The following is a 72,089-nucleotide window of genomic DNA, read 5'->3' on the forward strand; positions in this document are numbered from 1 at the left end:
AGATATTGAGATCTCTCTGTTGTTATGTTGACAATGAAAGTATACCACTCAAAATATTATTCATCTCTATTTCAAAATCGAGCTCTGGCACCTCTACAAATCCCCGTTTCCCTCTACGAAGGGCCTATCTATTTACTTTTATGTTGAGTCATCATCATCTTATTAAAAAGCACCAGTTGGAGAGCACTGCTGTCATTTGCATGCATTACTATTAGTTTACATTGAGTATGACTGTGACTGGATCTCTTTTTACTATGAACTACAATGTTTAGTCAGTCCTTGATCTTCAAAGGTGCTCTGCATTTATGTTTTGCGGTCTCAGAAAGGGCTAGCGAGATACCATCTGGATATATCATATTATGATTGTTTTGAGAAATTGTTGTCATCCGAGATTTATTATTATTGCTCGCTAGTTGATTATGGCATTGATATGAGTAAACATGAGACCTAAGTGTTGTTGTGAATATGGTTAGTTCATAATCTTTGCTGAAAACTTGAATGTTGGCTTTACATATTTACAACAACAAGGGCAAACAGAGTTTGTAAAAATTTTCTTTATCACTTTCAGTTTGTCAACTGAATTGCTTGAGGACAAGCAAAGGTTTAAGCTTGGGGGAGTTGATACGTCTCCAACGTATCTACTTTTCCAAACACTTTTCCCCTTGTTTTGGACTCTAACTTGCATGATTTGAATGGAACTAACCCGGACTGGCGCTGTTTTCAGCAGAATTGCCATGGTGTTATTTTTGTGCAGAAATAGAAGTTATCAGAATGACCTGAAAATTAACGGAGATTATTTTTGGAATATATAAAAAATACTAGCGAAAGAATCAAGGCCAGGGGCCCACACCCTGTCCACGAGGGTGGGGGTGCTCCTACCCCACTGGGCGCGCCCCTTGCCTCGTGGGCCCCCTGGTGCTCCACCGACCTCAACTCCAACTCTATATATTCACATTCGGCGAGAAAAAAATCATAAAGAAGGATTCATCGTGTTTTACGATATGGAGCCACCACCAAGCCCCAATCTCTCTCGGGAGGGCTGATTTGGAGTCCGTTCGGGGGTCTGGAGAGGGGAATCCGTCGCCATCGTCATCATCAACCTTCCTCCACCACCAATTTCATGATGCTCACCGCCATGCGTGAGTAAGTCCATCGTAGGTTTGCTGGACGGTGATGGGTTGGATGAGATTTATCATGTAATCGAGTTAGTTTTGTTAGGGTTTGATCCCTAGTATCCATTATGTTCTGAGATTGATGTTGCTATGACTTTGCTATGCTTAATGCTTGTCACTAGGGCCCGAGTGCCATGATTTCAGATCTGAACCTATTATGTTTTCATGAATATATGTGAGTTCTTGATCCTATCTTGCAAGTCAATAGTCACCTATTATGTGTTATGATCCGTTAACCACGAAGTGACAATAATTGGGATACTTACCGATGATGACCGTAGTTTGAGGAGTTCATGTATTCACTAAGTGTTAATGCTTTGGTCCGGTACTATATTAAAAGGAGGCCTTAATATCCCTTAGTTTCCAATAGGACCCCGCTGCCACGGGAGGGTAGGACAAAAGATGCCATGCAAGTTCTTTTCCATAAGCACGTATGACTATATTCGGAATACATGCCCACATTACATTGATGAACCGGAGCTAGTAATGTGTCATCCTATGTTATAACTGTTGCATGAGGAATCGCATCTGACATAATTATCCATCACTGATCCATTGCCTCCGAGCTTTTCACATATTGATCTTTGCTTAGTTACTTTTCCGTTGCTACTGTTACAATCACTACAAAAACTATTACTATTACCTTTGCCACTGATGAGGACATCAATACCATTGTTACACCCACAGCCCCTGCTGCTATACATACTAGACCAATTACTAGAGCTCGCGCACGCCAATTGAATTATCAGGTACTTTCGTTTCTTGGTAACGATTCTAATGTTCATGAGAATATGATGCTGCCTAAATTGGATACATTTGTTTTGCTTACAAATGAAGGGCCTAGCTTGGACAAGAAAGATGAACCTTGGAGCAAGTTCAAGCATGGAGATGATGGCATGCGCAAGGGGATCAAGAACAGAGTTACAAGTGATGATTTCAGGACCTTGAAGCCACCATAAGGAGTGCATGAAGCCTTGGAAGAAATATACAAGACGCCACTTCATAAATTTTGTCCAGAGGCTATTCTAGGTGCTGCGGCACCTTATTATTGGGCCAGGCCCATGTATTTTCGAAATACTTAAGTACATGTTGTTTTTAGAGTCCGTATGTGTGGGGAAACAAGAGTTAGGGTTGGTTTTGGACCCTCCTCCAAGGGCCACAAAATTCCCACCTCTTCCTCCATATATACAGCCCTTAGGGCGTCGTTTAGACTTTGGGTTTTGTTTAGATTAAAAGTTCGCCATACCTGCAACTTCGCGTACTTCGTTTGTGTCCAACGACCAGACCAAGACGTCACAGAACCCCACCTTCTTTAATAAACTTTCCTCTTTAATTCGCAATATCCAGATTGCAATCTCAGTTTCTTGCTTGTTCTTCGTTTCCTCGCAGGAACTAGACCCTCGTGGTCAGGTTGATCGTGCTCCGGCGTGGTCAATATCCCTTGGAAGTTGGTTTAGCGATTGCTAAGGCGCGGCGTCTTCGCACGTTCGTAGTCGGATCGTCAAAGTCGACTCCCATAGAAAACGATATCTATCTCATCGAAACATCGGGATACCTTCGCCTCTATCAAGTGGTATCAGATTTTCAGGTTGCTCGGTGAGACTTTACAGGTTTTCGTAGTTTAGATCGAGTCTGTTCTTCATACCTACAGTCCACGAAAAAAGCCAAAAAAATTAGGGCTAGTTCATCATATTCGAACCAATCTGAGCCTTTGCATAATATTTTTAGGGTTTTGCATTATTGAATTTTCGGTTGCATCATCGTGTCTAGTTGCTGGTCTTAGTGTCTAGTTCTTTAGAGTTTCGAGTTCCGTTCACAAGTTGTCACGCCGCCGCCGCACCATTGTCATCACCGCTACCATATACCACCATCGTCATCACTGCTGCCATATACCACCATCGTCATCACCGCTGCCATATACCACCATCGTCATCACCACTGTCATATACCACCATCGTCATCACCGCTGCGATATACCACCATCGTCTTCACCGCTACCTTTACCTCATATCCCCCGCCATCACGATAATCCGAGTCCACCTCCATCACCGATTCGCCACCAGTCCGAGTTCCACCGCCCTACATATATCCGCCACCAGTCTGAGTTTCCACCAGATTCATCTCCGCCACCAGTCCTAGTCCGAGTCCAGTATTTGTTGCTTTGTTTTGGACATCTAGATCACGCCATACTCCAAGTCGTGACAGAGTCGGACTCCCCAACTTCCGTGCTACCCGTAGTAGAAAAATAGTTCCAGTTTAAAAAAACGAAGTCTGGAAAATTCTGGCTAGGTAGTTTTTAGACTATTTGTAGACTTTTTTGAAAAAAATTGTTGCGGAGCAAAAAAAAGAGGAAAAAAGTGCAAAAAAGTGAAAAAAAGAAGAAAAAAAATCAGAGCGTGCTCCTCCTTTGTTTATGCGCAGTGCCGTGATTTTGTTAGTGTTCTAGGCTCGCGTCTCTAGCACGGTCTAGCCTAGGGCCAGCACAGTACCGTCGTTGAGCGTTTATTCAACTTTGCATCTCTGAATTGATTATTGCTGACCCTTTTTGCTACCATATTATAAGCCTTCCCAGCTCCACATACATCTACGTCGTGCATTTGACTCTCCCTGGTAATTGCTCTATCCAAGCTTTGAGAGTTTTGACTATGACGGTTGCCGATCACCGCCTGCTGCTGGGTAAGAACTGGTAAGAATTTGAGATTTGCTTGACGGATTTGTGAGACCCACCACCGCCTCTTGTTAGTAGTATGTAGGATCATATTCTTGTGTGTTTCTATTGCTGCTAACCATGGCAGGATCACAAGCCGACGAGACTGACTGGTAGAACATGACGAATAAGGAGTTGCATGATAAATTTCAGCAAATGATGAGTGCACAGGTGCAAGATGTGTTAAACAGATTTGAAGAGGCCATGGAGAAGATAGATGGCATGGAGAAGACGTTCGAAACAAAGCTCGATAACAAGTTTAATGAATTACTTGCGCGTCTTCCACCACCACCACCACCAGCTGCACCTAACGCACCTCTACAACAACAACAACAACAACAACAACAACAACAACAACAACAACAACAACAACAACAACAACAACAACAACAACAACAACTACTACTACTACTACTACTACTACTACTACTACTACTACTACTACTACTACTACTACTACCTCCACATCGCGAAATAGCCCTCCGCCGAGCGAGCCGTGTCCCTCTTGCGCCTGGCCAAACTGTTGGTGCTGCTGTTGATTCTTCTGTGGCTCCTGCTGTTGATGCGGACGAGAATGATTATGTGGGAGATTACGAGGATGAGGTTGATCAAAATCAGAACTACGTGCAACCACCAGTACCACAACCACCAGGTCGTCCACAGGCAAATAATGGCAATGGTAGGGCTCCCCCTCAGGTACGAGATCATGACCATCTCCCTAAACTGAAATTTGAATATTCCACCATTTGAGGGTAGATATGTTCCTGATATATATCTTACTTGGGAGTTAGAAACTGAACAACGATTTACATGTTTAAAATATCCTAAGGAGAGACGTGTTCCTGCTGCTGTTTGTGCTTTCACTAGCTTTGCATGTGTTTGGTGGTCTGAACATTGTAGATTATATCCTATTCCAGCTACTTGGGCTGCTTTGAAAACTGCTATGCGTACTCGTTGGGTTCCACCATATTATCAACGTGAATTACTTCAAAAATTACAGCGTTTAAGATAAGGAAAAAATTCTGTAGAAGAATATTATCAGGAATTACAAACTAGCATGATTAGATGTGGTATTGTTGAGGAGAATGAAGCTATGCTTGCATGTTTTATGGCTGATTAAATAGAGAGATTCAGACCATTCTAGAGTATAAGGAGTATACTAATATCACTCGTTTATTCCATCTTGCTTGTAAAGCTGACCGTGAAGTGTAGGATCGACATGCATTGGCCCGAACTAACTTTTCTGTAGGTCGACCTTCATCACGAACACCACGTGCATTCTCTACTTCCACTGCACCAGCACCTCCATCAGGTGCCACCTCCAGCCGTGATACAAGAAAGCAGGCACAACCACCACTATCTGCCAAGAGCACAACTGCCGGGCCTGCGCAGAGCTCTTCTTCTTCCATGGCATCAACAGGGCACATAAGTGATATTGTTTGTCATCGTTGAAAGGGAAGAGGACATTTTGCGAGAGAATGCAAATCTCAGCGTGTGATGATTTCTACTAAGGATGGTGGGTATGAGTCGCTAGTGACTATGATGAGGAGACTTTGGCTCTTATTACACGTGAATAACACAGTGGAGATGATTCTGATCATGAGACGCAATACATGGCTCCTGAAGATGCTGACAGGTATGAATGTTTAGTTGCTCAACATGTTTTGAGTGTGCAGGTCACACAAGCTGAGCAAAATCAGAGGAATAATTTGTTCCATACAAAGGGAGTTGTGAAGGAACGTTCTGTTTGCGTCATCATAGATGGAGGGAGCTGCAACAACTTGGCTAGCATGGAGATGGTGGAGAAGCTATCTCTCACCACAAGACCACATCCACATCCTTACTACATCAAATGGTTCAACAACAGCGGCAAGGTTAAGGTAACACGTACTGTTCGTGTGCATTTTAGTATCTCTACATATGCTGATTATGTTGATTGTGATGTGGTACCCATGCAAGCATGTTCCTTATTACTTGGTAGACCATGGCAATTTGATAAAAATTCTGTACACCATGGTAGAAATAATCAGTATACTCTTGCTCATAAGGATAGCCATATTACTTTGCTTCCTATGACTCCTGAATCCATTTTGAAAGATGATATTTATAGAGCTAATAAAGCAAAACAGGAGAAAAATAAGAGTGAAAATCAGATTGCGGCAAAAGAATTTGAGCAACAAATGAAACCTAATAATCAACCATCTAGTGTTGCTTCTGAAATTAAATTGAAAAGTGCATGTTTACTTGCCAAAAAATCTGATATTGATGAGCTAGATTTCAGCAAATCTGTTTGCTATGCTTTTGTGTGCAAAGAGGTATTTTTTTCATTCGAGGACGTGCCTTCCTCTTTGCCCCCTGCTGTCACTAACTTTTTGCAGGAGTTCACTGACGTCTTCCCACAAGACGTGCCACCGGGATTACCACCTATTCGAGGGATTGAGCATCAAATTGACTTAATTCCTGGTGCATCGCTACCCAACTGTGCACCATACCGTACCAATCCAGAGAAGACGAAGGAGATTATGCATCAAGTACAGGAGCTGCTTGACAAAGGTTACGTACGCGAATCTCTTAGTCCTTGTGCCATTCCTATTATACTAGTGCCTAAAAAGGATGGCACGTCACGTATGTGTGTTGATTGTAGAGGCATTAATAATATTACTATTCATTATCGTCATTCTATTCCTAGGATAGATGATATGCTTGATGAATTGAGTGGCTCTACAATTTTCTCCAAAGTTGATTTGCATAGTGGATACCATCAAATTCATATGAAATTGGGAGATGAATGGAAAACAGCATTTAAAACTAAGTTTGGTTTATATGAGTGGTTAGTCATGCCTTTTGGGTTAACTAATGCACCTAGTACTTTCATGAGACTAATGAACCAAGTTTTACGTGCTTTCATTCGATGATTTTTGGTAGTTTATTTTGATGATATACTGATTTATAGTAAATCTTTGGAGAACATTTGGAACATTTACGTGTTGTTTTTATTGATCTACGTGATGCATGTTTGTTTGGTAACCTAGGAAATTGCACCTTTTGCACCGACCGAGTATCTTTTCTTGGTTGTGTTGTTACTCCACAGGGAATTGAAGTTGATAAAGCCAAGATTGAAGCTATTGAGAGTTGGCCGCAACCCAAAACGGTCACACAAGTGAGGAATTTGCTTGGCCTCGCTGGTTTCTATAAGCATTTTGTGAGAGATTTCAGCAGCATTACTGCACCTCTCTACGAGCTTACAAAGAAGGATGGGCCTTTTGTTTGGGGTACCCCACAGGAAGAAGCCTTCACAGTATTGAAAGATAAGTTGACACATGCTCCTTTACACCAACTTCCTGATTTTAATAAGACTTTTGAGCTTGAATGTGATGCTAGTGGAATTGGATTAGGAGGTGTTTTATTACAAGATGGCAAACATGTTGCATACTTTTCTGAAAAATTGAGTGGGCCTAGTCTAAACTATTCTACTGATGATAAAGAATTATATGCTCTTGTTCGGACCTTAGAAACATGGCAACACTATTTATGGCCCAAGGAATTTGTTATACATTCTGATCATGAATCTTTGAAACACATTAAAAGTCAAGCAAAACTGAACCGTAGACATGCTAAATGGGTTGAATTCATTGAGACTTTCCCATATGTCATTAAACACAAGAAGGGTAAAGAAAATGTTATTGCTGATGCATTGTCTCGTCGTGATACTATGCTTTCACAACTTGAATTTAAAATATTTGGTTTGGAGACCATCAAAGATCAGTATGTGCATGATGTTGAATTTAAAGATGTATTGCAGAATTGTAAGGAAGGGAGAACTTGGAACAAGTTCGTTCTTAACGATGGATTTGTGTTTCATGCTAACAAGCTATGCATTCCAGCTAGCTCTGTTCGTCTTTTGTTGTTGCAAGAGGCGCATGGAGGAGGATTAATGGGACACTTTGGCATCAAGAAGACGGAGGATATACTTGCTACACATTTCTTTTTGCCAAAGATGAGATGGGATGTTGAGGGTTTTGTAGCTCGCTGCACTACATGTCAAAAAGCTAAGTCACGACTCAATCCTCATGGTTTATATATGCATTTGCCTGTACTTAGTGTTCCTTGGGAGGATATATATATGGACTTTGTTTTATGTTTACCTCGAACAAAGAAGGGGAGGGATAGCATATTTGTTGTTGTGGATAGGTTCTTGAAAATGGCACACTTTATACCATGTCATAAAAGTGATGGTGTTGTTAATGTTGCTTGTTTGTTCTTTCGTGAAATTATTCGCTTGCATGGTGTGCCAAATACTATTGTTTTAGGTCGTGATACTAAATTTCTTAGCCACTTTTGGAGATGTTTATGGGCTAAGTTGGGGATTAAACTACTTTTTAGTACTACCTGTCACCCCAAACTGATGGACAAACTGAAGTAGTCAATAGAACATTGTCTACTATACTTAGGGCTGTTTTCAAGAATAATAAGAAAATGTGGGAAGAATGCTTGCCTCGAATTGAATTTGCTTATAATCGTTCATTGTATTCTACTACTAAGATGTGCCCTTTTGAAATTGTGTATGGTTTCCTACCTCGTGCACCTATTGATTTGTTGCCTCTTCCATCTTCGGAGAAGGTTAATTTTGATGCTAAAGAACATGCTGAATTGATTTTAAAAATGCACGAGTTAACTAAGGAAAACATTGAGCGTATGAATGCTAAATATAAACTTGCTGGAGATAAGTGTAGAAAACATGTTGTGTTTGCACCTGGAGATCTTGTTTGGTTACATTTGCGTAAGGATAGATTTCCTAATTTGCGCAAATCAAAGCTAATGCCACGTGCTGATGGTCCTTTTAAGGTGTTAGAGAAAATAAATGATAATGCATATAAACTTGAGCTGCCTGTAGATTTGGGGGTTAGTCCAACTTTTAACATTGCAGATTTGAAGCCTTATTTGGGTGAGGAAGATGAACTTTCATCGAGGACGACTTCATTTCAAGAAGGGGAGGATGATGAGGACATCAAACCATTGTTACACCTACAGCCCCTGTTGCTATACATGCTGGACCAATTACTAGAGCTCGCGCATGCCAATTGAATTATCAGGTACTTTCGTTTCTTGGTAACGATTCTAATGTTCATGAGAATATGATGCTGCCTAAATTCGATACATTTGTTTTGCTTACAAATAAAGGGCCTAGCTTGGACAAGAAAGATGAACCTTGGAGCAAGTTCAAGCATGGAGATGATGGCATGCGCAAGGGGATCAAGAACGGAGTTACAAGTGATGATTTCAGGACCTTGAAGCCACCATAAGGAGTGCATGAAGCCTTAGACGAAATATACAAGACGCCACTTCATAAATTTCGTCCAGAGGCTATTCTAGGTGCTGCGTCACCTTATTATTGGGCCAAGCCCATGTATTTTCGAAATACTTAAGTATAGGTTGTTTTTAGAGTCAGTATGTGTGGGGAAACAAGAGTTAGGGTTGGTTTTGGACCCCTCCTCCGAGGGCCACAAAATTCCCTCCTCTTCCTCCATATATACAGCCCTTAGGGCGTCATTTAGACTTTGAGTTTTGTTTAGATTAAAAGTTCGCCATAGATGCAACTTCGCGTACTTCGTTTGTGTCCAAGACCAGACCAAGACATCATAGAACCGCACCTTCATTAATAAAACTTTCCTCTTTAATTCGCAATATCCAGATTGCAATCTTAGTTTCTTGCTTGTTCTTTGTTTGCTCGCAGGAACTAGACCCTCGTGGTCAGGTTGATCGTGCTCCGGCATGGTCAATATCCCTCGGAAGTTGGTTTAGCGATTACTAAGGCGCGACGTCTTCGCACGTTCGTAGTCGGATCGTCAAAGTCGAATCCCACAGAAAACAATATCTATCTAATCGAAACATCGGGACACCTTCGCCTCTTTCAGCCATCGTTACCTTTACTTCCATATTACTTTGCTACTAAATACTTTCCTGCAGATTTTAAGTTTTCCAAGTGTGGTTGAATTGACAACTCAACTTCTAATACTTGAGAATATTATTTTGCTCCGGTTGTATCGAATCAATAAATTTGGGTTGAATACTCTACCCTCGAAAACTGTTGTGATTCCCTATACTTGTGGGTTATCACCGCACGCCGAGACCGTCAAGCAAACCGCAATCCTCTACACGACTACGACTCTCAAGATCAAGTTCGCGCGCAAGAACATCAACACCGTCAAAACCAAGCTACTTTTGCGCAAGGACAAGAACAACAACGCCTACGCCAACAAGTAGAGGAAGAGCGAGCACGACAACACCAAGATGCACAAGATGTCGAGGCACAACGTCAACAACAACAACGACGAGAAGATCAAGAACTTGAGGCGCAACGTGCCCTCCGAGATTCAAGCCAAGTCGTAGCCACGCACAACCGGCAAGCTCGTGAGCAACAAGAAGCACTTCGCAATGAAGTTCAAGAGTTTTGAGACACTCGCCATTATAGTGATTTTTCACAAAAAAAGAGCGCAAAAAAAAAGAGGAGCGCCAAAAAAACAGAACAATTTTTTTCCAGAGTGTGCTTTTCCCTTGTTTAACGTGCAAGGCCCTGATTTTGTTAGTGTTCTAGGCTCGCGTCTCTAGCACGGTCTAGCCTAGGACCAGCACAATACCATCATTGAGCGTTTATTCAACTTTGCATCTCTGAATTGATTATCGCTAATCTTTTTGCTACCATATTATAAGCCTTCCTAGCTCCACATAAATGTATGTCGTGCGTTTGACTCTCCCTGGTAATCGCTCTACCCAAGCTTTTAGAGTTTTGACTACATCATTTGCCGATCACCACCTGCTGCTGGTAAGAACTGGTAAGAATTTGAGATTTGCTTGACGGATTTGTGACACCCACCACCACCACTTGTTAGTCGTCTATAGGATCATATTATTGTGTGTTTCTATTGCAGCTAACCATGGCAGGATCACAAGCCGACGAGATTAACTGGGAGAACTTGATGAACAAGGAGCTTCATGATAAGTTTCAGCAAATGATGAGTGGACAGGTGCAAGATGTGCTAAACATATTTGAAGAGGCCATGAAGAAGATAGATTGCATGGAGAAGATGTTCGAAACAAAGCTCGATAACAAGTTTACTGAATTGCTTCCTCGTTTTCCACCAGCACCGCCAGCTGTACCTGTCGCACCTCTACAACAACAACAAAAAAGTCGCCTTCCATATCAAGTGGGATGAGCATAGCGCGTTCCCATTGATCCTGGGCAAAATTCTGGTGCCGCTGTTGATGCTTCTGTAGCTCCTACTGCTACTGCAGAGGTGGAGGACCATTACGAGGATGAGGTTGATCAAAATCAGAACTACGTGCAACCACCACCACCACCACCAGGTCGTCCTTAGGTATATCATCGCAATGGTAGGGCTGCACCACCACCTAAGGTACGAGATCATGACCTTTTTCCTAAACTGAAATTGAATATTCCACCATCTGAGGGTAGATATATTCCTGATATATATCTTACTTGGGAGTTAGAAACTGAACAACGTTTTACATGTTTACAATATCCCGAGGAGACACGTGTTCCTGCTGTTGTTTGTGCTTTCACTAGTTTTGCATATGTTTGGTGGTTTGAACATTGTAGATCATATCCCATTCCAGCTACTTGGGCTGCTTTGAAAACTTCTATGCGTACTCATTGGGTTCCACCATATTATCAACGTGAATTACTTCAAAAATTGCAGCGCTTAAGACAAGGAAAAAATTCTGTAGAAGAATATTATCAGGAATTACAAACTAGCATGATTGGATGTGGTATTGTTGAGGAGAATGAAGCTATGCTTGCATGTTTTATGGGTGGATTAAATAGAGAGATTCAGACCATTCTAGAGTATAAGGAATATAATAATATCACTCGTTTGTTCCATCTTGCTTGTAAAGCTGAACGTGAAGTGCAGGACCGACTGCCATTAGCGCGGACTAACTTTTCTGTAGGTTGACCTTCATCATGGACACCGCGCGCATGCTCTACTTCCACACATTCTACTGCACCGACACCTCCACCAGCTGTTACCTCCAGCCGTGATACAAGGAAGCAGGCATAACCACCATTATATGCCAAGAGCACACCTATCGGGCCTGCACAGAGTCCTTCTTCTTCCATGGCATCAACAGGGCACACAAGTGATATTATTTGTCATCGTTGAAAGGGAAGAGGACATTTGGCGAGAGAATGCAAATCTCAGCGTGTGATGATTGCTACTAAGGATGGTCGGTATGAGTCCGCTAGTGACTATGATGAGGAGACTTTGGCTCTTATTACACGTGAAGAACACGGTGGAGATGATTCTGATCATGCGACACAATACATGGCTCCTGAAGATGCTGATAGGTATGAATGTTTAGTTGCTCAACGTGTTTTGAGTGTGCAGGTCACACAAGCTGAGCAAAATCAGGGGCATAATTTGTTCCATACAAAGGGAGTTGTGAAGGAACGTTCTGTTCACGTCATCATAGATGGAGGGAGCTGCAATAACTTGGCTAGCATGGAGATGGTGGAGAAGCTATCTCTCACCACAAGACCACATCCACATCCTTACTACATCCAATGGTTCAACAACAGTGGCAAGATTAAGGTAACACGTACTGTTCATGTGCATTTTAGTATCTCTACATATGAAGAGAACCATCATTTTAGTATCTCTTGCAAGTCGAATCTCTTCAGTTGAATTTTCAGATTGGATCTTCTTATTTGGGTTTTATCCTTGCATCATTTCTTGAGTGCTTATGTATGCTATCGTTTGTTTGCGATATAATTCCCGGAGTGCGCAGCGTGCTACTACGAGTGTCTAGGTTTTGCGGATCATCGGCAAGGCAAGTAACACTTTGATCTTATCCCTTTGTTACCCAGTTTTTATGCATTAGTCTCAACCCTCAAACATTGCAGGATTGGGATTGATAACATGTGGGTATTGCTAAGTAGATGATGAGGTAGAAGCTATTGCCCTTTTATTGTCAAACCTTGGGAGTTACTTCTATGCTATGCTTATATTGCCATGCTATGCTTGTAGACGTGGATTGGGTTGAGTGTTTCCATGACAGATGTGATATTGTTAATTAACAATTAACTTAAGGTGGCTACTTAAATACACATCTGGGTGGATTGGTTGCGGGCACCTGGAGAATCCAGTGTTGTCCTAGGATATCCCGGAGTACCCGTGTGATCATCCTATGGTTTGCCACCCAGGCTCAAAGGGATCATAAGATTATTCATGCTAGAAACTTCCGTGTGCAGCCACAAGCTATTATGGGATCTAGCATAGTTGAGTATGTTGCATGACCTCTTTCAGTGATAGACTAGTAGATGTAGGGGATGTAGGTTGGTACTGTCTACCCAGAGTAAAGAGTTAATGTTTCTGAAAGACTGTGTCTCGGTCATCTGTTTCTCAAACACCATGTAGTACGAGAAATCCAACTGAGGAGATCATCTGAACAACGTTAACCTACCATGCAATATTCGTCCGGTTAGTTCATATAGTTATCGAAAGGTATGTGGGCAGCATTGGATGTCATCCTCCGCCATCAGTGTCTGTAGACAGATGCTGGTGTAAATTTGTGGATCAGCATTGCAGATGCCCAAATCATCATGCTATAATCCCTAGTAGTGCTCCATTATTTTGCAGGGAACAGTTATCCCTTGTTCAAAATTAGATCGTCAATCGTGGATGTGCATGGGGCATTCGGTCTCATGTGGACTACTATCTTAGTAGTCATTACGCATGCTACCATTGAAGAGCAACATTGTGCCAGGATCTATCATGATCAGACCTAGATCATGTATCCAGGTTTGAGATGCCACATATACCATATGGACGGCGGCATGTTCGACCCCCGTGATGCTACCTAGGTGCGCATGAATACATTTGGAGAGTAATCGGTTATCATTGGGGATAGCTACCTGTCACGCCCAATAGGCGACTCTATCCTAAATGAACTCGAAGGTCCCACCAAGGATATAACCGCATATTGCCACACTTTTGCAAGGTGGATATCATTACATCGTACCATTACATAATAGTCGGGATACATACAAAAGGCATACATGCCACAAGAATACAACAATACATCATACATGAGAACAACATCCGACAATGGATGAAACACAAATGAAAACTCAAACAACATCCACCCTGCTAGCCCAGGCTGCTGACTAGGAACCTAACCCAAGATCGATGAAGAAGAAGAACTCCAAAACAAGCAGACATCACACTCACGTCGGATCATCGCATTACCAGTACCTGCAACTATTGTTGTAGTAATCTGTGAGCCATGAGGACTCAGCAATCCCATTACCATGGGTATCAAGACTAGCAAAGCTTAGTGGGTAAGGAAGGGGTAAGGTGGTGAGGTTGCAGCAGCGACTAAGCAAAGTATGGTGGCTAACTTACGGGTACAAGAGTAAGATGAGAAACTACGCAAATGGTCGCAAACTAGTAACGATCAATAAGTGATCCTGAACTACTTACATTCAAACATAAGCCAGCCATGTTCTCCTCTCGAACTTCCCCAAAAAGAGATAGTCACGGTTACGCAATGCAGTTGGTGTATTTAATTGAGTTTAATTCAATTCTTCTACAACCGGATATTAACAAATTCCCATCTTCCACATAACCATGGGCACGGCTCTCGAAAGTTTAAATCCTGCAGGGGTGTCCCAACTGAGCCCATGACAAGCACATGATCCGCGGAGACAATCCTCCATCACGGGACCCTCCGATTAGACTCGGAATCCCGGTGCACAAGACATTTCGACAATGGTAAAACAAGTCCAGCAAGACCCCCCGACGTGCCGACACCCTGATGGTAGCCACACATATCTAGTCTCAGGGCACGATGGATGAGCGAAGCGTACATGATCCAAATACCCCAAGTTTCCTAGGGGCGGTCACGCACGGTGCTCTAGTGTGGGACCAACAAAATCAGCACTGGCCCCCCTGCTATGTAGAAAATCCTCGGGTTCATGACCCCCTATGCCAATTAATTATTAGGTTCAAGTATTATTATGGCAAATGTTAAAACCAATATTGGGCCTTGTTGGAAGAGTTTTATTCAAAGCGAACTGTCAAGAGGGGCCCAAAAACCCTCATCGTGTTAGGGACGCAAAATCAAGGAACATAACACACTGGTATGACGGAAACTAGGGCGGCAAGAGTGGAACAAAACACCATGCAGAAGGCCGAGCCTTCCACCCTTTACCAAGTATATATGTGCATTAATTAAATAAGAGATATTGTGATATCCCATGATATCCATGGTATCCATGTCCCGACATGGAACAACCTGCAACTGCATCTGCAACTAGCAACGCTATAAGAGGGGTTGAGAAAGCGGTAACATAGCCAAACAATGGTTTGCTAGGAAGGGTGAAAAGGTTAGAGGCTAACATGGTAATTTGGGAAGCTTGATAAACAAGTGGTAGGTAGCGCGACATAGCGATAGCATCGAGACAATCTAGCATAGCAAACATAGTAGTGAGATCCAAGGTGACGGTCATCTTACCTGAAATCCCGCTAGGAAGAAGAACGAGTTCATGAAGAAGATGAAGCCACATAGTCGAACGAATCCTCACATCGCAATGAAATAGGAACTATCGAGAAGGAGCATAACCGGAAAGAAGCAAACGACATGGTAAGCACACAAGCATGAAAAAGACATGATGCTCAACCAAGTATGATACATGAAAAGGCTACATGATGCTATTCATGGCAAGAGATGATGCATACAAGAGCAACACATCAAAGCAAGTTTAAATGAGGCCGGAAACAACATACAACACTTCCGGTAAGTCATGATATGCAAATTTCGAAATTGGTCTAGATCTGAAAAAACATTATGTTAAAGTTGTTAAACATCAAGTTAAAGTGTACCAAGATGATCTACAGGGTTTTCTAGTCAAGTTACATATAAAATTCGTTTAATTAGGAGCTACGGCCTAGAAGATATGAGCAAAATAAGTTAAACATGGCATTGATGCAAAATGCATACAAACATCAAGCAAGCACACTCAAAACATGGATGCAACAAGTTAACATGAAACTATATGCAAAACCAATCATGTTTCATATAGAGCATGCTCAAAACGGAGCAACGGTTCAACACATACACTCACTACAAGTTTCGAACACAATCTGCCCAAAACAGCAACTAAGCACTTTGCAATCAAGGAAACAACATGCTATAGGAAACATATGGACACAAACTTGACATGCACTTAAAGTATAGATTACATGCTTCACATATCATTAAGGTTCAGGTTCATAGGAATCAAGATTAATCCAAGATGATCAATGCAAAAAGCAACTTGATAACACAAATTATGACTTGGTGAAAAATAGAGCATACATGTGAGGAGAAATAACATGTTGACATGTTGGAGGCATGAAACAATGATGATATAGTGCAAGATCATGGCAAACAAAATCATGGCATCAAATTATAGGTTAAACATGGCAAAACATGATTACTGAGCATCTCCATATAACCCCTAGATCAATGGAAATCAACAAGACAAGATGCAACATGATAAAGGCTGATTCTCAGACTTCGAGGAAATCTAGGAATGCAAAACAATAACATTATGGTGCTGACTTTGGAGGCACATAACAGTAAGCATAGCAACTTTAATAATTATGCAAACGACATGGGCATGTTGTAGAGATGATATACTTCAACTTAGTCCATGGGCACAAGTTCATATGATGCATGGACTATTAACTATGATACTTGCAAAAAGGAACATGTTGTGAATAGGATGATAGATTTAGCATGATGGCAACTTGAGAGCAAGAAAGATACAAACTACAGCAAGTTATATGGCAACCAAGGGCATGGAATCAAAATACACATACCAAGGAGAAAATAACATCGAGGCATCATAACCATATGGCTTAAGGACTAGTGGGAACCAACAAGACGAGTTTGAATGTAGTAACAGTTTCAGCAAGTGTAAAACAGCAACATCAACATAGCATGTTAGCAAGCTTGGAACCAAGGCATATGAAGTCCAAAATTAACAAACTTGTCATGTGGACAAAGTACTCATAGCATACTTCAAATCATGTAACTGGAGCATCTCCAAAAGAGGCATAGATTAATCAATACCAAGCTCACAACATGGCATCATGAAGTTAATAGAAAACTGGAACGTAATTTAGGCATGTTCATGGGAATGAAAACATATGCTACTGATAGAGGCGAGGGTGTCCCGATCTTTCGATCAGATGATAACTATCGATTTGGTGGAGACGACTTTGACGATCCGATTACAAACGTGCACGACGTTGCGCCTTAGCAATCGCTAAACCAATCTCCCGAGGTTACTGACGATGCTGGAAGCACGATCAGCCTGACCACGAAGGTCTATTACTGCACGCAATCGAAGAACAAGCAAGAATATGATAATGTAATCTGAATATTGCGAATATAGATGAAGTATTAATAAAGGTGGGGATTCGAAAGCGGTCTTGGTCTGGTCGTTGGACACAAACGAAGTACACGAAGTTGCAATGGCTAACTTTTAACTAAACAAATCCCAAGTCTACATGATGCCTTAAGGGCTATTTTTATAGGGAAAAGAGAGGGGATTTCTGTCCACCCTTGGCAAGGTGGGACTAAAACACCTCCTAAGTCGTTTCCCCTACAATATGGACTCTAAAATAGATTACATGGGCCTGGCCCAAAATAAGGTGGCGCAACACCAACAACAAGCTATGGACGAAATTTATGAAAGGCCATATTGTATATTTCGTCCATCTTCTTGTATGTCATCATGGTGGCTTCAAAGTCCGAAAATCTCCACTTGAACCTCTGTTCTTGTTCTCTTCGCACGCACCTTCATCTCTGTGCTTGACTATGCTCCAATGTTCAACCTTCTTGTCCTTGCTAGGCCCTTCAAGTGCAAGCAACACAAATGTATCTAAGTTAGGTAGCATCATATTCTCATGAACACTAGAAACATTACCAAGAAACGTAAGTGCCTGATAATTTAATTGGCATATCTAAGCTCTAGCAACTGTTCCAAGAGGTAAAACAGCAGGGGATATGGGTGTAACTGTGGTAGCCATGTCCTCATCAGCTACAGGACATATATGAGGCATCAAAAGGCATGGCATGGTAGATCATAACATGCACATCAAAACATGTCAACTAGGCATCTTCAGATTATCCATGGAATAGATGGTAGCATCAAGTTAACATGGCAACACCAAGTAGCACTTACAGACTTAGCAAAATCACTAAGTCTCAGAAATCAGCAACATCAAGTAGCACACTTCACAAGCTTTTGCTAGTCACCACAAGGCACAAACAAATACATGGATTGCACCACTATAAGTATGGCATGAAGATCCTCCTAAAACATGTAGACATGATGCTCAAACGACAAACATACAAAATGCTATGAAAAAGACAAATCAGCAAGTTATGACAAACTTCAGCAGGTTATATCATTTAGCACTTTTGCAACAATTATTAAGGCATCAGGATGAACAGTAAAATGCATGCAAATGACACTAGCATTAAGAGCACTTTGAGATGAACAATTCAACATATCACACACGCAAAACGGAGCAGCAAGCACAAAGTTGCAAGCATCACAGCATGCACACATGCTGACATGGAATCTGGGGACTTGGCAGTTTCTGAAAAAAACAGACGGGCGCGATATAGTAAACTTCACTCGGGGCAGGGGATAGTAGGCCGGCGCTCACCTAGGGGCCAAAGCCCAGGGTGATGGTGGATCAGGCCGACGTGGCTGATGCAGCCCACATGGCCGAAGAGGGGGCCCACATGGAGGGTGTTGTCCTCCTCCCATGCTCCTCACGGGCAGGAGGTCATGGCGGTGGCGCGGCGGCCAGGGCAGGGACCGACCGGAATGGGAGCGGGGGCGGCAGATCCAGTCGGCTTCGGGCTAGATCTGGCCGGAGGAGGCACGGCGGCGACGGCGAGCATCCATGGCGGTGGCTCTGCTGTAGAGAGAGAGAAGCGGGTGAGGGAGTGAGAGAAAGGAGAGGCGTCGGAAGGAGGGAGGAGCAGGAGGCGGGATCCGGCCTGGGGCCGGTCGCCTGCGGCGCGGCCACAGGAGCAGGGAGGCATCCGGGCGCAGGAGCTCCTCGGCTGCCTGGTAGAAGCGGCGGCGGGGATGTGGGCCTGGTTCGGCCCACAGTGAGCCGGTCGCGGGCTTCGGCGGGCCGCGTCCATGGGGCGCGGTGGGAGATGGCGGCGGGGCCACGTGGCATGCTCCGGTTGGACGCGAGGCGACAGCAGACATGTCCAGCGGCGGGGCGGACGTGTCCGGCGGCGCGGAGGAAGAGGAGGCTAGGGTTTCGTTCGCGAAAATGGAGGGGAAGGACCTATTTATAGGTACAGTGAGCTCGGAGAGTCCAAATGAGGTGCGTTTTTCGCCCACGCGATCGTGATCCAACGATGGAGAGCATGGAGGGGGTTTAGATGGGTTAGTAGGCTGCTATGAAGGGGTACTGGGCTACAAAGAGAAAGGTGTCAGTGTCAAAACCGGCGGATCTCGGGTAGGGGGTCCCGAACTGTGCGTCTAGGCGGATGGTAACAGGAGACAAGGGACACGATGTTTTTACCCAGGTTTGGGCCCTCTCGATGGAGGTAAAACCCTACTCCTGCTTGATTAATATTGATCATATGGGTAGTACAAGAGTAGATCTACCACGAGATCAAGGAGGCTAAACCCTAGAAGCTAGCCTATGGTATGATTGTTGTATAATGAAGTCGTCCTACGGACTAGAACCCTCCGGTTTATATAGACACCGGATAGGGTTAGGGTTACACAGAGTCGGTTACAATGGTAGGAGATCTTGAATATCCGCATCGCCAAGCTTTCCTTCCACGCCAAGGAAAGTCCCATCCGGACACGGGACGAAGTCTTCAATCTTGTATCTTCATAGTCCTGGAGTCCGGCTGAAGGTATAGTCCGGCTACCCGAAAACCCCTAATCCAGGACTCCCTCAGTAGCCCCTGAACCAGGCTTCTATGACGACGAGTCCGGCGCGCAGATTGTCTTCGGCATTGCAAGGCGGGTTCCTCCTCCAAGTCCTTCAAGAAGATTTTAAACACCAATGATAGTGTCCGGCTCTGCAAAATAAGTTTCCCCATATTGCCATAAAGAGAATAATATCAACACAAATCTAATCTGCTGACGCATTTCGCAGCGCGACATCATCCTACGGCCAAGTCCTTTACTCGAATCGTTTTTACTTTTGCACCTCAGCATGTTTAGCGAGGCGGTTTCCTTGGCACGTCTTGTCAAAGTAGAGATCGTGTGCCCCCTTTTACGGGATTCTCATCAATACGGACGTGGGTAACCCAACTGCACCATTTATCACGGCGCTTGGGAGGCAAGCGAGTTTTGCTAGGCTGGTGAGGACGCACAACCGCATCCGCCCATATAAGGGGATAAGGATCCACCTTTTTACCTACGCCTTCTTCCTCCTTTGCCTATCCATCTCCTGCGCACTCGAGCTCCAGCGCCCAAGCCCGCGCTTCCTACCTCAACCTCCTCCAGCAATGTCCGGAGCGGGAGGCAAGTGGATGGTCTCCTCCGTCATGGAGGGCCATGTCAAAAAGCTAAGGAAGGCCGGATACTTGTCCAAGGACATCGCGCACCGGCTTCCCGAGGAAGGGCAGCTTCTCCCCACCCCAAGGCCCCATGAGAGGGTAGTATTCCTTCCCCACTTCCTCCGCGGACTGGGTTTCTCACTCCACCCATTTGTCCGGGGGCTCATGTTCTACTATGGCCTGGATTTCCACGATCTGGCCCCGAACTTCGTCCTCAACATCTCGGCGTTTATCGTCGTGTGCGAGGCTTTCCTCCGCATCCGCCCCCATTTCGGCTTCTGGCTCAAGACATTCAACGTCAAGCCCAAGGTGGTGCGCGGCAGCCAGGCGGAGTGTGGAGGCGCCATGGCGGGCAAGATGGCCAACGTCCTATGGCTCGAGGGCTCCTTCATGGAGACCCTGAAGGGGTGGCAATCATGGTGGTTTTACATCACCGAGCCGCTCGATCCGAAATGGATCGCAGCCCCCGAGTTCCGATCCGGACCCCCCACGTGGCTTATGTCCTGGAAAGAGACGGGCCTGTCATGGGGCGACGAAAAAGAGGTGACCGGATTGCAGACATGCATCCAGTCCCTGGTGAGCAAGCCAATCAAGCTTGTCAATGTAGTCCAGGTTATGCTCGTCCGCCGGGTCCTCCCGTGTCAACAACGGGGCTTTAATCTGTGGGAGTTCGACCCGGCGCAGCACCAAACCCTTAACCGGCTCTTCGACACGACGTATGAAGACGTCTGGAAGGTGCTAACCAAAGTCGCCGAGGCTCCCACATCCGCTTCCGAGGACCGCGGATATAGCTCACAGCGTCACGCTAGCGAGGTAAGCTATTTTCACCTTTTACATGATGTTAAGTTTCTTCATAGTTTGACTCTATGTGGGATCTAAACTCCCTCACCTTTGATAGGCTTGGCAGGCGCAGTCCGGATCGATTAACTGTCCGGCTCCCTTGCCCGAAGACCCAGCCCCTGCTCTCCTAGTGAAGCTGCTGGTTCCGGCGCCTTATGTGGTGCCGGAGAAGAAGGCCAAGAAGAAGAAGGCCACGGGGACTCGAAAGAGTACCCGTAATGTGGTGGTGTCGGACTCGTCATCCGACGAGTCCGAGACGCTCTCCTCCCGTGAGAACAAGGAGGAGGAAGAAGAACACTCTCCCCCTCTAGCGGGGGGAGGAAAGAAAAGGAAGGCCGCCCCAACGGGGGAGGCCGAAGGGTCCGGGAAGAGGAAGACCCCTCCGGCGAACTACTCCCCCGATGCCGAAGAGGACGAAGAGGAGTGGCTAGATAGGGCCAAGCATCCGGCGAAATCGTAAGTATTCGGATATCAGAGTAACTCATGACGTTCCTTTGTTGCACAGCCTTCCCTAATGTCGAACATAATTATGCAGCCCGCCCCGGGCCGAACTCAACGAGTCGTCGAGCGGCTCCCTGGATTCATCAGACGTGAACTCAGTTCTGCCCGCTGTCTCCCCCCACACTGTGGATGACGCTGAAGTGGCATCGCAATGAGCTCCGGGGCAGGAGGAGGTGGTCCTGGAGGAGCCGCAAGGCGACCTCCCGGACTCTAGGAGTAAAGGGGACAAGACCCCCCAGGGCTCCAAGTCCGGCTTTGTGCCGGACACCGCGCCGGAATCTTCAACAGTTCCGGACCATGGTAGGCGAACTCCTTCCAAGAGGAGCAAGCCTTCTGAGCCGGCGGCCTCCGTCCAACCGGAGGTGCTGGACAATCTGCTGGAGGTGCTTGACGGCGCCTCCATTGACGAGGAGCACCGTACTATTATGAGTACGGTGATCCAGAAGGTTCAGTCCGCCAAGAGCGGACTGAGTGAAGCTTGCGCTAGCCTTCTAACAGGCTTCGAGGTAAGTAAAAAATATGTAAGAATATAACCGCATAGACAGTAGCCCCTGATGCTCTGTTTGGCGTTCGGAAAGAAAAGCCGAATAGAGGATCTATTAAATTTCGCAGGAGTCTAACAACAAAGAGTCAATATGCGTATGCAGGCTTCGCTGCTAGCCCCCGCCGCACTGACTGCGGAGGTGGGTGCCCTGAAACAGGGACTCGAGCGGACCGAGCAAGAGCTCGGCCTTGCCAAGCAGCAGCTCGAGGAGAAAGAAGGTAAGAAATACCTTACAGCAAAAAGTGCCTATAAAAAGACGTGATTGCAAAAAATAATAGGATTGTACTGCTTATTGTAGGGGCCACGACTGAGGTGGCAACCCTCAAGCAGGCGCTGTCCGAGGCCGAAAAGGAAGCGGCCGCGGAGCGCACCAAGCGAGAGAAACTTGAGGCCCGGGTCGGCGAGGTGCAGCAAGAGCTTCAGGCTCTCATGAAAAAACATGAGAGTCTGGAGCTTGAGTCAAAGACGCAAGCGTCCGAGCTCGTGGCGGCCCTAGAGACTGCCAAGTCTGCCAAGGCCGAAGTCCAAAAGGCCCTCCAAGAGTTGGAGGAGATGAAAAAGATAGCAGCGGGTAAGGCATTCTTTATGCAAAGCAGAAATATAAAAGTAAACTACTTGTTACTTACCCGAATCCGGAGCTCTCCAGGGGCATTCACAGATCTTCCCCGCAGCGTATCCGATGCCGCCGCATTCTACCGAGCTGAAGAGGGCAGCTCGACAGAGAAGGTGTTTTGGTCTCAGTATGCTGAGGCCGGACACCCTGTGCCCTTGAGCGACCAGCTGAAACAGCTGGTCGAGCTCCACAAGGTGGCCGAACAGGCCATGAAGGGCTTCATAGTTCGGCTGTGGCCCGGAGAGGCCCTGCCGGGAGCTACTTCGGGCTGGTGCGGCGGCTGGTGGAGGCCTGTCCAAGGCTCGAGGTCATCAAGCGCTCCATCTGCATCGAAGGTGCCCGTAGGGCCCTTGCCCGTGCAAAGGTGCACTGGGGTAAGCTGGACGGTGAGAAGCTTGTTAGGGACGGGCCGCCGCCGGGGAAGGAGCATCGCAAGCCCGAGAACTACTATAAGGAGGTTCTTGCGGGTGCCCGCCTTGTGGCAGATGAGTGTACCAAGGATGTAATTTTTGAATGAACTCGCTCGTGTTTATCCTGTGCACTGAAAACTTGTTCATATGCGCTAAGCAATGCTTGTTGAATTTAAAATATTACTTTCTATGCGGCCGTTTATCAAAGAATTGTGAGATGGCCAGTCATCGGCTTCTACCCCCATGCCACTAGTGCTGGGGTGTTCGGGATAAACCTGAGCGCTCTTTTTCCCATAGTTGGGTCCTTCGAGGGAGGCGCTCAGCACAACGAACCAGGCAATCGGACTATAATGCTTGAACACTCTCACATAGCCATAGAACTCTATAATTTTAAATTTCGGCGAAGCCCCTAGTTCGGAATACCGAGTTCAGGGCGCTATCCACGCCTTGGCCGGACAAAGCCGGCTCCTCGCTCGAAGCGGCATAAGTCTTTAGGGACTCGAAAAACCTCTCGAATAGCGACTGGTCTCTCGCCTCATCATGACAGTCAGTTTTACCTTTCTCCACTGAGGTGCTTAACCTAGCTCAACTGGGGCACAATCACAGTGGTTCTCCTAGTGCTACCTTAGCTGATATAGCGGAATGTAAGGCACCAAAACATAGGAGCCGGGCAAACCCAACTATTGACCCAAATCATGATTCGGAGCCGATGCATATAGTGCTATAAGTTCGGGGTGCCGCACTTGTGAAAGTGTACGGGCTTCTCACACCATATTGAGGGGTACTGAAGCCCCTGGCGTGTTTGCCGTACCATGGTGTACGGGTGCAACATGTCATTTAATAAACATATATATGAAAGGAGGATAATGCAAAAAATAGACAAAAAGCTATGCATTGTTAATAGAAAGGCTGCTATCAAAGCAGAACGATACAAGTAGTGCGATAAGCAAAAGATATTGGGCTATTTAACATGTCCTGGCCAGGAGCAGGCCGCGGAATTGTATGCCAAAACAGGTATACTGCTCGTAACAGAGACCACCTGGGAGTTCCATAATGCGGCATGGCTTGTCTACTTCCCTGGATCTTGCATCGTTTGTGCGGCAGTTGAATTGCCGAACAGGTCGTCCGTAGTATGGAGTCTTGAAAGTAAGAGAAAATTAAAAAAAGAATTCGGCAGCCCCTAGTACGTTTTAAGCCGTATTTTGGGTTTGCCGTTATTGTGCCCCTTCCCCTGCGCCCATGGTATTTCAAGAGCGTAGTTATGTACACGAGGCACTGGTTTTGCTATGTCGCGAGGGCTGGGGTTGGGGCCGGATTACTACGCCTGCTCAGAACGTGCCAGGCGGTCTTGTTGAAGGTTACTCCGGGCACGCTTGGCAGTGTCTGGCTTTTTAACGGCCGGACTGGAGAATTGCCTAAGAAGGCTGCTTTGTACTTCCGCTGCGAGGGCCGCCGTGTGCTTCTCCGTACGGAGGGAGCGTTCGGTGTTTCCGTTGACCGTGATTACTCCTCGAGGGCCTGGCATCTTGAGCTCGAGATATGCGTAGTGAGGTACCACATTGAACTTTGCAAATGCGGTTCGCCCGAGCAGGGCGTGATAGCCACTGCGAAACGGGACTATATCGAGGATTAACTCTTCGCTTCGGAAATTGTCCGGGGACCCGAAGACCACTTCAAGTGTTACTGAGCCCGTATAGTTGGCCTCTACACCTGGTATAACGCCTTTAAACTCGTTTTTGTGGGCTTAATCCTCGAGGGATCTATGCCCATTTTCCGCACTATATCCTGGTAAAGCAGGTTCAGGCCACTTCCGCCGTCCATGAGGACTCTTGTGAGATGAAATCCGTCGATAATTGGGTCGAGAACCAATGCGGCGAAGCCGCCATGACGGATGCTAGTGGGGTGGTCCCTTCGATCAAAATTGATCGGGAAGGAGGACCATGGGTTGAACTTTGGGGCGACTGGCTCCCTCGCGTATACCTCCCGTAGCGCACGCTGCCGCTCCCTCTTGGGAATGTGGGTTGCGTATATCATGTTCACCGTCCGCACTTATGGGGGAAAACCCTTCTATCCACTGTTGTTCGGCGGCCTGGGCTCCTCCTCGTCATCGCTATGCAGCCCCTTGTCTTTATTTTCAGCTCTTAGCTTGCCTGCCTGCTTGAACACCCAACAATCCCTGTTTGTGTGATTGGCTGGCTTTTCGGGGGTGCCATGTATCTGGCACAAGCGGTCGAGTATTCGGTCCAAAATGGACGGGCCCTGAGTATTCTTTTTGAATGGCTTTTTCCGCTGACCGGATTTATAGCCTCTGAATCCGGCATTAACTGTCGTTTCTTCATTGTTGTCGCTGCTAACGCGGCGCTTTTGCTTATTCCGACGTGTACTGCCACTTTTGTCCTTGGTATCCGAATTACCAGGGTTCTTTGCTAAGTTGTTACTGCGAGCTAGCCAGCTGTCTTCTCCCACGCAAAAGCGGGTCATGAGTGTCGTGAGGGCTGCCATGGACTTCGGCTTTTCCTGTCCCAGGTGCCGGGCGAGCCACTCGTTGCGGATATTATGCTTGAAGGCTGCTAGGGCCTCTGCGTCCGGACAGTCGACTATCTAGTTTTTCTTTGTTAGGAACCGTGTCCAGAATTGCCTGGCCGATTCCTCTGGCTGCTGAATTATGTGGCTTAAGTCATCGGCATCCGGTGGTCGCACGTAAGTGCCCTGGAAGTTGTCGAGGAATGCGGCTTCCAGGTCCTCCCAAGAACCGATTGAGTCTGCTGGCAAGCTGTTAAGCCAATGCCGGGCCGGTCCCTTAAGTTTGAGCGGGAGGTATTTGATGGCGTGTAGATCATCGCCGCGGGCCATGTGGATATGGAGGAGATAATCCTCAATCCATACCGCAGGATCTGTTGTTCCATCATATGATTCGATGTTTACGGGTTTGAAACCCTCTGGGATTTTATGATCCATTACTTCGTCTGTGAAGCATAATGGATGTGCGGCACCTCTATACTGGGCTATATCACGACGCAGCTCGAAGGGGCTATGTCTGTTGTGTTCGGCCCGGCCGAATTTGTTGTATCCGGAATGAAGATCACTGTCACGTGCCGTGGGGCGCCTGCTCGATCTGTAGATCGATCTTGTTTGTCTTGCCTTGTCCTCCAGTACGTCTCGTAGGTTTGGCGCATTTTCCCGTGCCTTGGTTGAACGGCGCCGGGGCATGGCTTGGGTGGAGGGCCGAGAGGCCTCTCTGTTGCGGCCGCGAGGTGGCCAGTCGGCCATGTCGTGCGCTGGTGATGTAGGTGCTTCCTCCGGGGTAGCGGCTTGTGCTTTGGGTAACTCTTGGAGGGGCGTTCGAGTTCATACTCTTTGGCTGCAAGGACTTCGGTCCATCTGTCAGCTAGCAAATCTTGATCAGCTCTAAGTTGTTGCTGCTTTTTCTTGAGGCTACTTGCCATGGCTAAAAGCCTGCGATTGAAACGCTCTTGTTCAGCGGGGTCCGATGGTACGACGAATTCGTCGTCGTCGAGGCTTGCCTCGTCTTCGGAGGGAGGCATATAGTTATCATCCTCAACCTCTCGGTCTGCCGCTCTCTCATGAGGGCTGGCTTCTCCATCTTCCTGTGCCGAATCTTGTTGTAGCGGGTGTTCTTCGGTGCTATTCGGGGTAGTATTATCTCCCATGCCGGAATCACCGTTTTTGCTTTGGCGGGATTTAGAGCGGCGCCGCTGACGCCGGCACTTTGGCTGTTTCTTGGAGGTGTCATCCTCCGCTGTTCCATCGCCATCTCCATCTTTTGGAGTATCCACCATGTATATATCATATGACGAGGTGGCCTTCCAGCGCCCTACAGGTGCTGGTTCCTGTTCATCTCCTGCATCGTCGTCCATACCGTCGATGTCTTCGGAGTCGAAGTCAAGCATGTCGGTTAAATCGTCGACAGTGGCTACAAAGTGGGTGGTGGGTGGGCTTCGAATTTCTTTGTCGTCCGCATCCCATCCTTGCTGACCGTAGTCCGGCCATGCCTCTCCTGATAAAGAGAGAGACTTTAGTGAGTTCAGGATGTCGCCGAAGGGCGAGTGCTGAAAGATGTCCGCTGCGGTGAACTCCATTATCGGTGCCCAATCGGATTCGATCGGTAGGGGCGCGGGGGGTTCGGAGTCCAGAGAGGAATCCGGATCCTCGGAGTCACGAGTCACGCAGAACGCGAGGCTGACGTTCGGCTCGATCGCCTTTGAGATCGTAGCCCCTGAGGTGACGTCCAGCCGCTCATCCTCAATTGGCGCAATAGGCTCCGGATTAAGGGTAGGAACCAGTCCGCGTGCGGCCTCCAGGGCACTGTTCGGCGGCAGAGCAAGATCATGCCTCTCAAAACAGTGCGGCGCGCTCGGCTGTGGCTCGAATCCGTCGAAGATTAAATCCCCGCGGATGTCTGCCATGTAGTTTAAGCTTCCAAACCTGACCTGATGGCCAGGGGCGTAGCTTTCGATCTGCTCCAGGTGGCCAAGCGAATTGGCCCGCAATGCGAAGCCGCCGAAGACGAAGATCTGTCTGGGGAGAAAAGTCTCACCCTGGACCGCATTGTCGTTGATGATCGAAGGAGCCATCAGGCCTAAAAGTGACGACACAGAGGAACTCTCAATGAAAGCACCAATGTCGGTGTCAAAACCGGCGGATCTCGGGTAGGGGGTCCCGAACTGTGCGTCTAGGCGGATGGTAACAGGAGACAAGGGACACGATGTTTTTACCCAGGTTTGGGCCCTCTCGATGGAGGTAAAACCCTACTCCTGCTTGATTAATATTGATGATATGGGTAGTACAAGAGTAGATCTACCACGAGATCAAGGAGGCTAAACCCTAGAAGCTAGCCTATGGTATGATTGTTGTATAATGAAGTCGTCCTACGGACTAGAACCCTCCGGTTTATATAGACACCAGATAGGGTTAGGGTTACACAGAGTCGGTTACAATGGTAGGAGATCTTGAATATCCGCATCACCAAGCTTGCCTTCCACGCCAAGGAAAGTCCCATCCGGACACGGGACGAAGTCTTCAATCTTGTATCTTCATAGTCCTGGAGTCCGGCTGAAGGTATAGTCCGGCTACCCGAACACCCCCTAATCCAGGACTCCCTCAAAAGGGTTCGGCAGTTAATGCGGTTAACCATTAGGGCATCAAACAACCTCCAAATGGAATGAAATTGGACAGGCGGTCTACCGGTGATATTCCAAGGCCAGTCGACAAATCTCAGCACGTTCCGAGAATGTTTTTCTCCCGCTCACCAAACAAGATCTGGAAGGTGCAACGGGTGCATGTGAGAGTGTCAGATGTCGAAACGGACAACAGAGAAAGTCACCGAATGCAAGTTTTAAAAACATGAGGATGCAATGCGCACATGATGACAAGGCAAAGTGCAACACACAAGCAAATGACATGGCAATGATGGCGAATAACTGAAAGACACCTGGCGCATCGGACTCGGGGTGTTACAACTCTCCTCCACTAACAAGAGATCTCGTCCCGATATCTTAGGAACAAGACGGTAGAGAAAGAGGATAAGGAGGAATAAGAGCGCAAAAGCAAAGGTGAACAAGACCGAGAGCACTCGGGTAGAAAAGAGAATGACGAATATGACGAAAAGCAAAGGCTCAAGGAACAAGATAGACTCTGTAACTACTCCAGTTAGGACAAGACAGAAAAGGAATAAGAACGACAGAATAGGGATAGCATCCTCGTTGAGCATGGAAAAAATAAAACATGAACTTGACAAGATGGAACGATACTTGACGAGAGGGACAACACAATGCCTTCAGAAGAATTAAAAGAGTGGAATGAAAAGAACGAAGGAGAAAAATGACATCTTCTACCACAACTGAGTTTGAAAAGCATCCTTATGAAGACGGGTTGAACGGAGTTGTTCGAAAACCAACAAGAAAAGAATTTATTTGCGTGGGCTTATGTAAGCATCTCAAAACTTGAGGTGAATTTCTGCCACTACCAAATGATAGAATAGTTGAGAAGAACGAAGAAATGCAAAACTCCACTTCCAAAGAATACGGAGAATTAATTGCACTCCGAGATGCAAGAAAAAAAGATACTTGCGCTCCTCCAACAAGAATCTTAAACCACCATGAAGAACTCCCGTAATAAAAGGATGATAAGATAGAATTGAAGGATGAAAAGAATAAAATTAAAGCCTTGTGATGATTTACATGGATCTTCGTGACGAGACAAGCTAGAAAAACTTGGAACTCCGGAAAAGGAAAGATGAAGAACTTAGAACCGAGAAATTATTCATCATGAACAATCTCCGAAGAAAAAGAATTACTGAACTTGATGAAAGAAGAATATGAATTATGTTATGCTTATCCTTCACCAATTAAATTGATGAGAAGCAATGGATTGCATACAACTTATTTGCGATGGAAAAGATTAGGGGAGATATAACGCAAGAGTAGAGAAAATCTTCAAGAACCACCTGTAGGATTGGAAAGAACGAATGAATTGATACGATATCAAAGGAGGAGGAATCTTGAAGGAACCACCGTAAGAATTGAAACGAATGACTCTCCAGAAAGCACTACAGACGCACGAATGTACTTGAAGGAATTTAGAGACAAGAGAATGAAGAGATCGCGAACTGATTAAAGAATGATCGAATGAAGCACCGGTACAAATATGGGAAAGAACGAAGCTAAAAACTTGGAACGAAGAAATATTCTGAAATGAAGACCTCCGGATAATTGAAACGGAAGACTACTCCTGAGATACTCTGGATGGGTAAGAAAAGAATCACACGATTGAAAACAATTTGAGAGGATAACAATGAGCTAGCATCACGAATCTTCGGGGGAACGGACAAGATTTAGAGGAAAACTCTTGTTCGGTCTTCAAAGCTAAGAATGACGACAAGGAACACCACCAAAATTGTTGAGATATTACGGGAGAATGAAAAGCAAAGAGGTTGAACCAACAATGAAAGAATTTGAAAGCGATCTTGGAGAAGGCGTATGACTGATGGAATCCATACTAACGTCATACTTCGAAAATAATTTGAGAATAACTCCAGGAAAATTATAAGAGTCAGGTAAGATCCTGGGAAAAGGCCTGTGGGTTAGGGCCCAGTAAAAAGAAACACCGCTGGAAAGGATTGTTAGAGATAGAGATGATGCACTGAAATGATTGAAGGACTTGAATGAGGTGACAACCTTGAATTAATTGAATGCATACATGAATCTTCTGAGATGTCTTGAGTACTCTGGAAGCATAAACTGGCGAGAGGAACGAGCAAAAGAGAAACATTTGAGCGAAGGCAAGGAATATGAACAACACCAAAAATCTTGAATTGGATCCACCGGAAAGAAAACGAGATGAACAATGATTAACTAGACGAGAATTCACCAGTTGAGACAACTGAGGAAAGACTAAAGAGGCTCCGCATGAATGTAATTGATGCTCGAATAGAGGCTCAGACTCCGGGAATAAAAGGGTGGGAGGGCGGGAAAACAAAGGCAACTTGGAACGGGGAACCGAGGAATAAGAGAAAACACCAGTTGAAATAAGTGAGGAAAGAATGCAAAGGCTTCACACGAGTAGGATGGATACTCGATTATGGACTCCGACTCCGAGAAGAAAAAAGGGTGGGCGAGTGGGAAAAAGAAATACCACTTCATACAGGGGAACAACATCGTTGAGAACCAAGGACCGATCTTGCAAAAGACAAAGAGGATCGAATCATCCCAAGAGAAGTGCGCCGGATGAAAAGAGCTGACATTGCAACCAACGAAAACTCACTACGTGATCCTAAAAAAATGTGAAGGGGAAGAGGAGTAATTCAAAACACCTACGTCAAGATTTCTCACCAGAGTGACGAAGGGACTGAGGAGTAAAAATAATTCCTACTCTCCGATATAACTAGACTCCGAAAAAGTTTTCTTCTAGACTCGACAAGGCCAAACTATACGATCAAACAAGGGGGCTCCTATGGTCGTTCGAGGCTCCGATACCAACTTGTCACCCCTAATATGCGACTCTATCCTAAAGGAACTCAAAGGTCACACCAAGGATAGAACCACATATTGACACACTTTTGCAAGGTGGATATTATTACATCATACCATTACATAATAGTCGGGATGCAAACAAAAGGCATACAATGCCACAAGAATACAACAATACATCATACACGAGAAAAACATCTGACTACGGATGAAACACAAACGGAAACTAAAACGACATCCACCCTGCTAGCCTAGGCTGCCGACCAGGACCCTAACCCAAGATCGACGAAGAAGAAGAACTCCAAAACAAGCAGACATCGTGCTCACGTCGGATCATCACACTACCTGTACCTGCAACTATTGTTGAAGTAATCTGTGAGCCACGAGGACTCAGCAATCCCATTACCATGGGTATCAAGACTAGCAAAGCTTAATGGGTAAGTAAGGGGTAAGGTGGTGAGGTTTCAGTAGCGACTAAGCAAAGTATGGTGCTAACTTACGATTACAAGAGGAAGATGAGAAACTACGCAAACGGTCACAAACTAGTAACGATCAATAAGTGATCCTGAACTACTTACATTCAAACATAACCAAACCGTGTTCTCCTCTCGAACTTCCCCGAAAAGAGACAGTTACGGTTACGCAACGTGGTTGGTGTATTTTAATTGAGTTTAGTTCAAGTCTTCTACAACCGGATATTAGCAAATTTCCCATCTACCACATAACCGTGGGCACGGCTCTCAAAAGTTTAAACCCTGCAGGGGTGTCCCAACTTAGCCCATGAAAAGCTCATGATCCATGGAGACAATACTCCATCGCGAGACCCTCCGATCAGACTCGGAATCCCGGCGCACAAGACATTTCGATAATGGTAAAACAAGTCCAGCAAGACCTCCCGACGTGCTGACACCCTGATAGTAGCCGTTCGTATCTAATCTCAGGCCACGATGGATGAGCGAAGCGTACAGGATCCAAATACCCCAAGTTGCCTAGGGGCGGTCCCGCACGGTGCTCTAATTTGGGACCAACACCATCAGCACTGGCCCCCTGCTATCTAGAAAATCCTCAGGTTCATGATGCCCTATGCCAATTAATTATTAGGTTCAAGTATTATTATGGCAAATGTTAAAACTAATGTTGGGTCTTGCTGGAAGAGTTTTATTCAAACCAAACTGTCAAGAGGGGCCCATAAACCCTCATCGTGTTAGGGACGCAAAATCAAGGAACATAACACCGGAAACTAGGGCGGCAAGAGTGGAACATAACACCATGCATAAGGCCGAGCCTTCCACCCTTTACCAAGTATATATGCGTATTAATTAAATAAGAGATATTGTGATATCCCATGATATCCATGATATCCATGTCCCAACATGGAACAACCTGCAACTGCACCTGCAACTAGCAACGCTATAAGAGGGGTTGAGCAAGCGGCAACATAGCCAAACAATGGTTTGCTAGGAAGGGCGAAAAGGTTAGACGCTTACATGGCAATTTGGGAGGCTTGATAAACAAGTGGTAGGTAGCGCGACATAGCGATAGCATCGAGACAATCTAGCATAGCAAACATAGTAGTGATATCCAAGGTGACGGTCATCTTGCCTGAAATCCCGCTAGGAATAAGAACAAGTCCATGAAGAAGACGAAGCCACGTAGTCGAACGAATCTGAAGTAGGATGGAACCCTATGTGGCCGATCTTTCACGAAAGGAGTGGATCCCGCGATGAACGGGAAGAACACGAGGAGGGAAATGAGGGGAAAATCACAAGGGGGACACAAGAGAACACTCAAACCAACAAGTATGATCACACATGCGCTAGATCCATGAACACAAAGGGAGATACAAGATCCAAAGTCAACAACGGACGATACAAGAGGTTGTTGGAAATATGCCCTAGAGGCAATAATAAATTGGTTATTATTATATTTCCTAGTTCATGATAATTGGTTATTATCCATGCTAGAATTGTCTTGATAGGAAACTCAGATACATGTGTGGATACATAGACAACACCATGTCCCTAGTAAGCCTCTAGTTGACTATCTCGTTGATCAATAGATGGTTATGGTTTCCTGACCATGGACATTGGATGTCGTTGATAATGGGATCACATCATTAGGAGAATGATGTGATGGACAAGACCCAATCCTAAGCCTAGCACAAGATCGTGTAGTTCGTATGCTAAAGCTTTTATAATGTCAAGTATCATTTCCTTAGACCATGAGATTGTGCAACTCACGGATACCGTTGGAGTGCTTTGGGTGTGCCAAACGTCACAACGTAACTAGGTGGCTATAAAGGTGCACTACGGGTATCTCCGAAAGTGTCTGTTGGGTTGGCACGAATCGAGACTGGGATTTGTCACTCCGTGTAACGGAGAGGTATCTCTGGGCCCACTCGGTAGGACATCATCATAATGTTCACAATGTGACCAAGGAGTTGATCACGGGATGATGTGTTACAGAACTAGTAAAGAGACTTGCCGGTAACAATATTGAACAAGTTATCGGGATACCGACGATCGAATCTCGGGCAAGTATCGTACCGATAGACAAAGGGAATTGTATACGGGATTGATTGAATCCTTGACATCATGGTTCATCCGATGAGATCATCATGGAGCATGTGGGAACCAACATGGGTATCCAGATCCCGATGTTGGTTATTGACCGGAGAGTTGTCTCGGCCATGTCTGCATGACTCCCGAGCCCGTAGGGTCTACACACTTAAGGTTCGATGACCTAGGGTTATAGGGAAAGTATGTACGCGGTTACCGAATGTTGTTCGGAGTCCCGGATGAGATCCCGGACGTCACGAGGAGTTCTGGAATGGTCAGGAGGTAAAGATTTATATATGGGAAGTCCCGTTTTGGTCACCGAAAAAGTTTCGGGTGCTATCGGTAACGTACCGGGACCACCGGGAGGGTCCCGGTGGTCCACCAGGTGGGGCCACCAGCCCTAGAAGGCTGCATGGGCCAAGTGTGGGAGGGGACGAGCCCCAGGTGGGCTAGTGCGCCCCCCCACCAAGGCCCAAGGCGCAAGGGAGAGTGGGAGGGGGCAAACCCTAGGTCCAGATGGGCCTTAAGGCCCACCCTAGGTGCGCCCCCCTCTCTCCCCCCTTGGCCGCCACCTCAGATGGGTTTTGGGGCTGCCGCCGCCCCTAGGTAGGGAACCCTAGATGGGGGTGCAGCCCCTCCCCTTCCCCTATATATACTTGAGGTATTGGGGGCTGCAAGACACACGAGATCATCTCTCTCTTGGCGCAGCCCTACCTCTCTCCCTCCTCGTCTCTCGTAGTGCTTGGCGAAGCCCTGCTGGAGTTCCGCGCTCCTCCACCACCACCACGCCGTTGTGCTGCTGCTCAACGGAGTCTCCCGCAACCTCTCCTTCTCCCCTTGCTGCATCAAGGCATGGGAGACGTCACCGGGCTGCACGTGTGTTGAACGCGGAGGCGCCGTTGTTCGGCGCTTAGATCGGAATCAACCGCGATTTGAATCACTGCGAGTACGACTCCTTTCATTCGCGTTCTTGCAGCGCTTCCGCTTAGCGATCTACTAGGGTATGTAGATGCACTCCCCTTCCCCTCATTGCTAGATTACTCCATAGATTGATCTTGGTGATGCGTAGAAAATTTTAAATTTCTGCTACGATCCCCAACAGTGGCATCATGAGCTAGGTCTATGCGTGTTTCTATGCATGAGTAGAACACAAGTTGTTGTGGGCATCGATTTTGTCAATTTACTTGTCGTTACTAGTCTTATCTTGATTCGGCGGCATCATGGGATGAAGCGGCCCGGACCGACCTTACACGTACTCTTACGTGAGACAGGTTCCACCAACTGACATGCACTAGTTGCATAAGGTGGCTAGCGGGTGTCTGTCTCTCCCACTTTAGTCGGATCGGATTCGATGAAAAGGTCCTTATGAAGGGTAAATAGAAATTGGCATATCACATTGTGGTTTTAGCATAGGTAAGAAACATTCTTGCTAGAAACCTATAGTAGCCATGTAAAAACTTGCAACAACAATTAGAGGATGTCTAACTTGTTTTTGCAGCATGTGCCATGTGATGTGATATGTCCAAAAGGATGTGATGAATGATATATGTGATGTATGAGATTGATCATGTTCTTGTAATAGGAATCACGACTTGCATGTCGATGAGTATGACAACCGACAGGAGCCATAGGAGTTGTCTTAATTTATTTATGACCTGCGTGTCAACATAAACATCATGTAATTACTTTACTTTATTGCTAAAGCGTTAGCCATAGTAGTAGAAGTAATAGATGACGAGACAACTTCAAGAAGACATGATGATGGAGATCATGATGATGGAGATCATGGTGTCATGCCGGTGACGACGATGATCATGGCGCCCCGAAGATGGAGATCAAAAGGAGCAAATGATATTGGCCATATCATGTCACTATTTGATTGCATGTGATGTTTATCATGTTTTACATCTTATTTGCTTAGAACGACGGTAGCTTAAATAAGATGATCCCTCACAATAATTTCAAGAAAGTGTTCCCCCTAACTGTGCACCGTTGCGAAGGTTCGTTGTTTCGAAGCACCACGTGATGATCGGGTGTGATAGATTCTAATGTTCGAATACAACGGGTGTAAGCTAGATTTACACACGCAATACACTTAGGTTGACTTGACGAGCCTAGCATGTACAGACGTGGCCTCGGAACATGGAAGACCGAAAGGTCGAACATGACTCATATAGAAGATACGATCAACATGAAGATGTTCACCGATGATGACTAGTCCGTCTCACGTGATGATCGGACACGGCCTAGTTGACTCGGATCATGTATCACTTAGATGACTAGAGGGATGTCTATCTGAGTGGGAGTTCATTAAATAATTTGATTAGATGAACTTAATTATCATGAACATAGTCTAAATTGTCTTGCAAATATGTTATAGATAAATAGCTCACGTTGTAGCTCCCTGTTTCAATACGTTCCTAGAGAAAGACTAAGTTGAAAGATATTGTAAGCAATGATGCGGACTGGGTCCATAGTCCGAGGAGTGTCCTCACTGCTACACATAAGGCTTACGTCTTTGATGCACCACTCAATGTGCAAACCCCTACAACATCGTCTGTGGATGTTTTGAACACCTGATAGACACATCCTGATGACTACTTGATAGTTTAGTGCACCATAATTTACGGCTTAGAATCGGGATTCCGATGATGTTTTGAATGCCATAAGACATATGAGATGTTCCAAGAGCTGAAATTGGGATTTCAGGCTCATGCCCGTGTTGAGAGGTATGAGACCTCTAACAAATTCTTTTGCCAACAAGATGGAGGAGAATAGCTCAGCTAGTGAGCATGTGCTCAGAATGTCTGGGTGCTACAATCACTTAAATCAAGTGGGAGTTAAACTTCCAGATAAGATAGTGATTGATAGAGTTCTCTAGCCACTATCACTAAGCTACTAGATCTTCATGATGAACTATGACATGCGAGGGATGGAGTTGATCCCGGAGCTGTTCGCGGTGCTTAAGACCGCAAAAGGTAGAAATCAAGAAGGAGCATAAAGTGTTGATGGTTTAACAAGACCACTGGTTTCAAGAAGGGCAAGGGCTGGAAGGGAAACTTCATGGCAAACCAGTTGCCGCTCCAGTGAAGGAACCCAAGGTTGAACCCAAACCCGAGACTAAGTGCTTCTATTGTAAGGGGAACGGTCACTGGTAGTGGAATTACCCCAAATGCATGGTAGATAAGAAGGCTGGCAACTTCAACAAAGTATATACATGTTATTAATGTGTACCTCACTAGTACTCCTGGTAGCACCTGGGTATTGGATACCGGTTCAGTTACTATTATTGGTGACTTGAAGCAAAAGCTACGGACTAAACGGAGACTGGCTAAGGGTGAGGTGACAATGTGTGTTGGAAGTGTTTCCAATGTTGATGAGATCACCATCGCACGCTCCATCTGCCTTCGGGATTAGTATTGAACCTAGATAAATGTTATCAGGTGTCTACATTGAGCATGAATATGATTAGATCATGTTCATTGCAATACGGTCATTCATTTAAGTTAGAGAATAATGGTTATTCTGTTTACATGAATGATACCTTTCATGGTCATGCACCCTATGTGAATGGTTCATTGAATCTCGGTCCTGGTAATACACATGTTCATGCCAAAAGATGTAGAGTTAATAATGATAGTACCACTTTCTTGTGGCACTGCCGCTTAGGTCATATTGGCGTAAGATGCATGAAGAAACTCCATGTCGATGGATGTTTGGAGTCACTTGATTTTGAATCGCTTGACACATGCGAGCCATGCCTCATGGGCAGGATGACTAAGACCCCGTTTTCAGGTACAATGAAACGGGCAAGTGACTTGTTGGAAATCATACATGCTGATCCGTGTGATCCAATGAGAATTGAAGTGTGCGGTGGATATCGCTATTTTCTCACCTTCACTGACTATTTGAGTAGATATAGGTATATTTACTTAATGAAGCACAAGTCTGAAACATTTGAAAAGTTCAAGCGATTTCAGAGTGAAGTTAAGAACCATCATAACAAGAAGATCAAATCCCTATGATGTGATCGATGAGAATTTCTGAGTTATGAGTTTGGCAATCACTTAAGACATTGTGGAATTGTTTCACAGTTGAAGCCACCTGGAACACCACAGGGTAATGGTGTGTCCGGACGTCGTAATCGAACCTTATGAGATATGGTGTGATCTATGATGTCTCTTACCGATCTACCGTTTTCATTTTGAGGATATGCGTTAGAGACAACTGCATTCACTTTAGATAGGACACCATCTAAGTCCGTTGAGACGATGTCGTATGAATATGGTTTGGCAAGAAACCAAAGTTGTCGTTTCTTAATGTTTGGGGCTGTGATGCTTAAGGCTTCAGCCGGAGAAGCTCGAACCCAAAAGCGGACAAACACATCTTCGTAGGATACCCAAAGGTGACAGTTGGGTATACCTTCTATCTCAGATCCGAGGGCAAATTGTTTGTCGCTAAGAACGGGTCCTTTCTCGATAAGGAGTTTCTCTCGAAACAATTGAGTGGGAGGAAGATAGAACTTGATGAGGTTGTCGAACCTTTACTTCAACCAGAGAGTGATGCAACACAGAAAGATGTTTTCTGTGGCGCCTACGTCTGTTGAATAGGAAGTTAATGATAGTGATCATGAAGCTTCGGATCAAGTTGCTATCGAACCTCTTAGGTCGACAAGGATATGTACTACTCCTGAGTGGTACGGTAATCTTGTCTTAGATATCATGTTGTTAGACAACAATGAACCTACGAGCTATGGAGAAGCGATGGTGGTCCCATATTCCGACAAATGGTTAGAAGCCATGAAATCCGAGATAGGATCCATGTATCAGAACAAAGTATGGACTTTGGTGGACCTGCCCGATGATCGGCAAGCCATTGAGATAAGACGGACGTGGGCGGTAATGTTACCGTCTATGAAGCTCGACTTGTGGGAAAGAGTCTTTTCACAAGTTCAAGGAGTTGACTACGATGAGAATTTCTCACCCGTAGCGATGCTTAAGTCCGTCGGAATCATGTTAGCATTATTTTTCGATTATGAAATCTGACAGATGGATGTCAAAACAAGTTTTCTTACCAGTTTTCGTAAGAAAGAGTTGTATGTGATACAATCAAAGTTTTGTCGATCCTAAGGATGCTAAAAGGTATGCTGGCTCTAGCGGTCCTTCTATGGACTAGAGCAAGCATCTCGGAGTCGGAATATATGCTTTGATGGAGTGATCAAAGCTTTTAGGTTTATACAATGTTTGCTAGAAACTTGTATTTACAAGAAAGTGAGTGGGAGCACTACAACATTTCTGATAAGTATATGTGGATGACATATTGTTGATCCGAAATAATGTAGAATTTCTGGAAAGCATAAACGGTTGTTTGAAGAGTGATTTTCAAAGGAAGACCTGGATAAAGCTGCTTACATATTGGGCATCAAGATCTATAGAGATAGATCAAGACGCCTGATGATACTTTCAAAGAACGCACACCTTGACATGTTTTTGAAGGAGTTCAAAATAGATCAGTCAAAGAAGGGATTCTTACCTGAGTTGTAAGGTGTGAAGTTGAGTAAGACTCAAAGCTTAACCACGGCAGAAGAAAGAGGAAGGACGAAGGTCGTCCCCTATGCTTTTGTCATAGGCTCTATACGGTATGCCATGCTGAGTACCACACCAGATGTGGGCCTTGCCACATGTCTGGCAAGAGGGTACAAAGGTGATCTAGGAGTGGATCACCAGATAGCGGTCAAAATTATCCTTAGAGGAATAAGGAAATGTTTCTCGGTTATGGAGGTGATAAAGAGTTCGACATAAAGAGTTACGTCGATGCAAGCTTAACACCTATCCGGATAGCTCTGAGTAGAGATACCGGATACGTATAATGGAGCAACAATTTGGAATAGCTCCAAGTGGAACGTGGTAGCAGCATCTATGATATGACATAAAGTTTTGCGAAATACATAGGGATCTGAATATTGCAGACCCGTTGACAACAACCTCTCTCACAAGCATAACATGATCAAACCCAGAACTCGTTGAGTGTTAATCACATAGTGATGTGAACTAGATTATTGAGTCTAGTAAACTCTTTGGATGTTGGTCACATGGCGATGTGACCTGTGAGTGTTAATCACATGGCGATGTGAACTAGATTATTGACTCTAGTGCAAGTGGGAGACTGTTGGAAATATGCCCTAGAGTCAGTAATAAATTGGTTATTATTATATTTCCTTGTTCATGATAATCGTTTATTATCCATGCTAGAATTGTATTGATAGGAAACCCAGATACATGTGTGGATACATAGACAACACCATGTCCCTAGTAAGCCTCTAGTTGACTAGCTCGTTGATCAATAGATGGTTACGGTTTCCTGACCATGGACATTGGATGTCGTTGTTAACGGGATCACATCATTAGGAGAATGATGTGATGGACAAGACCCAATCCTAAGCCTAGCACAAGATCGTGTAGTTCGTATGCTAAAGCTTTTATAATGTCAAGTATCATTTCCTTAGACCATGAGATTGCGCAACTCCCGGATACCGTAGGAGTTCTTTGGGTGTGCCAAACGTCACAACGTAACTGGGTGGCTATAAAGGTGCACTACGGGTATCTCCAAAAGTGTCTGTTGGGTTAGCATGAATCGAGACTAGGATTTGTCACTCCGTGTAATGGAGAGGTATCTCTGGGCCCACTCGGTAGGACATCATCATAATGTGCACAATGTGAACAAGGAGTTGATCACGGGATGATGTGTTACGGAACGAGTAAAGAGACTTGCCGGTAACAAGATTGAACAAGGTATCGGGATACCGACAATCGAATCTCGGGCAAGTATTGTACCGATAGACAAAGGGAATTGTATACGGGATTGATTGAATCCTTGACATCGTGGTTCATCCGATGAGATCATCATGGAGCATGTGGGAACCAACATGGGTATCCAGATCCCGCTGTTGGTTATTGACCGGAGTGTTGTCTCGGCCATGTCTGCATGACTCCCGAGCCTGTAGGGTCTACACACTTAAGGTTCGATGATGCTAGGGTTATAGGGAAAGTATGTACGTGGTTACCAAATGTTGTTTGGAGTCGCGGATGAGATCCCGGACGTCACGAGGAGTTCCGGAATGGTCCGGAGGTAAATATTTATATATGGGAAGTCCCGTTTTGGTCACCGGAAAAGTTTCGGGTGCTATCGGTAACGTACCGGGACCATCGGGAGGGTCCCGGGGGTCCACTAGGTGGGGCCACAAGCCCTAAAAGGCTGTGTGGGCCAAGTGTGGGAGGGGACCAGCGCCAGGTGGGCTGGTGCGCCCCCCCCCCCCCACCAAGGCCCAAGGCGCAAGGGAGAGTGGGAGGGGGAGGGGCAAACCTTAGGTCCAGATGGGCCTTAAGGCCCACCCTAGGTGCGCCCCCCTCTCCCCCCCTTGGGCGCTACCCTAGATGGGTTTTGGGGCTGCCGCCACCCCTAAGGAGGGAACCCTAGATGGGGGCGCAGCCCCTCCCCTTCCCCTAAATATACTTGAGGTATTGGGGGCTGCAAGACACACGAGATCATCTCCCTCTTGGCGCAGCCCCACCTCTCTCCCTCCTCGTCTCTCGTAGTGCTTAGCGAAGCCCTGCTGGAGTTCCACGCTCCTCCACCACCACCACGCCGTCATGCTGCTGCTGGACAGAGTCTTCCCCAACCTCTCCTTCTCCCCTTGCTGGATCAACGCGTGGGAGACGTCACCGGGCTGCACGTGTGTTGAACGCGGAGGCGCCGTTGTTCGACGCTTAGATCGGAATCAACCACGATCTGAATCGCTACGAGTACGACTCCTTTCATCCACGTTCTTGCAAAGCTTCCACTTAGCGATCTACTAGGGTATGTAGATGCACTCCCCTTCCCCTCGTTGCTAGATTACTCCATAGATTGATCTTGGTGATGCGTAGAAATTTTTAAATTTCTCCTACGATCCCCAACAGAAGTAACGGTCTTCTCCGTGAGGAGGTCTTGACGGGGCCACCCAAGAGGGGGTCTTGATGATCTTCTCTGCAAGGAGGTCTTGAATCCAAAGGGATCTTCTCCGAAGAGGGGCCGCGGTCTCTCTCGTGGAGTAGATCCGATGTGGATGAGCGATGCTCTATCTCTAAATATGAGTTGAACCAATGCCGCCCCTAGAACGGAGGAGGGAGAGGTCTATTTATAGTCTAAGTGCAAATGGGGGATGAACTGAAGGGGTACATGGGCTGCGGCCCAACACATGGCAGCGCACAGGCGTCGGTCGTCTGACAAGTACCGGACATCCGGTGGCTCGCGAGGGTTCGGTCGTCCGGTACTTGTCGGACGTCCGGCGTTTTGTCTTGGTTGAGGTGGCATCGGATTTCCGGGGAAGGTCGGACGTCCGGACGCTGGAGTGTGTCGGTCATCCAGTCCCGACCGATCGTCCGGTGGCTGGAGCTTCTTTCGCAGCTCTTCTTCTCGTTCCTCGCGCTCGGTGTCCTCGCCTTCTTGTTCATCGGCTTCCTCTCGGTTCCTGGTCAGGCATAGCACACATGTTTGAGGTAGTAGCCATGTCTCACGTATGGAAAGTGATGGTTTGAAGAGGAGCAAGTTCACCTTGCGTCCAATGGCGAACAGTCGAGGTCTCATCTTATGTATCCTTGGGTCATGGGGAGTGGTCGAAATGGACATGGGGATGATCGTAGGATGCTCCGCATCATCTCTCCCCCCTTGGGAAAGATCTGACCTCGGATCGTGATCCTCATCACCATGGAAATGGTTGTTGTGGACGAACTTGTAGTTGGACGGAGTTGAAATCATGGCGCAATCCAAGTACTCCAAGGTGTCGCGGAGTGGTATACATGCAAAAAGAGCAAACACAAACGACACTCGGAAATACAATGGTTAGAGCACACAAAGTGTCCATCAAGTAGACATGTGTCCGTGCGACAATATTGGTCATGACAAGGTGCATGAAGCTTATCCAAAAGATATGGAAATGTATGCACAACATTCATGGGAGCAAAAGCAAGAATATGATCAATGCAACCACGGTGCAAAATTATGTCATAGTGAGACAGTTTATCAGTAGCATGAATATGGTAATGGATGGTCAATGTGATGTGATCATGCAATTGATGGTAGGCAATAAGATCATGATGTATGAATATGCCATCAAGAAAGATCGCAACAAATGTGCTAAGGAAATGCACAAGCTCATATATCATGGATGACATAGAAAGACAAGATGCAACAAGGCAATCATAATATGAGTCAATCCATGCATAAGATGCAAATTTGTCATGTGTATGATATCTCCATCGAGCATGACATGTGAGAGCACAATCAACAAATATGGAGGTGTTGGTGTACCAATGCTCGATGTCGTGGCATGAGTGGATGTTCGAAGGTGCATCCAAGAAGTCCGAGCGCCCCTCAATGTGAAGGTCCATAGAGCCAATCTTCAATGTCGGTCCTCCATCCAATAGGTGCAACATGTAGACAAGAAGAAGGAAACAATAATGAAAGAATGACCCATCCAGTGTGCGTATTTGAGGATGGCTCAAAGGGAAGGAGTTCACCTTTAGGAGATTGTCGCAAATGTTGGTGTTGCACATCGTGTATGCCTTGGCATGACCAAGTTGTCGTATAACGGCACCGCCTTGTGAATCCTCCAAAATGGAAGAAGATGACAAAAACTCGAAAAACAAATGAGGTTGGCGGAAGTGCAAAACCTATCATTCATGTGGTAAAATACCCAACAAGTGTATGCATCATGCTCATCATAAGAAAGGACAAGGGAGAATTTCATAGTATGGAGGCATATGATGCGAGAACAACCAAATACAATAGGCTCAATCAAACAAGCATGCATCACGAGTAATATGTCTGAGTCTCCAAGAGATGCAACAATTGGAGGTAAGCAACAATGAACAAGATATATCATGTGAGAGGGATGAACATATATGTCATCAACCCAAGAAAGTGAGTAAGAATTGAACATGGGTGATGTGATAAATCAAGAAATCATGGTGATCAAGTCAAGCAAGCTAGTCATGCGAAGATGCAACATACTAGAAGGAATCATAGCAAGCAGGTCATGGGTGCAAATAGTGTGCATGAATAATTCACATGACATATCACAAGCATGAAAGGAGGATATGAGCAAAATAGCATCAATAACATGAGGCACATGATAAACATGGCAATGGCAACAAGAATCTCCACCAAGCATGCAAATACACATAGGAGTAGCATAATGGTGAATCATGGGTAGATGCAAGCAAGGGTCACAATTGCATGACAAAGGCATAGAAGTAAGCATAGCATGCAAAGTGAACACGGTAAAATGAGCATGAAGCGACAAGCGGTATATAGCCCATAGCCGTGTGAGAGCCAAGTGAGAGAGATGCGCATAGTCATTGCGCGAAGAGGGCGGTGAGAGTGATAGTTCACGGGATCCCAAGTCATCTTTGCTCTCAAGAGCTTGTTTCGTCAACTCCTGGGATTGAGAGGCTGACAAGTATACGTGAGTACCTACACAAAACAAAGACAAAGGGAAAATTGTGTGTGCATGGTAGATGTACACATCATCCATCATGATGCGCATGTGCTTTTGTTGGTTAGCACAAAATATCCAATGCTCAAATAAATGAGATGTGTGATATAGAAACATGTCATCCATCACGATAGGTTTGTTGTTATGTATAGCATAACGGAGACTCAACTTGTGTAATGCATCACAAGAAATATGTAGAGCATTGTTATTCATGGAATGCATACGGTGAAAGCAATCATGGAAAACATGCAAAGTTTGGAATGCATCAAAATCTCCTAATATGTATGAGGAAACTATGGGGGTATCCTCATGAGAATTAATGGGAACATCACATGGAGAATATTGACAACATCCAAAACAAAGCATATTTGGTTCTATGTGATCATGGCATGGCATAGTAGATGAATTGCGCAAATCATGTAAAGGAAGCATGGCAATATCATCACATGAAAAACAAAAGCCAATGACCATCATCTCGTCATCTATGCCATAAGTGCAAATGGGATTTATTTTAATGGGGCAAGCATAGTTACTATGTCGAGATTGAAATTATGCAATATGGGAGATCTCACTCATAGCATATGACAAGTTCAAAGGATTATCAAACATGACGTGACAAATAGAGTTTTCACATGATATCCTATGTAGCATAATATCACAACTAGGCAACTCGACATGCTCGTCATCATATTCATCATAAATACGTAAGTCATGACATGAGGGGGTCGCACTAGCTTGAAGCATGGAAATAGGTGTGTCAACATCATGCAAGAAATCATTCGCAAAATACTCCAATAGTGGGACAAGAGAAGCACCATCACCTATGTTACCTTTGGAGCATTGCTCATGTGTTGTTGGTGAGGTGTCGAAGACGAAGTCGTGATCATCTTCATCTTGATGGAACCATGTGGGGGGTGCATCATCGTCCACCATGGCCATCATTGTCTCCATTGGAGGCATGGACTCGTCGAGGATAGGCGTGTCGTCATGTAGGAGACCTAACACCAAAGAACAAAACACATTTGGAGTAGAGGTTAAGTCGTTAGAAATCATAGTGGCCTCACGTGCCGTGTCAACTACCTCACTCACTAAGTGTTGTGGCTCACTCACTCCCTCTCGGATGCTCTCACTCATATGGTTGGTGGAGTCACTCAAATGGCTCTCCACCTCACATAGGATGTGTGGCATGCTCTCAAGTGTGGGGCTAGTGGTGGTCACACTCATCCTCTCATAGGAAATGCTCTCAATGTCATGTGTGGTGGAGTCACTCATGTCTCTCATGTGGTGGTGGCTCTCCTCACATGGCAACTGGGGCATCTCGGCATATGTGGATGTCGGAGAGATGTAGGTGCAAATGTCTCCATGCTCAATCATGTCGTAGTCATAGCTGTGGATGAAGGCCGAAGATGGCACATCATCACTCTCCTCTAAGACCAAATGTAAGGTCTCATGTGCGGTCTCGTAACTTGACTCGGAGTATGAGTCCAATATGGGCGTCGTCTTCATGTTGTTGAAGAGGTCCGTGCGCGTCATCGTGGTCAATGGGGATGGCCCTTGCTCGGCCTTCTTGTCACCGTCTTGTTGTAGGAGGCCCATATGATGTGGCACCTCGTAGCTCGCCTCCATGACCGAAGGGAATTTCCCGTGCTCGGCCATCTTCCTTGAGGAGCTTCCGAAGATGGAAGTGTCGCCCTTGCTCGTAGGTGGTCACCTTGTACTTGAAGATGTCGATGTAGGCGAACTCATGGGAAGTAGGCGAAGATGCCGTACGTCCAAAGGCGAAGATGCCTTGATAGCACTTGGTGAAGATGCCGAAGTGGTTGGTGTAGCCGTAGCTCTGTCTTGGTGGTGCTCGTCTCGCGGTCTTCTCTTTTGCTCTCGAAGCTTGGCCTTGGCTTGAAGTAGGGATTGTTGGGACTTGTAGTTTTGCGCTTGGTGAGCATCGTCATGATGATGTTGGCGTTGTCGGACTTGAGCTCGTAGTAGATGTCGTTCATCGTCGTCGTGCACAAGATGCTTGGAGGTGACTTGCCCTTCATAACAATGTGTATCACGAAGGTGATGGTGGTCGCCATGGAGAAGTGGGATGTGGACGACTTGCGCTTGCATCATTTTTGTGCTCCGAAGACTTGTAACTTGCTCGTCGCCTCCTTGAGGATGATGAAGGGGAAGAAGACTTGATCAAGGCCCGAATCTCCTCCATCCTTGCATCTTGCTCCTCCTTTTGTGCGGAAAGCTTGTTGTCGATGTAGGCCCTTTTCCTTGCTTCGGAGTGACGAATGTCGATGGAGAGGTTCTTGATGCGCTCTCGCAATCTTGATTGTGCGCCTTGCATTTGTCATTGTAGATCGAAGATTGACACTTTGGTGATGTAGTTGTTCACACCGTCGTTGTTGTGGAAGACCGGAGATGAAATGCCTTGCCTATCCATCACCCCAAAATAAAAATGTGAGTGGTAGAAAGAGAAGAACAAATACCAAATGTACCTTGACCGAAGTTGAAAGTGGATCAATGATCACTCCAATGTGGACAAGGAAATAGCACAATTGGTACCAATTCTTGTCAGTTTCTCACACCTACACAAGTAAGGCTTATGGTGGAGCTCGGTGAGGATAGTGGCACAAAAAAATTTGATGCAAAATGTTAGCAAGAGTCAATAATGTTGAAAGAGATTCACAAATTCGCAAGTGAAACAAGTAGACCAATAGCAATATGTGGCACACAGAAACACACACACGGATAGATAAATGGGGTCGTGCAACCAAGGATGAGCACAAAATGTGGAATCCTCAGAAAACGCTCGTGTTGCACAACTCAAGAGAGACGCTAGCACGATTGCTCAATAGGTGGATACGACACTTGTGCACAACCTATAAGATGCAAAATGGATAACTTTCTATCCCAAGTATGCTATGTAGGTATGGTTCCCGGTGTTTCTCACAAGGTGATCCAAGATGAACTTATATGCAATGTGGTATGATGCTATGTCTATTGCTTAAGAGCTCTTTGTTCACTCTTTTGCTTAAAAGCTTATTCTTGTTTTTTTGTATGGCCACTTTGGCACAATGCACAAACCAAGATAGCAATTGTATATATGCGGAAACAAACTTAAGGCACAAGAGATGATATGATACCGATATGTATGCAATGGATGGTGTAGATCACTAATGTGCACAAGTAACGTTGCCGGCAATACTCAAATGGCTAGTCTCGATAGGCAAGTGACGCAAAATGGGCTAGGGGTTAACAATGCAATGGCAAGGGAATATACAATGGAGGGATACCACGATACCAAGATGATATGTAGGTTACCGTCTTTGGCGATGATGAGTGGCGGTGTTCTTGATGTAGATACCAAGATGATGGAGACTCGTCCCTAAGTAGTCGAAAAACCTTAGGAAACGGAAAAACCATGAACTCAAAATCTCAAATGTCAAATGTCAAAATGGTGGTAGCGGGAAAGCGGTGGTGGTTGCGGAGGCTCAATGGGATTGCGGAAATGCAATGATGGATTATGCGAGTAGGCAATGCGGAAGTGAAGGTTAAGGTGATGGACTATACACGGTGTTGGAGTTGGAAGCACGGTCCCTAAGTAGTCGAAACACCTTAGGAGACACATCTCACAACTCAAACAAAATTTGGTTATGTTGGGTGGCGGGAGTGTAAGGTGAGCAAAACTATGCGGAAGTTATGGTGGTGGTGGTTGATGAAGAAGCAACCGTCCCTAAGTATCCTAGACACCTTAGGAGGCTCGAATCACTCCTCAAGCAACCACTAATGCGACGGGGAACAAAATTGGTTAGGTTGCGGAAGTCGGTGGTGGTGTAGCGGATGATGTGGTGGAAGCCCTAGGCAAAGATGCCAAAGTTTGAAAAATTTTATGGTGTCAAAAGATTTTTATCGTATTTTTTTGGGAAGGGGGATGTCAAGAGCTTCAAAACGAGCTAAAGAACGTCAAAATCGGACTCCGGATGAATTAGTTATGGCCGAAACAAAAATCAGCCAAAAGTGATATCTACAGGTTACGGACGTCCGGACAAGGTCGGATGTCCGGGGGCCGGACGTCCGGGCGGGCTCGGAAGTCCGTAAATTCGGCTTGGGTTAGGGATTCCGGTCGTTCGAAAAAGGTCGGACGTCCGGTCGGTCCAGGGGCTCCGGACGTCCGTGAAAGGCTGGTCGTCCGGTGGGTCGGGGTCAACGCGAGATGCGAGTTTCGGGACGCGATTTTGGGCGGAAAATGGGGATTTTGGGGTCAAAATTGATGAGATTTCGTGGATGGGAAGTGGGGAAAATTGGGGAGATGCTAGATCCACTCGAAACCAAGCAAATCCATGGATCAAATCCAACAAAACATCATCAAACCAACAAATCACAAAAAAATGGGGCTATTTTTTGTGGGGATTTTCGAAATTGGGGAGGAACACAACAAAATTAGGCTAGAAAACAAGGGGGAGGCTCCGAAATCATGATCAACGTGGCTCTAGATACCAAGATGATGTAGGGTGGAACCCTATGTGGCCGATCTTTCACGAAAGGAGCGGATCCCGCGATGAACACGAAGAACACGTGATGAGGACATCAATACCATTGTTACACCCACAGCCCCTGCTGCTATACATACTGGAACAATTAAGAGCTCGCGCACGCCAATTGAATTTTCAGGTACTTTCGTTTCTTGGTAACGATTCTAATGTTCATGAGAATATGATGCTGGCTAAATTGGATACATTTATTTTGCTTACAAATGAAGGGCCTAGCTTGGACAAGAAAGATGAACCTTGGAGCAAGTTCAAGCATGGAGATGATGCCATGCGCAAGGGGAACAATAACGGAGTTACAAGTGATGATTCCAGGACTTTGAAGCCACCATAATGAGTGCATGAAGCATTGGACGAAATATACAAGATGCCACTTCATAAATTTCGTCCAGAGGCTATTCTAGGTGTTGCGTCACCTTATTTTTGGGCCAGGCCCATGTAATTTCGAAATACTTGATTATAGGCAGTTTTTAGAGTCCGTATGTGTGGGGAAACAAGAGTTAGGGTTGGTTTCGGACCCCTCCTCCAAGGGCCACGAAATTACCTCTCCCCTCTTCTCCATATATGCAGCCCTTTGGGCATCATTTAGACTTTGGGTTTTGTTTAGATTAAAAGTTCGCCATAGCTGCAACTTCACGTACTTCGTTTGTGTCCAACGACCAGACCAAGACGTCACAGAACCCCACCTTCATTAATAAAGCTTTCCTCTTTTATTTGCGATATACAGATTGCAATCTCAGTTTCTTGCTTGTTCTTTGTTTGCTCGCAGGAAATAGACCCTCGTGGGCAGGTTGATCATGCTCCGGCATGGTCAATAACCCTTGGAAGTTGGTTTAGCGATTGCTAAGGCACGACGTCTTCGCACGTCCGTAGTCGGATCATCAAAGTCGACTCCCACAGAAAACGATATCTATCTCATTGAAACATCGGGACACTGCTACCTCTTGACCTTGCGTTGGATTTCCCCGAAGAGGAAAGGATGATGCAGCAGAGTAGCGTAAGTATTTCCCTCAGTTTTTGAGAACCAAGGTATCAATCCAGTAGGAGGCCACGCTCAAGTCCCTCGCACCTGCACAAAACGATAGCTACTCGCAACCAACACGATTAGGGGTTGTCAATCCCTTCACGGTCACTTACGAGAGTGAGATCTGATAGATAGAATATTTTTGGTATTTTTGGTATAGAGATGCAAAGTAAAAAAGTAAAGGCAAAGTAAAAAGAAAAGCAAGATTAAAGTGATGGATATTGATATGATGAGAATAGACCCGGGGGCCATAGGTTTCACTAGTGGCTTCTCTCAAGAGCATAAGTATTCTACGGTGGGTGAACAAATTACTGTTGAGCAATTGACAGAATTGAGCATAGTTATGAGAATATCTAGGCATGATCATGTATATAGGCATCACGTCCGTGACAAGTAGACTGAAACGATTCTGCATCTACTACTATTACTCCACTCATCGACCGCTATCCAGCATGCATCTAGAGTATTAAGTTAAAAATAGAGTAACGCTTTAAGCAAGATGACATGATGTAGAGAGATAAATTCATGCAATATGAAATAATCCCCATCTTGTTATCCTCCATGGCAACGATACAATACGTGCCTTGCTGCCCCTTCTATCACTGGGAAAGGATAGCGCAAGATCGAACCCAAAGCTAAGCACTTCTCCCATGGCAAGAACTACCAATCTAGTTGGCCAAACCAAACGGATAATTCAAAGAGACTTGCAAAGATAACCAATCATACATAAAATAATTCAGAGAAGATTCAAATATTATTCATAGATAGACTTGATCATAAACCCACAATTCATCGGTCTCAACAAACACACAGCAAAAAGAAGATTACATCGAATAGATCTCCACAAGAGAGGGGGAGAACTTTGTATTGAGATCCAAAGAGAGAGAAGAAGCCATCTAGCTACTAACTATGGACCCGAAGGTCTGAGGTAAACTACTCACACTTCATCAAAGAGGCTATGATGATGTAGAAGCCCTCCATGATGACGGCCCTCTCCGGCGGAGCTCTGTAACAGGCCCCAAGATGGGATCTCGTGGATACAGAAAGTTGCGGTGGTGGAATTAGGTTTTTGGCTCCTGTTCTGTTCGTTTGGGGGTACGTAGGTATATATAGGAGGAAGAAGTACGTTGGTGGAGCTCCGAGGGGCCCACGAGGCAGGAGGGTGCGCCCTAGGGGGGCGCCCCCCACCCTCGTGACCGCCTCTCTGATGCCTTGGCATAGGGTGCAAGTCTCCTGGATCACGTTCGGTGAGAAAATCACGTTCCCGAAGGTTTCATTCCGTTTGGACTCCGTTTGATATTTCGTTTCTTCCAAACACTGAAATAGGCAAAAAAAACAGCAATTCTGGGCTGGGCCTCCGGTTAATAGGTTAGTCCCAAAAATAATATAAAAGTGAAAAATAAAGCCCAATATAGTCCAAAATAGTAGATAATATAGCATGGAGCAAACAAAAATTATAGATACGTTGGAGACGTATCAGGCATCCCCAAGCTTAATTCTTGCTCGTCCTCGAGTAGGTAAATGGTAAAAAGAGAATTTTTGATGCGGAGTGCTACTTACCATAATTTCAATGCAATTCTTCTTAATTGTGATATGAATATTCAGATTCGAAAGATTCAAGACAAAAGTTTATATTGACATAAAAATAATAATACTTCAAGCATACTAACAAAGCAATTATGTCTTCTCAAAATAACATGGCCAAAGAAAGTTATCCCTACAAAATCATATAGTCTGGCTATGCTCTATCTTCACCACACAAAGTATTTAAATCATGCACAACCCCGATGACAAGCCAAGCAATTATTTCATACTCTAACTTTTTCAAAACTTTTTCAATCTTCACGCAATACATGAGCGTGAGCCATGGATATAGCACTATAGCTGGAATAGAATGGTGGTTGTGGAGAAGAAAAAAAGAGGGGAAGATAGTCTCACATCAACTAGGCGTATCAACGGGCTATGGAGATGCCCATCAATAGATATCAATGTGAGTGAGTAGGGATTGCCATGCAACGGATGCACTAGAGATCATCAAAAGAATCTAAGTGGGTGTGCATCCAACTTGCTTGCTCATGAAGACCTAGGGCAATTTGAGGAAGTCCATCATTGGAATATACAAGCCAAGTTCTATAATGAAAGATTCCCACTAGTATATGAAAGTGATAACATGAGAGACTCTCTACTATGAAGATCATGGTGCTACTTTGAAGCACAAGTGTGGTAAAAGGATAGTAACATTGTCCCTTCTCTCTTTTTCTCTCATTTTTTTATTTGGGCCTTTTCTCTTTTTTATGGCCTCTTTTCTTTCTCTTTTTATTTGGGCTTCTTTGGCCTCTTTTATTTATTTTTTGTCCGGAGTCTCATCCCGACTTGTGGGGGAATCATAGTCTCCATCATCCTTTCCTCACTGGAACAATGCTCTAATAATGATGATCATCACACTTCTATTTTTCTTACAACTCAACAATTACAACTCGATACTTAGAACAAAATATGACTCTATATGAATGCCTCCGGCGGTGTACCGGGATATGCAATATGACAATGATGGAGTGTGTCATAATAAACGGAACAGTAAAAAGTTGCATGGCAATATATCTCGGAATGGCTATGGAAATGCCATAATAGGTCGGTATGGTGGCTATTTTGAGGAAGGTATATGGTAGGTGTATGATACCGGCGAAGGGTGCGTGGTATTAGAGAGGCTAGCAAAGGTGGAAGGGTGAGAGTGCGTATAATCCATGGACTCAACATTACTCATAAAGAACTCATATACTTATTGCAAAAATCTAGAAGTTATCAAAGCAAAATATTACGCGCATGCTCCTGGGGGGATAGATTGGTAGGAAAAGACCATCGCTCGTCCCCGACCGCCACTCATAAGGAAGACAATCAATAAATAAATCATGCTCCGACTTCATCACATAACGGTTCACCATACATGCATGCTACGGGAATCACAAACTTTAACACAAGTATTCTTTAAATTCACAACTACTCAATTAGCATGACTTTAATATTATCACCTCCATATCTCAAAACAATTATCATGCTTCAATCTTTTCTTAGTATTCAACACACTCAAAAGAAAGTTTCACAAATCTTGAATACCAAGCATATTATTATTAAGCAAATTACCATGCTATTAAGAGACTCTCAAAATAATTTAAGTGAAGCATGAGAGATAAATAGTTTTTTAAAACAAATCCACCACCGTGCTCTAAAAGATCTAAGTGAAGCACATAGAGCAAAATTATAACGCTCAAAAGATATAAGTGAAGCACATAGAGCAAAACTACATAGCTCAAAAGATATAAGTGAAGCACATAGAGTATTCTATCAAATTCTAATTCATGTATGGCTCTCTCAAAAGGTGTGTACATCAAGGATGATTGTGGCATACTAAAACACAAAGACACAAATAATACAAGATGCTCCAAGCAAAACACATATCATGTTGGTGAATAAAAATATAGCTCCAAGTAAATTACTGATGGAAGTGGACGAAAGAGGGGATGCCTTCCGGGGCAACCCCAAGCTTTGAATTTTTGGTGTCCTTGGATTATCTTGGGGTGCCATGGGCATCCCCAAGCTTAGTCTCTTGACACTCCTTGTTCCATAATCCATCACAAGAATTCACCCAAAACTTGAAAACTTCACAACACAAAACTTAAAGTAGAAAACTCGTGAGCTCCGTTAGCGAAAGAAAACAAAATACCACTTCAAGGTACTGTAATGAAATCATTCTTTATTTATATTGGTGTTAAACCTACTGTATTCCAACTTCTCTATGGATTATAAACTCTTTTACTAACCATAGATACATCAAAATAAGCAAACAATATACGAAAAACAGAATCTGTCAAAAACAGAACAGTCTGTAGTAATCTGTAGCTAACGCAAGATATGGAACCCCAAAAATTCTAAAATAAATAGCTGGACGTGAGGTATTTATCTATTAATCATCTGCAAAAAGAATTAACTGAATATCACTCTTCAAATAAAAATGACAGCAGTTCTCGTGAGCGCTAAAGTTTCTGTTTTTTACAGCAAGTTCAACAAGACTTTCCCCAAGTCTTCCCAACGGTTCTACTTGGCACAAACACTAATTAAACACAAAAAACACAAACAAAACAGAGGCTAAATAATTTATTTATTACTAAATAGGAGAAAAAAGCAAGGAATAAAAATAAAATTGGGTTGCCTCCCAACAAGCGCTATCGTTTAACGCCCCTAGCTAGGCATAAAAGCGAGGATAGATCTAGGTTGTGCCGTAGTAATAAGATAGATCGGTGAAACTCATTTCATATTCTCTACGTTCGGCAGCAAGTTTTCTTTGAGGCAAGCAAAAGTAATCAAAAGGGATAAATTTAATAGGACAGAAGTCCCCAAGATCAATTTTAGGAGGTATAGGTTCCTCTTTCGGCCGTTCGTATTTTACAATCAATTCATCATTATAAGCATTCTTTTGACAGAACCTTGTGAGCCTAAACTCAAGAGAGCATCCTAGCTCATTATTTCGAATAGCCAGATCATCATTAAGTTCAGAGATTCTATCAATTGAAGTATTGATTGGCACCTTTTTTCTAAGGTTTTCATTAAAAGCAACATAGTCAAGAGATTGAAAGCGCATAATTTCTTCTTGATCGAAGAGGATAGATTCTATGGGAGGACGACCAACATCCACCCTATAGTGCGCAAAGATTTCTTTGGATTCTTTTATTATAAATCTGAATTCATGAGCCAAAAAGATAGTAGCGGCACGCTTAACAGAAGAATGCTCGATATTAGAAAATTCTAGGAAAACTCTTTGTATAGATGGGTGCATATGCATAAATTGTCTTTCAAGTTCAACGATAAGCATGGCAATAGCGTCCGCAAGACTACTAGCTCTATGGAGAATAGAACCGCCCATAGAGGGCAAAGCACCGGCACAAGTAAAGAAATCTTGAATAACTCCTTTTCCAATAATATTACCACTACCGATTCGAAGTCTTTTTGTATGGTAGGTAGGGGGTTCTTCAGCAGGCGCATCAGAATTTTCCATGATATTGTTATCGCCCATATCGGCGATAACTTCCCCAATTTCAGACATAACAACAAGCAAGCAATCCAACACACGCGCAAAAAAAGGCAAGCGGGCAAAAAGAGGCAAATAGAGAGGGAGGATAGAGAGAGAGGGCGAATAAAACGGCAAGGGTGAAGTGGGGGAGAGGAAAACGAGAGGCAAATAGCAAATAATGTAATGCGAGAGATAGGGATTGTGATGGGTACTTGGTATGTTGACTTTTTGCATAGACTCCCCGACAACGGCGCCAGAAATTCTTCTTGCTACCTCTTGAGCTTGCGTTGGATTTCCCCGAAGAGGAAAGGATGATGCAGCAGAGTAGCGTAAGTATTTCCCTCAGTTTTTGAGAACCAAGGTATCAATCCAGTAGGAGGCCACGCTCAAGTCCCTCGTACCTGCACAAAATGATAGCTACTCGCAACCAACACGATTAGGGGTTGTCAATCCCTTCACGGTCACTTACGAGAGTGAGATCTGATAGATAGAATATTTTTGGTATTTTTGGTATAGAGATGCAAAGTAAAAAGTAAAGGCAAAGTAAAAAAGCAAAGCAAGATTAAAGTGATGGAGATTGATATGATGAGAATAGACCCGGGGGCCATAGGTTTCACTAGTGGCTTCTCTCAAGAGCATAAGTATTCTACGGTGGGTGAACAAATTACTGTTGAGCAATTGACAAAATTGAGCATAGTTATGAGAATATCTAGGCATGATCATGTATATAGGCATCACGTCCGTGACAAGTAGACCGAAATGATTCCGCATCTACTACTATTACTCCACTCATCGACCGCTATCCAGCATGCATCTAGAGTATTAAGTTAAAAACAGAGTAACGGTTTAAGCAAGATGACATGATGTAGAGAGATAAATTCATGCAATATGAAATAAACCCCATCTTGTTATCCTTGATGGCAATGATACAATACATGCCTTGTTGCCCCTTCTGTCACTGGGAAAGGACACCGCAAGATCGAACCCAAAGCTAAGCACTTCTCCCATGGCAAGAACTACCAATCTAGTTGGCCAAACCAAACGGATAATTCGAAGAGACTTGCAAAGATAACCAATCATACATAAAAGAATTCAGAGAATATTCAAATATTATTCATAGATAGACTTGATCATAAACCCACAATTCATCGGTCTCAACAAACACACCGCTAAAAGAAGATTACATCGAATAGATCTCCACAAGAGAGGGGGAGAACTTTGTATTGAGATCCAAAGAGAGAGAAGAAGCCATCTAGCTACTAACTATGGACCCGAAGGTCTGAGGTAAACTACTCACACTTCATCAAAGAGGCTATGATGATGTAGAAGCCCTCCGTGATGACGGCCCTCTCCGGTGGAGCTCTGTAACAGGCCCCAAGATGGGATCTCGTGGATACAGAAAGTTGCGGCGGTGGAATTAGGTTTTTGGCTCCTGTTCTGTTCGTTTGGGGGTACGTAGGTATATATAGGAGGAAGAAGTACGTCGGTGGATCTCCGAGGGGCCCACGAGGCAGAGGGGCGCGCCCTAGGGGGGGCCCACCCTCATGACCGCCTCTATGATGCCTTGGCGTAGGGTTCAAGTCTCCTGGATCACGTTCGGTGAGAAAATCACGTTCCCAAAGGTTTCATTCCGTTTGGACTCCGTTTGATATTCCGTTTCTTCGAAACACTGAAATAGGCAAAAAACAGCAATTCTGGGCTGGGCCTCCGGTTAATAGGTTAGTCCCAAAAATAATATAAAAGTGAAAAATAGAGCCCAATATTGTCCAAAACAGTAGATAATATATCATGGAGCAATCAAAAATTATAGATACATTGGAGACGTATCAGACACCTTCGCCTCTATTAACACGAGGAGGGAAACGAGGGGAAAATCACAAGGGGGACACAAGAGGACACTCAAACCAACAAGTATGATCACACATGCGCTAGATCCACGAACACAAAGGGAGATACAAGATCCAAAGTCAACAACGGACGATACAAGAGGTAATGGTCTTCTCCGTGAGGAGGTCTTGATGGGGCCGCCCAAGAGCGGGTCTTGATGATCTTCTCGACAAGTAGGTCTTGAATCCAAAGGGATCTTCTCCGAAGAGGGGCCGCGGTCTCTCTCGTGGAGTAGATCCAATGTGGATGAGCAATGCTCCATCTCTAAATATGAGGTAAACCAATGCTGACCCTAGGAAGGAGGAGGGAGAGGTCTATTTATAGTCTTAGTGCAAATGGGGGATGAAGTGAAGGGGTACATGGGCTGTGGCCCAACATATGGTAGCGCACAGGCGCCGGTCGTCCGACAGGTACCGGACATCCAGTGGCTCGCGAGGGTCTGGTCGTCCGGTACTTGTCGGACGTCTGGCGTTTTGTCTTGGTTGAGGTGGCGCCGGATTTCTGGGGACGGTCGGACGTCCGGACGCTGGACTGTGTCGGTCGTCCGGTCCCGACCAGTCGTCCGGTGGCTGGAGCTTCTTCCGCAGCTCTTCTTCTTGTTCCTCGCGCTTGGTGTCCTCGCCTTCTTGTTCATGGGCTTCCTCTCGGTTCCTGGTCATGCATAGCACACATGTTTGAGGTAGTAGCCATGTCTCACGTATGGAAAGTGATGGTTCGAAGAGGAGCGAGTTCACCTTGCGTCCAATGGCGAATAGTCGAGGTCTCATCTTATGTATCCTTGGGTCATGGGTAGTGGTCTAAATGGACATGGGGATGATCGTAGGATGCTCCGCATCAGAATCCTCACAATCGCAACGAAATAGGAACTATCGAGAAGGAGCACAACCGGAAAGAAGCAAACAACATGGTAAACACACAAGCATGAGCAAGACATGATACTCAACCAAGTATGATGCATGACAAAGCTACATGATGCTACTCATGCCAAGAGATGGTCCATACAAGAGCAACACATCAAAGCAAATTTAAATGAGGCCGGAAACAACATATAACAATTGCAGTAAGTCCTCATATGCAAATTTCGAAATTGGTCCAGATCTGAACAAACATTATTTTAAAGTTGTTAAACATCAAGTTAAAGTGCACCAAGATGATCTACATGGTTTTCTACTCAAGTTACATATGAAGTTCGTTTAATCGGAGCTATAGCCTAGAAGATATGAGCAAAACAAGTTAAACATGGCATTGATGCATAATGCATACAAACATCAAGCAAACACACTCAAAACATGGATGCAACAAGGTAACATGAAACTACATGCAAAACCAATCAAGTTTCATATAGAGCATGCTCAAAACAGAGCAACGGTTCAACACATACACTCACTACAAGTTTCAAACACAATCTGCCCAAAACAACAACTAAGCACTTTGCAATCAAGGAAACAACATGCTACAGGAAACATATGGACACAAACTTCACATGCACTTAAAGTATAGATTACATGCTTCACATATCATTAAGGTTCAGGTTCATAGGCATCAAGATCAATCCAAGATGATCAATGCAAAAAGCAACTTGATAACACAGATTATGACTTGGTGAAAAACAGAGCATATATGTGAGGAGAAATAACATGTTGACATGTTGGAGGCATGAAACAATGATGATATAGTGCAAGAACATGGCAAACAAAAGCATGGCATTCAAATATAGGTTAAACATGGCAAAACATGATTACTAAGCTGATTCTCAGACTTAGAGGAAATTTAGGAATGCAAAACAATAACATCATGGTGCTGATTTTGGAGGCACATAACAGCAAGCATAGCAACTTTAATAATTATGCAAAAGACATGGACATGTAGTAGAGATGATATACTTCAACGCAGTCCATGGGCACAAGTTCATATGACGGATGGAGTATTAACCATGATACTTGCAAAAAGGAACATGCTGTGAACAGGATGACAGATTTAGCATGATGGCAACTTGAGAGTAAGAAAGAGACAAACTACATCAAGTTATATGGAAACTAAGGGCATGGCATCCAAATACACATAACAAGGAGCAAATAACATCAAGGCATCATAACCATATGGCTTAAGTACTAGTGGGAACCAACAAGACAAATTTGAATGTAGTAACAGTTTCAGCAAGTGTAAAACAGCAACATCAGCATAGCATGTTTGCAAGCTTGGAACAGAGGTCATATAACGTCTAAAATCAACACACTTGGCATGTGTAAAAACTACTCATATCATACTTCAAATCATCTAATTTGAGCATATCCAAAAGAGGTATAGATTAATCAATATCAAGCTCACAACATGGCATCATGAAGTTAACAGAAAATTGGAACATCATTTAGGCATGTTCATGGCAATGAAAACATATGCTACAAGACATATATGAGGCATCAAAAGGCATGGCATGATAGAGCATAACATGGAAATCAAAACATGTCAACTAGGCATCTCCAGATTATGCATGGAATAGATGGTAGCATCAAGTTAACATGGAAACACCAAGTAGCAGTTACAGACTTGGCAAAATCACTAAGTCTCAGAAATCAGCAACATCAAGTAGCACACTTCACAAGCTTTTGCTAGTCACCACAAGGCACATAAAAATACATGGATTGCACCACCATAAGGATGGCATGAAGATGCTCCTAAAACATGTAGACATGATGCTCAAACGACAAACATACAAAATGCTATGAAAAAGACAAATCAACAAGTTATGACAAACTTCAGCAGGTTATATCATTTAGCACTTTTGCAACAATTATTAAGGCATCAGGATGAACAGTAACATGCATGCAAATGACACTAGCATGAAGATCGCTCTGAGATGAACAATTCGACATATCACATACGCAAAATGGAGCAACAAGCACAAAGTTGCAAGCATCACAACATGCACACATGCTGACATGGAATATGGGGACATAGCAGTTTCTGGAAAAAAATAGACGAGCGCGATATAGTAAACTTCACTCAAGGCATGCGATAGCAGGCCGGCACTCACCTAGGGGCCAAAGCCGAGGGTGATGGTGGATCGGGCCGATGTGGCTGGTGCGGCCCATGTGGCCGAAGAGCGGGCCCACGTGGAGGGTGTCGTCCTCCTCCCGTGCTCCTCACGGGCAGAAGGTCATGGCGGTGGAGCGGCTTGGGGAGGGGCTCCAGCGAGGTGGCCAGGGCAGGGACCGGCCGGAATGGGAGCGGGGGCGGCAGATCCAGTCGGCTCCGAGCTGGATCTGGCCGGAGGAGGCACAGCGGCGACGACGAGCATCCATGGCAGCGGCGGCGCTGCTGCAGAGAGAGAGAGAAGCGGGTGAGGAAGTGAGAGGAAGGAGAGGCAGGGAAGGAGGAGCAAGAGGCGGGATCTGGCCTAGGGCTGGTCGCCGGCGAATGCGGCGGCGGCGCTCGGCAGCGCAGCTACCGGGGCGAGGAGGCAGCCGAGCGCGGGAGCTCCTCGGGCGCCTGGCAGAAATGGTGGCGGGGATGCGGGCCCGGTTCGGCCCACAGAGGGCCACGGCCGCGGAGCACGGTGGGAGACGGTGGCGGGGCCACGTGGCACGCTCCGGTTGGACGCGGGCGACGGCGGACATGTCCGGCAGGAGGGCGGACGCGTCCGGCGGCGCGGAGGAAGAGGAGGCTGGGGTTTCGTTTGTGAAAATGGATGGGGAGGGGCTATTTATAGGTAGAGGGAGCTAGGAGAGTCCAAATGAGGTGCAGTTTTCGCCCACACGATCGTGATCCAAATACGGAGAACATGGAGGGGGTTTAGATGGGTTACTGGGCTGCTATGAAGGTGTGTTCGGCTGTGAAGAGAAAGGGTTTGGCGGTTAACGCTGTTAACCGTTGGGGCATCAAACAACCTCCAAATGGAACGGGATTTGACAGGCGGTCTACCGGTGATATACCAAGGCCACTCGACAAATCTCGGCCCGTTCCGAGAACGTTTTTCTCCCGCTCACTAAACAAGATCTGGAAGGTGTAACAGGTGCATGTGAGAGTGTCAGATGTCGAAACGGATAACATAGAAAGTGACCGGATGCAAGTTTCAAAAACATGAGGATGCAATGCACACATTATGACATGGCAAAGTGCAACACGTGAGCAAATGAAATGGCAATTATGGTGAATAACTGAAAGACACTTGGCGCATCGGACTCGGGGCGCATCCGACACAATTGCTGCCATGTTTCGCACTCCCCCCCCCCCTTGTAAGACTTGAGACGCTTGCTTACTTAAAAATGGAACAAGTGGAGATGCTCTACTACGTTGTTCATGTCCTCGTCAATCCGCAGGAGGCATGGTGACCAATCTTCAAGTCATCACCTTGTTTCAGAAAATCTTCAACTCATCAAGTTAAGAAAAAAATTCTTCAAGTCATCAAGTCAAGTTAACAAAATCTACAAGTCACGGGACGAAGGAACCATCATGACTTCGTTGAATCCGCTTCTTCAAGAAAACTTACTGCACCAGTAGTACTGCTACCACATGCTAAGACTGGACGACATCGTAGCAAGTCATATCAATCTAACCCACTAGGCCAAACTAGCCAGCATAACACGCGGGAAAGCCCCGCCCTCCTCATTTTGCCCTAGATTTCTATCGATTGACCACACAAACATAGCCTAGTGTTGTGTTTCCGTGTCGTGGGAGTGGAGCTCCACGCGATCGTATGTGCGCATGGTTTTAACTTTTTAATTATGCCATGGAGTCCCGGTTCCTCTTGGTCAGTGTGTACATCTCTATATGTACAGTCTTTCATGGACGAAGGGAGTAGTGCACATGCCAAGTTCACTGGGCTGCCATGTTTCACACTCCTCCATCGTAAGAGTGGAGACTAGCTTTCATCAAAAATATATAATGAAAGTATAAAAGAGCACTGACATTATACCACCCGGTTTCCTTGCTCGTCATCGATATCGGAAAGAATACTTTCATTCGCCGATATGTGGGACATCGACCATCCTGGTCCACTTACCATGCACCAAAATTAGAGTGCATCACATAGAAATACATGGGAGGCTCACCCCGGTCGTAGCACCGCAGTAATAATGTCTAATGAGCCATCAAATCGCAGGCCCAACCTTTCCCACTGTAAGTTGCTCGGATGAAGGAACCAGCATGACTTCATTGAATCCGCTTCTTCAAGAAAACTTACTCTACCATCAGTACAGCTACCACATCCGAAGACCGGACGGCACTGTACCACGTCATATCACTCAAACCCACTAGGCCAAACTAGCCCGCCTAACGCCAATGTTCGGGTGCTAGACAAAAAAGAAATGGAGGGCCTTTCTCTCTCTCTCTCTAGATCTCTCTCCACCCCACAAACCCTCTCTAGCACACGTACACAATCTTTGTAGCCATTCTGAAAGTACGACATCACTACACATTCATGCTTCCAACAAAAAAATTACACATTCACGCATGTTACAAGTAGTACGTCCCAATTTTGTTGTGAATGCTGGCTATTAATGTGAATGTATCCATGAACCAACTCTTTGAGTTTGATGTGAATTAATGTATAATTGTGGACTATTGTCTGATTGATCGCTAAGCCTACAATTTTAGGAGTTTCGGCTATTGGTCGATCGACGACCATACCTATAAGCATACAACAAGCTGATCAGCCCCAACGTGTCTCTTTGATGAGTGTTTGCATGTACTATAGCTCGTAGAGTAGCTAGCCTACTAATGCAGCACGGAATCAGTCAAGGTTTGACACCAGGAATCATCAAACAAGTCCTACTTATATGATAAACAGTTCAAACTTACGTCTAAGCACTCATGACATATATATATTATATCAAAAGCTACTGAGGATACATCTGTTTCCATAACTTGGAGAGGGTTCACATGATTCACTATCAAACAAAAGTAGCAAGTACCGCTCACACAAGACAGTGCACTAGCCCTAAGATGGTTTGATAACACGCATCGTTCAGGTAATTAAACACAATGCAAAGTACGTTGAAAGATTAGTGTGACCAACTATTTCTTATGATCGATCTCTAGGGCAATGTCCATAGCACGGACAGCGGCATGGGAATCGATCTCTCGGGCGATGTCCACCGGAGGGATAGTGGAATGGGAACCGATCTCTGGGGCGGTGTCCACAAGACGGTGATACGTCTCTCAAAGGATCGAGAAGAGGTGTCTAGAGGGGGGTGATTAGACACTAAGTGCCAAAAGTTGCAGTTTTTAATATTCTTAAGTTTAAGTGGAGTCTAAGAACAAGTTTAACAAACACAATACATATCAAGCAAGCATGCAATGAGTATATGAGCAGCGGAAAGTAAAGCATGCAACTTGCAAGAATGTATAGAGAAGGGTTTGGAGTATTCAAACGCAATTGGAGACACGGATGTTTTTGTCGTGGTTCCGATAGGTGGTGCTATCGTACATCCATGTTGATGGAGACTTCAACCCATGGAGGGTAACGGTTGTGCGAGTCCACGGAGGGCTCCACCCACGAAGGGTCCACGAAGAAGCAACCTTGTCTATTCCATCACGGCCGTCGCCCACGAAGGACTTGCCTCACTAGCGGTAGATCTTCACGAAGTAGGCGATCTCCTTGCCCTTACAAACTCCTTGGTTCAACTCCACAATCTTGTTGGAGGCTCCCAAGTGACACCTAGCCAATCTAGGAGACACCACTCTCCAAGAAGTAACAAATGGTGTGTTGATGATGAACTCCTTGCTCTTGTGCTTCAAATGATAGTCTCCCCAACACTCAACTCTCCCTCACAGGATTTGGATTTGGTGGAAAGAAGATTTGAGTGGAAAGCAACTTGGGAAAGGCTAGAGATCAAGATTCATATGGTTGGAATGGAATATCTTGACCTCAACACAAGTGTAGGTGGTTCTCTCTCAGAAAATGTGTATTGGAAGTGTAGGTATGTTCTGATGCCTCTCTCCACGAATGAAGAGTGGGTGGAGGGGTATATATAGCCTCCACACAAAATCTAACCGTTACACACAATCTGCCAAACTCGGTGGGACCGAATGGTTAAACTCGGTCGGACCAATTCAGCAAACCTAGTGGCCGTTAGGATTTTCGGTGGGACTGAGATGCAACTCGGTAGGACCGATATGGTTAGGGTTAGGGCATAACGTAATCTCGGTGTGACCGATTACACAAACTCGGTGGGACCGATTTTGGTAATAAGCTAACCAGAGAGTTGGTCAGGCAAACTCGCTGGGACCAATTACACAAACTCGGTGGGACCGATTTTGGTAATAAGCTAACCAGAGGGTTTGCATTCTAATCTCGGTAGTACCGATTGCTCAAACTCGGTGAGACCGATTTTGGTAATGGACATACACAGAGAGATTACAATCCCATCTCGGTGAGACCGAGATCCCTATCGGTGAAACTGATTTGCTAGGGTTTGTGGCAGTGGCTATGACATCTGAAACTCGGTGGCGCCGGATAGATAGAATCGATGGGGCCGAGTTTGACTTTTGGTTTAGGTCATATGTGGATGTGGGAAGGTAGTTGAGGGTTTTGGAGCATATCACTAAGCACTTTGAGCAAGCAAGCCATTAAGCAACACCTCATCCCCTCTTGATAGTATTGGCTTTTCCTATAGACTCAATGTGATCTTGGATCACTAAAATACAAAATGTAGAGTCTTGATCTTGAAGCTTGAGCCAATCCTTTGTCCTTAGCATCTTGAAGGGGTTCCACATCCTCTAGTCCATGCCACTCCATTGTTGAACTTATCTGAAACATACTAGGTAAAAGTGTTAGTCCAACAAGAGATATGTTGACATTAATTACCAAAACCACCCAGGGAGCACTTGTGCTTTCAATCTCCCCCTTTTTGGTAATTGATGACAACATACATCAAAGCTTTAGATAAAGATATAGAGAATAGCAAGTAAAGCTTTGGAAAGTCATGTAACATGCATAGGCTCCCCCTACATGTATGCAATCATGTGAATATTGAATATAGGAGCATGTGAATGTGTAAACATGACAGAGTAAGCAATGTGTTACATGTATCTTGGCTATATGCATCAGACCAAATGATGTGAATGTGAGAAATGTACCTTCATGCTCATGAGTCCTTCTTGCAAACAGTATGTACATCAGCAAGAACTTCTCATTCACATGACTGTGATGCATATACTTACCTTGTGGTCTTGAGTTGGCTTAGGATGGGATGAACCTGCGCAAACAATGTTAAATAACACAGATACACCTACTGACCAGAGCAAACAAGGGAAACCACAAGAGATCCAAGACTGGGATGACATGTAGATTGAGTACTAAGTACCACATTGGATATAGACATGTCCCCAAAGGTAAAGATATGCAATAAAATCAGAGATTTCCTTCCCTTAGATGTCTTGCTCCCCCTGAATCTGCATGGGATATTGGGAGAAGATAGGGAACAGAAAATCAGAGCAACAAAAAAGGAAACAACAGAGCTTGAGCTAAAGCAAGCAACCAAACATGTCTTTCCCCTCTTAAAGACATGTGACATCTCTCCTCTTGAACACCAAGAATCTGGGGTCTTTGATGATTTTACTTTCTCCTAGTTGAGAAACTCTCTCCCCTGAGTATTCTCTCTTTCTCCCCCTATAGGAAGGATTAAGCTTTGATGTGATCTCTCTCTCCCCCTTTGACATCAATTTCCAAGAAGGGCTCTTCTGGACATGTGATACAAATGGGTTGGTCCTTGAGTCACAGAGCAAAGTAGCATGTCTAATATGATGCTGGTAGAGGACAAGAATCATTGAGTGGAGCTGGAGCAAACAGAAATCAGGAATAAGTGGCAAGTTGGTTTTCCTGCGATGGAATCGGTGACTCCGAGTTGTGTGCTTCGGTTGCACCGAAAGATTTCGGTTGGGCCAAAGAGAACAAACCGGTGTGACCGAGTTCATCAGAGTGAAACCACTTGTCACCTCAGCTCACTAGACAAGTAAGATCTCACAAGGATATGCAAGGAATTTACTAAAAGATATGCAATAAATTGGATGTAGAAAATGCAGAACAAAAAGGAAAGAAAAGAAACTAAAAGTTCTATATGAAGTTTTTTTGAAAGGGGAAACAAATATGCAAATGCAAAAGCACGGAGAAACACTAGAGAACTTCATCTAGAAATGGTCGGTGACAAAGTCACCTATGTTAGAGTATATTGACTTAGGAGTCAAGTGAGAGCACTTGATCATAGGTCATACTCATCGTTTAAGCTCAAAATGGGGTTACCATTTTTCGTTTAAGCATCTTGATGTATTCACATCTTGTCGAGTTGCTTTGGCTCATGACTTGGAGTAAAGCTTCTCTAAGATGGAATAACATACCTTGGGTGGTGGTGTTGATCTTGATCATGTAGTTGAACTTGTGTGGGTTGCTCCAGGTTGATGTAGTTCATCAAGAGTTGGGAGCACCACTTGGAGTTTGAGTTCATCTACCTACATGGGTTAGCTTTGCAAGGAAGAGCACTTGTGTACCCAAAATGACAATCATGAGACTCAACATAGAATTTGCCAAAGGATATGTTTGAATGGTTTCGTGCTTCCTTGCCTTCAACCACCATTGTGTAGAGACTTGGTGATGTAGAGATTGCTCAAGATGTGAGTGAGTTGCAATCTCATAGATTTAGATTCAACCAAGTACCTACACGGGTTAGATAACATGCAAGGTACAAATATATCCAACACATATGAATAGCATCATAAGAGAAATATCGAGGATCGGTCATAGGCTCATGCCCCGCATGTATCAAATGGAGTTCCTACTCCAAGTTTGAAGCATCAATGATGTTCAATTCACCTCTCAACCTGCAAAACACTTTCTCATCAAGTGGTTTAGTGAATATATCTGCCAATTGCTTATTGGTGCGAACATGCTTAAGGTTAATGTCCCCTTTTGCAACATGATCTCAAATGAAATGATGACGAACTTCAATATGCTTAGTTCGAGAATGTTGCACGGGATTGTGAGCAATCTTAATAGCACTTTCATTGTCACATAGCAATGGAAAATGTTTCACATATATCCCATAATCTTTAAGAGTTTGGGTCATCCAAAGTAATTGAGCACAACATGAACCAGCGGCAATGTATTCCGCTTCGGCGGTGGATAAGGATACCAAGTTTTGTTTCTTGGAAGACCAAGACACAAGAGATCTACCAAGGAATTGACAAGTACCCGAAGTGGATTTTCTATCAATCTTGTCTCCAGCATAGTCCGAATCGGAGTAGCCAACAAGATCAAAAGAGGACCTCTTAGGATACCAAATGCCAAAATTTGGTGTATGGATTAGGTATCTCACTATCCTTTTCACAGCCTTAAGATGACACTCTTTAGGAGCAGCTTGATATCGTGCACACATGCACACACTTAGCATAATATCGGCACGAGAGGCACATAGATATAACAATGAACCAATCATAGAGCGATAAACCTTTTGATCAACCGGTTCACCATCTTTGGTCAAATCAAGATGTCCACTAGTAGGCATGGGTGTAGTCATACCTTTGCATTCTTGCATATTGAACTTCTTGAATAAGTCCTTGGTGTACTTCGTTTGAGAGACAAAGGTACCTTCCTTAGTTTTCTTGATTTGCAAACCGAGAAAGAATTTGAGTTCACTCATCATAGACATCTCAAACTTCTCCGACATTGGCTTTCCAAACTTCTCACTAAAATGAGGGTTAGTTGAACCAAATATGATATCATCAACATAAATTTGGCACACAAATAGTTCTCCATTAACCCTTTTAGTAAAAAGAGTAGAATCAATTTTACCAATTTCAAAGACTTTTTCAATAAGGAACTTGGTCAAGCATTTATACCATGCTCTAGGAGCTTGTTTAAGACCATAAAGGGCTTTGTGAAGTTTGTAAACATGATTAGGTTTCTTAGGATTGACGAAGCCGGGAGGTTGCTTAACATAAACTTCCTCCTCAATTTTGCCATTTAGAAAAGCACTTTTAATGTCCATTTGGTACATGGTGATATCATGGTGATTAGCATAAGCAAGTAAGATGCGAATGGACTCAAGTCTAGCAACGGGAGCATATGTCTCACCATAGTCCATACCTTCAACTTGTGTGTAGCCTTGGGCGACGAGACGTGCTTTGTTGCGAACCACTTGTCCATCTTCATCTTGCTTGTTGCGAAACACCCATTTGGTACCAATGATGTTGTGGTTGTTGTCGGGCTTCTCGACCAATGTCCACACTTGATTTCTCTCAAAGTTGTGTAGCTCTTCATGCATAGCGGTTATCCAGTCCGGATCCTCCAATGCTTCTTCAACCTTCATAGGTTCAATGCTAGAGATGAATGAGTAATGTTCACAAAAGTTAGCTAAACGAGTTTTAGAGCGAGTGATTCTCCCGGTTTGGATATCATTGTAGATTTGCTCGACGGGATGATCCTTAGCAATTCTTGCTTGAACTCGCGAAAGCTTTTGCTTGGGTCGGGGTGGAACATCCTCTTCATCTTGTGCTTCTTATTGGCCTTCTTCATTGTTGACGTTGTCGTTCTCTTGTCGTGGTGGAGAAGGAGGTTGTTGATGTTCATCTTGGTGCGCTTCCTCGTTTTCTTCATCTTGGCGTGTCCCACTTGTGGATGCTTCCGTATCAACTCTTGGTTCACCTTGTCGTGAGGTAGAAGCTTCCACTTGGATGGACGAGGTACTCTCCTTCACTTCCGTTGGACGAATCTTGCCAATGGACAAGTCTTGAATTGCTTCCGAAGGGTCTTTGTCTCCTACATCAATTGGCAATTGCTCTACTTGCGAGCCGTTAGATTCATCAAACTTCACATCTACCGTCTCTTCAACCTTTCGGGTGAAATTGTTGTAGACACGGTAAGTGTGAGAGTTTGAGCCATAATCAAGTAGGAAACCTTCATGAGATTTAGGAGCAAATTTAGAACGACGATGCTTATCAAGAATGTAGCACTTTGAGCTGAATACTCGAAAGTATCCAACTTGGGGTTTGTTACCGGTGAGGAGCTTGTATGCCGTCTTGCCGAGTAGCTTGTGAAGATACAAGCGATTTGTTGCATGACAAGCTGTCTCAACCGCTTCCGCCCAAAAGTGCTTTGGCATTTTGTACTCATCAAGCATCGTTCTTGCCATCTCAATAAGAGTCCGGTTCTTCCTTTCAACAACTCCATTTTGTTGAGGTGTGTACGTAGCCGAGAACTCTTGTGAAATCCCTTCTTCGTCAAGAAAGGTGTCCACATTTGCGTTCTTGAAATCCGTTCCGTTGTCGCTCCGAACCTTCTTGATCTTCACTTCAAACTGATTTCAGACCTTCCTAGCGAAGTTTTTGAAGATCTTTTGGACTTGCGATTTGTCATCAAGAAAGAACACCCACGTAAATCTTGAAAAATCATCAACTATGACTAGACCAAATGAGTTACCACCGAGACTCTTGTAGGCATTTGGACGAAAGAGATCCATGTGAAGTAGCTCGAGTGGTCTTCTTGTGGTCATGATGTTCTTCGCGCGGTGACTTCCTCCAACTTGTTTCCCTGCTTGACAAGCACTACAAAGTCTATCCTTGTCAAATATGACATCTTTTATTCCAAGGATATGATCACCTTTAATAAGCTTATCAAGATTTTGCATACCAACATGACCTAGTCTTCTATGCCACAACCAGTCTTTAGAAGATTTGGTAATTAAGCAAGTTCTAGGTTGAGCCTTTTTAGTGAAATAAACAATGTAAAGATCTCCTCTACGTATACCGGTAAAGACCATTTTATGATTGTCTCTATGAAACACTTGGCAATCTACTTCAGTGAATAAGACATTGAAACCGAAATCCGCAAGTCTAGAAACTGAAAGTAAATTGTATCCAAGGGATTCAACGAGCATGACATTTTGTATGAAGCTATCATGTGAGATGGCCACCTTACCAAGGCCAACCACCTTACCCTTTGAATTATCACCAAAAGTGACATATTTTCGAGGGCCGTCGTTTTCAGCAAGCTCATGGAACATATCTTTATCTCCGGTCATATGATCAGTACATCCACTATCAAGGACCCATTCCTTTCCTCCAGCCATGTAGCTGCGAAGATTTGCCATAAGACCAAAATGCCTCATTGCATCATCAAGATCATAGTCACTATCATCATCTTCATCATAGTATCCATGTTCAACATCATCTTGTGATTGATCAATTCCTAGAGAGGGTAATTCATTAGATAAGTGATCATCACAATGGTTACCTTCATGAATTCTAATAGCTTCGGATATGATATCGCTAATGATTCCAACATTTCCTTTAGCACGCATGAGATTGGTAAGCTCAAATAGACAATCACCAAAGCTAGGATCACTAGAGTTCATCTTACTCAAGGCAATAGACTTATGGAGAATTTCGTCTAAATTTTTCAAGGAATAATCTGGAAGTCGTTCCTCAAGAAATCTCCATATGGTGTAGGCACACTTGAGAGTAGGCAAACATCTAATCAAGTTTCTAGGCAAGCCTCTAATGATGAGCTTAACAGTTCTAAGATTGCGAATCATGTCAATATCTTCATCTAGGGTAGGGTGCAAAGGATCAACATGAGGTGCACAAGGGCTAGTAATGTACTTGTTCAAATGATATTCATTGAAAATCTCAAGCATTTCATTTTTCCACTCATGAAAATACTCTCCATCAAGAATAGGCACTCTATGTCTAAGACTCCCCAAAGTAGACACATCCATCTTCCTCCAATGGTGTTTAAACAAAGGCAATGGAGACCAAAGCTCTGATACCAATTGAAAGGATCGAGAAGAGGTGTCTAGAGGGGGGTGATTAGACACTAAGTGCCAAAAGTTGCAGTTTTTAATATTCTTAAGTTTAAGTGGAGTCTAAGCACAAGTTTAACAAACACAATACATATCAAGCAAGCATGCAATGAGTATATGAGCAGCGGAAAGTAAAGCATACAACTTGCAAGAATGTAAAGAGAAGGGTTTGGAGTATTCAAACGCAATTGGAGACACGGATGTTTTTGTCGTGGTTACGATAGGTGGTGCTATCGTACATCCACGTTGATGGAGACTTCAACCCATGGAGGGTAACGGTTGCGCGAGTCCACGGAGGGCTCCACCCACGAAGGGTCCATGAAGAAGCAACCTTGTCTATTCCATCACGGCCGTCGCCCACGAAGGACTTGCCTCACTAGCGGTAGATCTTCACGAAGTAGGCGATCTCCTTGCCCTTACAAACTCCTTGGTTCAACTCCACAATCTTGTTGGAGGCTCCCAAGTGACACCTAGCCAATCTAGGAGACACCACTCTCCAAGAAGTAACAAATGGTGTGTTGATGATGAACTCCTTGCTCTTGTGCTTCAAATGATAGTCTCCCCAACACTCAACTCTCTCTCACAGGATTTGGATTTGGTGGAAAGAAGATTTGAGTGGAAAGCAACTTGGGAAAGGCTAGAGATCAAGATTCATACGGTTGGAATGGAATATCTTGACCTCAACACAAGTGTAGGTGGTTCTCTCTCAGAAAATGTGTATTGGAAGTGTAGGTATGTTCTGATGGCTCTCTCCACGAATTAAGAGTGGGTGGAGGGGTATATATAGCCTCCACACAAAATCTAACCATTACACACAATTTGCCAAACTCGGTGGTACCGAATGGTTAAACTCGGTCGGACCGATTCAGCAAACCTAGTGACCGTTAGGATTTTCGGTGGGACTGAGATGCAACTCGGTAGGACCGATATGGTTAGGGTTAGGGCATAACGTAATCTCGGTGCGACCGATTACACAAACTCGGTGGGACTGATTTTGGTAATAAGCTAACCAGAGAGTTGGTCAGGCAAACTCGGTGGGACCGATTACACAAACTCGGTGGGACTGATTTTGGTAATAAGCTAACCAGAGGGTTTGCATTGTAATCTTGGTAGTAGCGATTGCTCAAACTCAGTGAGACCGATTTTGGTAATGGACATACACAGAGAGATTACAATCCCATCTCGGTGAGACCGAGATCCCTATCGGTGAAACCGATTTGCTAGGGTTTGTGGCAGTGGCTATGACATCTGAAACTCGGTGGCGCCGGATAGATAGAATCGGTGGGGCCGAGTTTGAC

Source organism: Triticum dicoccoides, chromosome 2A (assembly GCF_002162155.2).
Source record: "Triticum dicoccoides isolate Atlit2015 ecotype Zavitan chromosome 2A, WEW_v2.0, whole genome shotgun sequence".
Classification (NCBI taxonomy): domain Eukaryota; kingdom Viridiplantae; phylum Streptophyta; class Magnoliopsida; order Poales; family Poaceae; genus Triticum; species Triticum dicoccoides.